General features: G+C 44.3%; 1 protein-coding gene across 1 annotated transcript; it reads right to left on the bottom strand.

Moving 5' to 3' along the window:
- Window positions 1-32,691: 32,691 nt before the first annotated feature.
- VIM (vimentin) lies at window positions 32,692-54,693 on the bottom strand. The gene is made up of 9 exons (XM_056519179.1): window positions 54,037-54,693; window positions 52,001-52,061; window positions 44,737-44,832; window positions 41,150-41,311; window positions 40,338-40,463; window positions 37,918-38,138; window positions 37,782-37,825; window positions 35,219-35,304; window positions 32,692-33,146 (listed from the first exon to the last, which is right to left on the bottom strand). Exons 1-9 carry the CDS (start codon window positions 54,594-54,596, stop codon window positions 33,102-33,104), a joined length of 1,401 nt encoding a protein of 466 aa, XP_056375154.1. The 5' UTR covers window positions 54,597-54,693; the 3' UTR covers window positions 32,692-33,101.
- Window positions 54,694-71,770: the final 17,077 nt, after the last annotated feature.

Below are 71,770 nucleotides of genomic sequence, written 5' to 3'. Positions count from 1 at the left end.
TCCAGGGTAATTCTTCCGTTGGCGAGTACGCCGTACAATTCCGTACTCTTGCTTCAGAATTATCCTGGAATAATGAGGCCCTCTGCGCGACCTTTAAAAAAGGCCTATCCAGCAACATTAAAGATGTTCTGGCCGCACGAGAAATCCCTGCTAACCTACATGAACTCATCCATCTTGCCACTCGCATTGACATGCGTTTTTCCGAAAGGCGTCAGGAGCTCCGCCAGGATATGGACTTTGTTCGCACAAGACGTTTTTTCTCCCCGGCTCCTCTCTCCTCTGGTCCCCTGCAATCCGTTCCTGTGCCTCCCGCCGTGGAGGCTATGCAGGTCGACCGGTCTCGCCTGACACCTCAAGAGAGGACACGACGCCGCATGGAGAATCTCTGTCTGTACTGTGCCAGTACCGAACACTTCCTGAAGGATTGTCCTATCCGTCCTCCCCGCCTGGAAAGACGTACGCTGACTCCGCACAAAGGTGAGACAGTCCTTGATGTCTACTCTGCTTCTCCACGTCTTACTGTGCCTGTGCGGATATCTGCCTCTGCCTTCTCCTTCTCTACTATGGCCTTCTTGGATTCCGGATCTGCAGGAAATTTTATTTTGGCCTCTCTCGTCAACAGGTTCAACATCCCAGTGACCAGTCTCGCCAGACCCCTCTACATCAATTGTGTAAACAATGAAAGATTGGACTGTACCATACGTTTCCGCACGGAGCCCCTTCTAATGTGCATCGGACCTCATCACGAGAAGATTGAATTTTTGGTCCTCCCCAATTGCACTTCCGAAATCCTCCTTGGACTACCCTGGCTTCAACTCCATTCCCCAACCCTGGATTGGTCCACTGGGGAGATCAAGAGTTGGGGGCCCTCTTGTTTCAAGGACTGCCTAAAACCGGTTCCCAGTACCCTTTGCCGTGACTCTGTGGTTCCCCCTGTAACCGGTCTCCCTAAGGCCTATATGGACTTTGCGGATGTTTTTTGCAAAAAACAAGCTGAGACTCTACCTCCTCACAGGCCTTATGATTGTCCTATTGACCTCCTCCCGGGCACTACTCCACCCCGGGGCAGAATCTATCCTCTGTCCGCCCCAGAGACTCTTGCTATGTCGGAGTACATCCAGGTAAATTTAAAAAAAGGCTTTATCCGTAAATCCTCCTCTCCTGCCGGAGCCGGATTTTTCTTTGTGTCCAAAAAAGATGGCTCTCTACGCCCTTGCATTGACTACCGCGGTCTTAATAAAATCACGATAAAGAACCGCTACCCTCTACCCCTCATCTCTGAACTCTTTGATCGCCTCCAAGGTGCCCACATCTTTACCAAACTGGACTTAAGAGGTGCTTATAATCTCATCCGCATCAGAGAGGGGGATGAATGGAAAACGGCATTTAACACTAGAGATGGACACTTTGAGTATCTGGTCATGCCCTTTGGCCTGTGCAACGCCCCTGCCGTCTTCCAAGACTTTGTTAATGAAATTTTTCGTGATCTCTTATACTCCTGTGTTGTTGTATATCTGGACGATATCCTGATTTTTTCTGCCAATCTAGAAGAACACCGCCAGCATGTCCGTATGGTTCTTCAGAGACTTCGTGACAATCAACTTTATGCCAAGATAGAGAAATGTCTGTTTGAATGTCAATCTCTTCCTTTCCTAGGATACTTGGTCTCTGGCCAGGGACTACAAATGGATCCAGACAAACTCTCTGCCGTCTTAGATTGGCCACGCCCCTCCGGACTCCATGCTATCCAACGTTTTTTGGGGTTCGCCAATTATTACAGGCAATTTATTCCACATTTTTCTACCGTTGTGGCCCCTATCGTGGCTTTAACCAAAAAAAATGCCAATCCCAAGTCTTGGCCTCCTCAAGCGGAAGACGCCTTTAAACGGCTCAAGTCTGCCTTTTCTTCGGCTCCCGTGCTCTCCAGACCTGACCCATCTAAACCCTTCCTATTGGAGGTTGATGCCTCCTCTGTAGGAGCTGGAGCGGTCCTTCTACAAAAAAATTCTTCCGGGCATGCTGTTACTTGTGGTTTTTTTTCTAGGACCTTCTCTCCGGCGGAGAGGAACTACTCCATCGGGGATCGAGAGCTTCTAGCCATTAAATTAGCACTTGAGGAATGGAGGCATCTGCTGGAGGGATCAAGATTTCCTGTTATTATTTACACCGATCACAAGAACCTCTCCTATCTCCAGTCTGCCCAACGGCTGAATCCTCGCCAGGCCAGGTGGTCTCTGTTCTTTGCCCGATTTAATTTTGAAATTCACTTTCGGCCTGCCGATAAGAACATTAGGGCCGATGCTCTCTCTCGTTCCTCGGATGCCTCGGAAGTTGAACTCTCTCCGCAACACATCATTCCTCCTGACTGCCTGATCTCCACTTCTCCAGCCTCCATCAGGCAAACTCCTCCAGGAAAGACCTTCGTCTCTCCACGCCAACGCCTCGGAATCCTCAAATGGGGTCACTCCTCCCATCTCGCAGGTCATACAGGCATCAAGAAATCTGTGCAACTCATCTCTCGCTTCTATTGGTGGCCGACTCTGGAGACGGATGTCGTGGACTTTGTGCGAGCCTGCACTGTCTGTGCCCGGGATAAGACTCCTCGCCAGAAGCCCGCTGGTTTTCTTCATCCTCTGCCTGTCCCCGAACAGCCTTGGTCTCTGATTGGTATGGATTTTATTACAGACCTACCCCCATCCCGTGGCAACACTGTTGTTTGGGTGGTCGTTGATCGATTCTCCAAGATGGCACATTTCATCCCTCTTCCTGGTCTTCCTTCAGCGCCTCAGTTGGCTAAACAATTTTTTGTACACATTTTTCGTCTTCACGGGTTGCCCACACAAATAGTCTCGGATAGAGGCGTCCAATTCGTGTCAAAATTCTGGAGGGCTCTCTGTAAACAACTCAAGATTAAATTAAACTTTTCTTCTGCATATCATCCTCAATCCAATGGACAAGTAGAAAGAATTAACCAGGTCTTGGGTGATTATTTACGACATTTTGTTTCCTCCCGCCAGGATGATTGGGCAGATCTTCTACCATGGGCCGAATTCTCGTATAACTTTAGAGTCTCTGAATCTTCCTCCAAATCCCCATTTTTCGTGGTGTACGGCCGTCACCCTCTTCCCCCCCTCCCTACTCCCTTGCCCTCTGGTTTGCCCGCGGTAGATGAAGTGACTCGTGATCTTTCCACCATATGGAAAGAGACCCAAGTTTCTCTTTTACAGGCTTCATCTCGCATGAAAAAGTTTGCCGATAAGAAAAGAAGAGCTCCCCCCATTTTTGCTCCCGGAGACAAGGTATGGCTCTCCGCTAAATATGTCCGCTTTCGTGTCCCCAGTTACAAACTGGGTCCACGCTATCTTGGTCCCTTCAAAGTCTTGTGCCAAATTAATCCTGTCTCTTACAAACTTCTTCTTCCTCCTTCTCTCCGTATTCCTAATGCCTTTCATGTCTCTCTTCTTAAACCACTCATCATCAACCGTTTCTCTCCCAAATTAGTTTCTCCCACTCCTGTCTCCGGTTCTTCTGACGTCTTCTCAGTGAAAGAGATACTGGCCTCCAAGACGGTCAGAGGAAAAAAGTTCTTTTTGGTGGATTGGGAGGGCTGTGGACCTGAAGAGAGATCCTGGGAACCTGAGGACAACATCCTAGACAAAAGTCTGCTCCTCAGGTTCTCAGGCTCTAAGAAGAGGGGGAGACCCAAGGGGGGGGGTACTGTTACGCCGAGCGCTCCGGGTCCCCGCTCCTCCCCGGAGTGCTCGCTTCTCTCTCGCTACCGCAGCGCTCCGGGCAGCTCCACTGACCCGGTGCGCTGCGATACCGTCTCCAGCCGGGATGCGATTCGCGATGCGGGTAGCGCCCGCTCGCGATGCGCATCCCGGCTCCCGTACCTGACTCGCTCTCCGTCTGTCCTGTCCCGGCGCGCGCGGCCCCGCTCCCTAGGGCGCGCGCGCGCCGTGTCTCTGCGATTTAAAGGGCCACTGCGCCGCTGATTGGCGCAGTGGTTCCAATTAGTGTGTTCACCTGTGCACTCCCTATTTATACCTCACTTCCCCTTCACTCCCTCGCCGGATCTTGTTGCCATTGTGCCAGTGAAAGCGTTTCCTTGTGTGTTCCTAGCCTGTGTTCCAGACCTCCTGCCGTTGCCCCCGACTACGATCCTTGCTGCCTGCCCCGACCTTCTGCTACGTCCGACCTTGCTTCTGTCTACTCCCTTGTACCGCGCCTATCTTCAGCAGTCAGAGAGGTTGAGCCGTTGCTAGTGGATACGACCTGGTCACTACCGCCGCAGCAAGACCATCCCGCTTTGCGGCGGGCTCTGGTGAAAACCAGTAGTGACTTAGAACCGATCCACTAGCACGGTCCACGCCAATCCCTCTCTGGCACAGAGGATCCGCTACCTGCCAGCCGGCATCGTGACAGTATGGTATGTTATGGTCATTCATAGTGTATTTTCTGCATTATAAATCTATTTTATTGTGGTGGCGGAATCAGGGCCGGCCTCAGGTGTTCAGGCGTCCTGTGCGAGCTAACCTTAGGTGCAGTATAGCCCCACATTAGGCGCAGTATAGCTCCCCACATTAGGTGCAGTATAGCCCCACATTAGGAAGAAGCAGGTTCCCCAAATTCGGTAGCATTGTCGTTCCCCCATTACTCACACACACAAACACACACAGGCAACCACACATGCACACACACACACAGACAGACACACACACAAAGACACACTTACCTGTCCTGCGCTGCGCTTCTCTTCGGCGGCAGCCTGACGAGTGACGTCACTAACGTCCTGTGCGGGTCTGCGGAAGGTACGTCACATGTGCGACGTCCCTCTTCAGACTCCGGCCGCCAGCCAACCGGAGACGCGGAGGAGGGCGGGGTAAGTGAAGCCTTCCGGAGTAATGAAAAAAAATGTGCCCTGAAGCGGAATGTGACCCTCCACATAGGGACACAGTTGAGGGAGGGTAGTGGGAATGTAATGAGGTGGAGCGGCCTGCAAAGCAGAAAACTGTGTCCCTGTGCAGAGAGTCACATTACACTACAGGGCACAGTTTTCTTCATTACACCGGCATTTAGCGCATTTTAGCAGGGCTAAATCCCGGGCGTCGGGCAATACAAATTATATATACTTGGTGCGAGCTGTGTCGGCCGCCCGGTGCCCCTGTTGCTATGGCGCCCTGTGCGGCCGCACAGCTCGCACACCCCTAAGGCCGGCCCTGGGCGGAATTGGGATAAAGCCTTGTGGGGGTGTAGGGTAGTTAGGGTGTTGCTGTTCAGGATAGTTAAGGGAGCTGTTAACGCTTGTCACTCGTGACGCCAGGGTGAGGGTTGAATGCTGTATTTTTGATAGGCCTGTTGCCACCCTTCCCAAGAGCAACAGGTGATGCAGAAATAAAGGATTGTCCACAACCACTGTTAACTGAAAACTTGAAGGAACTTTTACTGAAGAATTTCTGTACATGCAGCAATAGTAACAGTCCAGATAACAGAGTCTCTATGCATATAGCTGAGGAGCGATTGACAGTTGGTTGGGATCAGATAAGCTCAATTTAGCTTCTTAGGCATTGTATAGCAGAGATCCGCTGGATTTAGGGGTGCGTTTAGGTCCAGTGATCTTGCGATGAGTAGCGGGGAATTGCTTAGTCTATCCGCTATGTTAGAGGCTTAGGCCACAAGGCTTTGGTCTAGTAAATCTTCTTGCAAGCTGCGGAGGTCCTACCTCTTCCAGAGTCAGCAACCCAAGAGAGGGATCAAGATGGCGCAGGTCCCTTATATGGGCAGGGGCTGGCAGTTTTGGATTGGTCCGTAACAACTGTCACTCACTGTTACAGTGCATTGTGGGTGAACACATCACGGGAACCTCCAAAGGTCCTGTAGCAAAAACCATAGAGTTCTGTACTAATCATGTGACCCGCAGGTCCTGCTACGCCTGAATAGGTAGGCAATTACATATATACATATTTATATACTTATACTTCTATGAACTTCTATATAGTCATTGACTAACTGAGGGGTGACAAGGGGAAAACTACAGAAGAGGGACCCCGACGTCCTAGGGACTCTGACTATGGGGACCTCTGCAAAGGTAACGTATGAAATACGGTACCGGGACACCGCATTATGTTTTGCATCACAAGTCTAAGCATACACTGAGGCCTACAGAGTGCAAAGGATTAATTTTTTTGCATTTGATTTCATGTACAGCTGAATGATTGATTTGGTCACATGCTGACACCTAGCCATTAGCTGCAGGAGCCAGGCCCAGGTCCGCCCTTTTCTCCTGGGGAAAAAAAGGTTGACCCAACCTTGTTTTAGTGAGTGTTAGTCTGATCTTTGTCAGAGCCACAAGTCTTGTCCCTCAGTCCTGCTAATCATAAGAAGAGTACAGTTTAGTGAGCCTAGGTGCTGCTAATATCAGGCATACCTCCTACATATAGGACACTAGTCATCTGCTAAAGAGTTGCTGGTCCTACTTCAAGTTCACATCCCACTACGACGATATGGTCTTCAGTCTCACTAGCCCCAAGAGGGATTTCTCAAAAATGGATAAGTCATACAAAAGCCTTTGGCTGGACTATTTGGCCTCTGGACCAGTGTTAGCCAGTCGGCCAAGTCAGGGAAGACTTTCCTGGAGACACTTCTACGAGTGTCGTGTCACAGATTACTGTCAAAAGTGTGAGTAGAGTGGAGTGCTTTTAAATTCCATCTCACCAGAAGATCCTTATAACACTCATGTTTCAGTAGACTGGAACAATGATGATAGTGGATCCTCTGGACCTGTGTGGAAGTTGACTCGGACCGTATCAGGGAGCGGAGTCTAAGGTACCGCTGGTTTTCACCAGAGCCCGCCGCAAAGCGGGATGGACTTGCTTCGGCAGGCGGCACCTAGGTCACTACCCATGGCACGGCTCGACCACACAGGCGGCTGAGGAGATTCAAGGCACAGGTGGGATAAGGCAACTCGTGGTCTGGATAGCAGGAGGTCAGGGCAGGTGGCACAGTAGCGTAGTCAGGAACCTAGCAAATAGTCAGTAGGCAGGCGGCAAAGGGGCAAGGTCCAATCACGGAGCAAGGGTATGATACACGGCAAGGCAATATACAGGAATGCTTTCTCTAAGGCTCTAGGGAAACAAAGATCCAGCAGGGAAATGTGGGAGGTGGAGGAATTTATCAATGAGCCACAGGTGTTACTTCACTAATGGGCACACTGGACCTTTAAATCTTAAAGCTCCGGCGCGCCCTCACCCTAGGGGACGGGGACACACGTGACGGAGCAGAGAGGCAGAGACGGGGGCAGGAGAAGCACCAGGTGAGTGATAGGCTAAGAATCCCAGCCCCGTCGGCAGCAGCAGGTAACGGGACCATGCACTCACAGCCAGCGTATGCGGCCGGAGCGCATAACGTAAAAATCCTCCTACAGCGGTTTTGTTCCAAGCACACATGCCAATGCGCTAAGTATTTATTTCTGTCAATTATCTGCAAGAGCAGCCTTATTTCAAGGGACAGTTACTAAACTATTATTCTTATGAGTCCTAACATTATATATCTAAGTGATTATCTGAAATTGTGAATGGTGTTTAGTAAAGTTACAAGTTGTTTCACAGAGCCCTGGCTTCAGAGGTCTCATTCCCGGGCTTTGTGGGTGGGAACAGCTTTATTTGAAAAGGAGTGTAGGGACATTGGGTTAATACAAATCATGTGACATATACTGCACAGGGACTACTGCCTGTGCTTTTAAAGGGGTACTCCACTGCTCAGCGTTTGGAACTCGTGACGTCATAGCCCCGCCCCCTCATGACGTATCACATACTTTTCTATGTACTTCATATTGGCTTTTTTATACAAACATCTGGTGCAAGGGCCCTGCTCAGATGTGAGGTGTTATATTGTAATAAATATTGGTATAATTTTACTTATCCTTGATTCAGGTTTTACCTTTATTTTATAATTCATTTATTATACAACTATTGCCATTTCTCTCCCTTTTTTTCTTCTATCTTTACATTCCTATTTTCTACTATCCTTTGAGCACTGGTTATATATAATCTATATTACATATGCATTTCTTACAGTTTGTCATATTAGTTGGCATCCCACCGAAAACGGATGCTGACATATACTGTTAAAGGGGTACTCCGGCGCAAAGGATAGGGAAAAATATGCCTGAGCCCGCTGGGAACCCCCCTGATCTTGCACGCAGCACCCTGTTAGAATCAGTCCCCTGGTGATCACGGCTCCGCCATCGTGTGAGGTCACGCTCCGCCCCCGTGTGAGGTCATGCTTCGCCCACTCAATGCAAGCCTATGGGAGGGGGCGTGACAGCTGTCCTGCCCCCTCCCATAGGCTTGCATTGAGGGGGCGGAGCGTGACGTCACACAGGGCGGAGCCGTGACGTCACAATCCTCCGTCCCCGTGATCACCAGTAATCAGACACGGAGAGAACACGCTCCAGGGACTGATTCTAACGGGGTGCGGCGTGGAAGGATTAAGATTTTTTAATAGAAGTAATTTACAAATCTGTTTAACTTTCTGGCACCAGTTGATTTAAAAAAATAAAAAAGTTTTCCACGGGAGTACCCCTTTAAGAGGAACAATGCGCCCCATTACTTTCTATGGCAAAATATAGTCACCTAGTGACTCCGTTCAGGGCGTATGGGCTGTTTCAAAAGCTGAAAATAGTGCATACGTCCCAAACTGAGTCACTAGGTAACTTTGTTAGGCCATAGAAAGCAATGGGAACCGCTGCTCCCGTTAACACTATACAACTAACAGGGGCACAAACGTAATGTGAACCCACCCTATGGCTAACTTTACACCAGCGACTTTCCTTTAGGGTAGGTTCATACCACGTTAGGGTAGGTTCATACTCCATTCAGTAAATTCTCACATTAGGGTAGGTTCATACCACGTTAGGGTAGGTTCATACTCCATACAGTAAATGCTCACATTAGGGTAGGGTCATACCACGTTAGTGCTCCCATTATGGTAGGTTTATTCTACATAAGTGCTCCTATTATTCATATCCCTCGGCATCCCGGCGCAAACAGAATGTGAATAAGAGTCTTAAATACATTAATAAAGTACATTTTAAAAAGCTTTAAAATCGCCTGAATCAAAAAATTACGACAGAAAAATAGAAAATATAGAAAATGTATAGAACTTCCCCAAAATCTTTGGAAAAGTGAAAGATAAGTGCAGTACTCATCACCTATCACTTGGTGGCAGCAACTTATCGTTGATGTTTTTGTAATACTGCACTTTAAGAAGTATTCAGACCATAGACATTCAGTAAGCATGGGCACCTGACTCTCCACTGCTTTTCTTCATTTATTGCCCCCTAGATTCTAATACACAAGAGCTCCTGGATTTCATATGTATCTATGGGGCTCTGCAGGAAATGATGCCCATGATCTGCAAAAATGTAGATCATTTAGTGTAAGTTGTTGCCAGAGCCACCTTAGAATATACAACTTGTTTGATCGCAGAGGGTGCATCAGCTATACAGGCTGTAGGGGGCGCCACAAGGAATCCTGATAATGTGTGTAACAGTTTTATTGACATGGTACTTATATTAAAGGGTACCTCTCATCAAATAAACTTTTGCTATATTTTACATTAATGAATGTTGAATAACTTTCCAATAGCATGTTAATGAAAAAATATGCTTCTTTCTATTGTATTTTTCCCGATCAGTCCTGGCAGCAAGCATTTCTGACTCATGCTGGAGTCCTAAACACTCAGAGCTGCCAGCCTGCTTTGTTCACAGCCAAACAGGCTGTGAACAAAGCAGGCTGGCAGCTCTGAGTGTTCTCCTTTGTGAACAAAGCAGACTGGCAGCTCGTAGTGTTTAGGACTCCAGCATGAGTCTGAAATGCTTGCTGCCAGGACTGGTAGGGAGACCCCTAGTGGTCATTTCTTCAAAGTGGAAAACTAAATAGAAAGAAGCAGATTTTTTAATAACATGCAATTGTAAAGTTATTCTGCATACATTAATCGATAATATATCAAGTTTTTTTGATGAGAGGTACCCTTTAAATCATATAGGGAACACAAGGGCACAGTGCTGCACTAAGGTCCAGGCCTCAGTACTGTTATGGATAATAGATATAACTTGAAGATCATTCTTCTAAGATTGTGGTTGCATCCTGTACTATGCCCTGTGTGACCACTCTGATTGGCACAGAAAATATGATGCATTGCTTATGTAAACATAGTCTACTAACCAATTAGAATGCTTACACAATGTGCTACTGTGGTGTCCCGGTACAGGACATGGTCCTGTACCATCTATAGGTCCCCTTCGGAAGAGTCCCTGCAGTCCATAGGGCTCTCCTGCAGGGCTCACCCCTTGCTCACCTTTTGTTAATGCATTATAAATGTCTTGTGTACATATTGTTCTTTATACATAGTTGTACAAATGTATAGAGGTTAGTCATGTGAACCACTGTCATGTGACACTACCCAGAGTGCCATGGGCACAGGAACCACAGGCTTTACAACCAATGGGCTTTAGTCCAGCCTCCTTAGTATATAAGGGGCTGTAGTCTCTAAACTCTCTCTCTAAGTTCCTGGATTCATGAGAAAGCACAATACCTGTACTATCTAAATTCATCTCATCTAGGCCAAAGCCTAAAGAACCTGCAACCCCTTCAAAACGTGAGTTATCAAGCTCTATCTACAATTCTAGTGACTACTACTCAACTCAAGAATAATATTAGTAGCACAGTGGCCTGCATAAATCATCTCAATACTACAAGTCCCAGCAAGCCTGTGAGGTATCCTGCATCCCGGTTGCCTCTAGAGAATCTGCATTATTTTAAAGACTGTTTAATAAGTATTTTAAGTAAAAGTTCCAGTTATTTTCACAATTCCTGCTGTGGACATTCCTTTATTGCCTGCTGTTTCTGGGTTGGTTGTCGGCAGGGCCTTATACCGAAACAACCACATCCTGGCGTCACGACTAATCAGGGGTTAATAACACCTTACCTCACAGGGTTAATACCACCAGACCCTGCTACACCATTGCAACACCCCGGCAACACACTACGCCCAACTGAAGAATGTATATTGTGTGTACGCAATATAGTAAACAGAGAACCCCTTTGACCTAGTCTTGAGCAGGTGTGTGTTTTCTCCGTGCACATATTACTTAATTTAGAGCAGGACATCAACCTAGAGTGGTCACCCGAAATGCATCTTTGGTGGACCACCGGGTGAATGGCGGGACCACGGGTGTTGCAGTGTTAGTGGTGGGATCTGATGTTATTAACCACAGGTGTCAGATGGTATTAACCCCTATGTGTTCGCAAAGCCAGTGTGGTTTTTGGGTTCCAGAACACCACGTGCCCGGATTCTCTGCTATCCCACGGGCTAGTAGTGAATAAAGAGTCCACAACCAGTCATGGTAAAATGGAGGCTTTACTGAGTAGAAGACAGATGTAATTATCCTCACAGCTAAGGCCAGATTTCCCAGAGAGGTGGCCAGGACCCAGAGGACCTCGCAGCTTGCTGGACCAATATACTTGCAATTAACTTGACTTGTAATTAGACTTGACTTGACTATGTGCAGGACTTGACTAGTTTCAGTGACAACAGACATAGACTTGAGACTTACTGGAGAGACTGAAGCTTTTGGGCCTTCCAGATGCTGATCACTTGTCCTGAGATCTTTGTTGGTTGCTGCCTCAGCAAAGACTTGTTCTCAGAGCAGAAGTAGAATCCTCCATTATATGTAGTTCTATACTGAAGGAATACTTACTGTACTGTACTCACCGGCCGCGTCTGCGAAAAGTTAGATTTATTCAAAGAATTCTGTACAAAGATTTTTCTCTGTGTTCTATAGAAGCAGAGAATCCCATTATGCGCAGTCATCGTCTGTGACCTAACCAAGGATGAGGCATGGCGACATTTCTAACCTCTCCGTACGCGCTGTTCTCCCACATGAATATTTCTATTGTAGAGTAAGAGACGGCTTTTCTCCGAAGCAAAGTAAATAGGACACATTTCTTTATGATTGTCCTTTTATCGTGTATTATTGTATCGCAAGGAAAGCGATCTCAGATATTCACTATAAAAAGTTTTTAAAAAATTATTTAGAAAAAGTTTGAATGTTTTTATAAAAAAAAACAATCATCCCCTCTTTCCCATTTTTTTTTAATAAAAAAGTTTTCCTTCAAATGTTAAAATGCCATACACCTTTCTAAGCTTTCATATGCACCCCTGTTAAGCTGACAGCTGTTTGTTCCAGTTCCCCATACATATGCATGCTCAGTTCAGTCGAGCAAGTGTTGCCAATAGGGTAAGGGCAGTAAGCTGCTTCCGGATACCGCTAACAGGATATCTAGGGAGGATAAAAGGATCGGGTATTACAATTCAGCACACCTTATAGTTCTTTTACTCAACATTTTCTGTCATGGGACTGTAGAGAGGTCTCGTGCATGTTAGATTGGCAGCCAGTCCCACCAAAATCTACTTGTTTTCTAATGTGTTTAGGAGGCTTTAGTGATACAATAAAGAGTACCTGCCACCAAACTAAAGATTTTCTATATTGTTCCTTATGTTATTATAAGACACTTTGCTATTTACTTTGCTGTTTTAATATGATTGAAATACGGCCACTAGGTGTCTCTGTTCTGTTCCCTGCACAAGTCAAACAGTTAGTTTGGTCTCCTACCGGCCTGGCAGGAGACCAAACTTAGGAAGTGCTTTCGGGGCATGGTGAGGCACAGCTCTCAAAGACTTCAGTGATGTCGCACCTGCTGGGGAATGCCCACTTTCTCCTGCTGGGAGCTCACACAATGTGAGCAAGGGGAAAGGTATGATACCGGTGTTTTTAAAGCTCAGAATTTTTTTTTAGAGGGCAGGAGGGGTGTTAGGAGTAGTTAGGGAATATAATCTGAGTTTGTTTAGAAAATGTGGTTTGATGACAGGTACTTGTGATAGCCTGGGGGATGTAGGGTATGGGGAGTGTAGCTGTGCAGTGATTAAAGGGTGCTTATTAACCCTTGCTATTCGTGACGCCAGGGTGAGGGCTCCTCAGTAATGCTTGTCCTACCGCCACCCTTCCCAAGAGCGATAGGGAGGTATAAAATAATAGAATGTCCACAACCGGAGAGTTTTCTGAAACAGGTTTAACTTTTACTGAAGATTTTCTGCAAACTTCAATAACGTAACAGTCTCTATACATACAACTGTTTTCTTTGGAGATTGACAAAGGTTGGGACTTTAGCAATTTAGAGTCTTTAAATATTGTGCGTTGTTCCACTGGAATAAGAGGATTTAGTTGCGGTCCAGTAGTCACGCTAGCGTTAGCTGGGGTAGTTTAGAACTCATGGTTTTAGTTCAGCTGAGGCCGGTAGGTTTTCAGGCCTAGCGTGTCTTTGCAAGTTGCGCAGATCCGTCCTGCTAGTCAGGCATCCATGAGAGCAGCAACCCAAGAGAGCGATAATTGGCTACAGCTCCCTTATATGGGCAGGGGCTGGACTAGAGCTAATTGGTCCATACTTGTGTCAATCACCATTATAAAGACTTGTGGGCAACACGTGATCCAAAGACCTCCAAAGGTCCTCCAACATACCATAGAGGATATTAACAAGGTCACATGACCCAAGGTCCTGCGACGCTAAACAAGGTAAGCACTATACATTATATTAGATATACATTATTATTAAATATATACATGTATTAACATTAGAGAATTAGACTCGAGAAGATGCGACTATGGGCTATCCCACCTGAGGAACCCTACCTGAGCGTAGTTACTCTGACTTTGGGGACCTCTACACTAGGTACGTTATGCAATACGGTATCGGGACATCACATACTCTTATCAAACAAAGATGTAGATATGGGGGGGGGGGAGCTGGTAAGGTATGTGCCATAGGGGCCATGTGGTATATAGGGTGCCATGAGAAGGTAGACAGACTGTGCTGTTGGGGGTGTCAGTGCTCAATCTTTACTCTTGGTGAAGAACACCGAGCTATGCCTCTGCTCTACAATACCAATATGACTAGACTAGAACTTCCAAAAAGTTTACAAAAAGTTCTGTGAATTCTGAAGCATAAAATATGTCCATGGAGGCCAAATCCTCCGATCTTTAACAGACATCAGGCTCGCAAAACCCGGTGATAAGCAGCAGAGACGTCGTGTACGGTTTTGGGTTCCTGCCACTAAGTTTTTATCACCCTGTGACAGATGGTCGATGGCAGAGAGAGGAACTTTTGGCTCATAAATTAGTATAGAAGGGAAATAAGTCAGAGTTTGAATATTTTATATGCAGCCTTGTTGTGTAGAAGTTTTATGTGTTTATTGGTTTATTTTGTCTTATGTCAATTCATAATATGTAGCTCCTGAGCCCCCAATGCTAAATCTGTAAAAGGGCCCCCACCCAGCATGTGTCATTTATAATGTTGGTGTCTTCTTTTGGGGTCTATGCCCCTCACCTCTACCAGCCACCAGGATCCTATTATAGCTATGCGTGTAAGTCTGTGGCTCCAAATGATGCATATCGTATGAATAAGATGTTATGAGGGGAGGAAAAAAGATTTTTAAAGTCATATATAGCAATATTTGTTGTTTTCTTTTGGTAAGAAACGGGACAGATTGAGTCAAGTATGACTGCAGGATCAGACTACACAGTTGTTGTCTGTTACCGTGGCAATTTGCCTAGGAATTGTAGGCACAAAACCATAGATTTAATTAAGCAGCAGTATAATGCAGAGGTCCTGAAAACGCCTAAAAAAAGGACCTGTCAGGACTTCTGACCACCTTATGAACTGCAAACAAAGGCCAGGGAGACCGTCTGGGCATATACATGGTTGCTATACATAATACAGGATACCTTAGATTATAAACTAAGAATTATTGTGGGTCACATGCAAATTAAAGGAGTAGTCCAGTCCTGAAAAATGTATCACCTATCCTAAGGATAGGGGATAAGTTTCAGATCGCGGGGGGGCCGATCCCTGCGGTCCTCCGTGATCTCCTTTACGGGGCCCCGGCAGCCCGTGGGAAGGGGCCGTGTTGACCACTTCACAAAGCGGCGGCTGACACGCCCCCTCAATACAACTCTATGGCAGAGCCGGAGCGCTGCCTTCGGTAATCTCCGGCTCTGCCATAGCGCTGTATTGAGGAGGTATGTCGCCCACGCTTCATGCGGTGGTCAACAGGCCCCCTTCCCATGGTCCCCCTTCCCGTGGAGTACTCCATGATAGAATTTTTTTTACTTTCCCAGAATACCGTAATTTAAAATAACAAACTGTACTTACCAACCATCGCTCCCCCAGTGCCTCTGGTATCTTTGCTCCTGGCACCAGGTAGAAGTCCGAGGCCAGGGCTTAATATGTCACACAACCACTCACCGGCCGAGGAGGGACATTGCTGTGGCCTGTGATTGGCTGAGCCGCAGTGTGATAGGTCGACCACAAGAAGCAGGTAGAGGATCGAGGCGGAGCACGGGAGCAAAGACACCAGAGTCACCAGTGGAGCGAAGGTTGGAGGGTTTAGTTTTTTTTTAAAGGTTGTGATTCTGAGCAAATTTATAAAAAATAAATAAATAAAAAAAATCTCCTATCTTGGAGTCCTACAAACAAGTGTACTGGAATCTGGGACCCCTTCCATCTAGGTGTCCTTGACATCTCTTTGCAGGAAACAGTGAATGACACAGATGGTGCAAGAAACGTCAATGAAACCTAGAAGGAAGGGGTTACTGCCCAGATGACAGGGCACTTGTCTGCTGACAGACCACCCAGCGGACACTTAGAGATCTATTTACATGCAGTAGAGGAATTGTTTATAGAGCATCTTTTAAGGTATGTTGTATTATTATGATGAATAAGTTAAGAGAGGTCTCCCTCGCTCCTATATAGTAATCATAGTTGGTTGAGGGGAGTGGGGGGGGGGGGGGGGGCGGTGGTTTGGGTGGATTCAAATATCTGAAGGTTCCCTTTAAAGTACAAGTTCTCCATTAGACTTGTTGGGGCCAATAACTATAAAATATAAAAATCTACCAAGTATGTTCTTCACCTATTTTGCCCCCACAGAATTCCGTGGTTAGCTATCGGCTTCTGACTACAGTCTCCTTTGTAGTCAGATCCAGTAGAAGTTCCCTTTATATCACTCTGATGTGTGACAACTGTGCTGCCGAATTGTGGTAGAAAGGAAATTCACAGGACGGAATATAGGAATGAAGTTTTTAAAGCCACATCCACGTTACATAAAATTCAGGGCAAAAAAAAAACAACAACCTGCTGCGACTTTTTAGATTGTTTATTATGTTATTGAAATATCATCGATTTTTTTTTTACAGAGCAATTCACTTCTTTAAAGGGGTACTCCGGCGGTAAACTTTTTTTTTGTTTAATGAACTGGTGCCAGAAAGTTAAACAGATTTGTAAATTACTTCTATAAAAAAAAAAATCTTTACCCTTCCAGTACTTATTAGCAGCTGTATGCTACAGAGGAAATTCCTTTCTTTTTTAATTTCTTTTTTGTCTTGTCCACAGTGCTTTATTTCAGGTTAAATTTTTTTTAAATCTTTTTATTTGGGAGGCGGAAAGAGACGCATTGGCATCTTGAAAACTCAGCACCAACATTCAGCTGTCTGGCACAAGTTACAAACCTCTCCTGCCACTTAGATTATTCTTCCTGTGTAGATCTCCGATCAGGAATAGGAAGTCACATATAAAGACCCGATGAGGGAATAATTGTAGTTGACTTCCTGGCAGTCCGGTAGGGAGGAGAGTCTGGCACGAGTAAGAAATATACTTTATTGAGGGCATTTGGCTGAGTAATAAGGCTCTATAGTTGTTGTAGGTCACAGACTATTCATTATAGTGTCACCAAATGTGAGGAAAGACTGCTCAGGCGCTACGTTCCCCTCCATAGCAGATGGACCTGTATGAGGTCAGGGCGGTAATTAGTGTTACCACCTTTATTGGGAAAAAAAATACCGGCCAGGCTAATTAGCATAATTAATTATATATGCGTGACATCACAGGATACATATATGCGGGGGAAATGTTGTCCTATTCTTACCCCTATAATTTTTTTTATTTCTCTTTATACGGGACTGTATGAGGGCTAATTTTTTTGGTCCCTAATCTGTCGTTTTTAACAGTACCATATTTGTTTTGATGTGACTTTTTTGATTGCTTTTTCTCATTAAATTTGGGAATTGCTGTTAGTTACTAACTACAACTCCCAGCATGCCCTGATACAGCCTGTGGCTCAGTAGCTTCCCCAAACGAAAAATCTACAAGTCCCAGCATGTTGGACTATATAGTAGTGTGGAATGCCACGCGGGTGTGATGTGAGGTGTATGGGGCAGATGTTGTAGCTCAGGGGCAGATGGTGTTAAAGGAGTAGTCCGGTGCGCACTTTTCTCATTTTATCCCGTCCGGGCTGCAAAATAAAAGAAAACAAACTTTCTCTTACCTGCCAACGAGCCCCCGGAGCTCCGGTACACTCCGGTACAGGTGTTCGGTCCCCGGGCTGTATTCTTCTTACTTCCTGTTAGCCCGGAACGTCACACGGAGCTTCAGCCTATCACCGGCCGCAGCAATGTCCCGCCTCAGCCAGTGATAGGCTGAAGCTCCGTGTGACGTGCCGGGCTAACAGGAAGTAAGAAGAATACAGCGCGGGGACCGAACACCTGTACCGGAGTGTACCGGAGCCCGGGGCTCATTGGCAGGTAAGAGAAAGTGTGTTTTCTTTTATTTTGCAGCCCGGACGGGATAAAAGGAAAAAAAGTGTGCACCGGAGTACTCCTTTGACTCCTAAATGTTTGTGACGCCAGGCCATGGTTTTACCAAGAACCACCCGAACGGTAGCACCGTTAGTCCTAGTTAGGCAGGGCAAATAAGAGTCCAAGGCCAGGTCAGGGTTAATGGTAGCCTTACTGAGGTAGACAGATGGTAGAGTCTTTACAGCTAGGCCAGGATTCCAGAAAGGTGACCAGTAACACAAGGGACCTCGCAGCTTGCTGGGACTTGCAGTGACTTTGACAGACTTTAGCACAGCCACGCTGACAATAATAGACTTGACGTGACTGAAGATAGTGACAGCAGACAGAGATGACTTGACTTACTGACTTGTGGCAGTAATTTAGGCTTGAGGCCTCCAGATTTGCTGGACACTGGCTCTGAGACGTCTGGACTTGACCTCAGCAGAAAGTGTGGTGGAAGTGTGGTATCCTGGTACCATATCCTATCCGGTACCTGCGTGTGGGTCTCCTTGGCCAGAGTCCCTAGGAGGTCGGAGTCCCCATTGTCTAGTTCACCCCTGGTCGCCTCTCGTCTAGATAGTTGTTGAGCTGGTAGTTTATTTAGGATGCATGTAAATATGATGATATCAATGTCTATAAATAGTTAATTACCTGTATACAGCGTAACAGGACCTGCGGGTCACGTGATCGGGAAAACTCTATGGTTTCTGCTTTAGGACCTTTGGAGGTCCCTGTGACATATTCTACCCATCACTCCTTGTAACGGTGAGTGACAGTTACTGGGACCAATCCAAAACGGCCCTGCCCCTGCCCATATAAGGGAGCGGCGGCCATTGCTCTCTCTCTTTGCTCCTGCGCTCCTGACAAGGAAGGATCTATACAGCTATCTCCCGCAGTGAGTTAGGCCCGAGCCTTGCGGCAACAGCTGATCGATTCTAAATTGAGAGTGTAACAATCCCTAAGCACTCTGCATGATCACCGGACCTTATCTATCCCCTAAATCCGGACGGATCTGCAAATATTACCCTAAATTCAGAGACTGTATCTAAAAGTCAAGGTCCGCAACAACTGTCAGTCATTGCACTATATAGAGACTGTATTCCTGAGACTGTTATTGTGCATTGGATGTACCGCAAGCCTTTCAGTAAAGTTTGTTCAAGTTCAAGTTCAAGCACCTTGTGGACCTTCAGTCATTTTTATATATGCACCTATCGTTACTGGGAAGGGCGGCGATAGGCCGGAGAATTACCTCAGCATATTAACCCTCAGCCTGGCGTCACGAACTATAGGGTTAACATTAGCCCCTCATCTACCGAAACAACTCCCCAACTACCATACACCCCCCAAGGGCTACCACAGAAGAGTAAAAGAGGCAGATTGCAGCTTCTCCATTCCTCATAAAGGGAGGCTGAGCAAGGAGCCCATAGGCTAGCTGCGGGTCATGTGGTCACCTGGTGCTCTCTGGGTAACAAAACATGTGACTTTAACATAGGGCAACCATTATCATGTCATCAATAACCATGTGACCATATCAAAGGTCCTTTACACATTATATACAATTATACAGATTATAGGGGTACAGTGCAGATGAACCCTGGGGACGTGCAGGGACTCAAGCTGATAGGACTGTGAGATGCATATCCAGTACTGGGACATCACAGTAGTACATAGTATAGGTCAGTGTTTCCCAACCAGAGGTGCCTCCAGTTTTTACAAAACTACAAAACTGAGAGTTGTAGTTCCCCCATAGCTGGAGAGCTTCAGGGTGGACAAATGGGGGCGATTTATCTTAACCTGTGAGGAGGAAAAGTTGCCCAGTTGCCCATAGCAACCAAAGAAATGGCTTCTTTCATTTTGCAGAGGCCTTGTTAAAAATGAAAGTAGTGATCTGATTGGTTACTATGGGCAACTTTTCCTCTGATAAATCTCCCCCATTGAGAAGTAAAGGAAATGGGGTTGGAACCTGTCCAGAAAACCATGACACCCCATCACATTACCCTGCACACTCTCCCCATAGGATAGTATCAGATTGTCCTTTCATAGGTCTTCCCATAACGCACTGTGCTATCTCAGGCTGCATTCACACCACGTTTTTGCAATACAGTTCCCGTTTAAGTTTTCAATGTGAAAACTGTACGGAACCGTATCGAAAACCGTATGCATTGACTCTCCATTGAAAACCGTATGCCAAAAGATGCATCAGGTTGTGTCCATTTTGCATCCTGTACGGTTTAGTCAGTTTTTTTCCCCGTACCCAAAACCGTAGCCTACCACGTTTTTTGGTCCGGGTAAAAAACTGCATTAAACTGTATACGTTTTTTTTTTTTTTTTACATGGGAGTCATTGGGAACCATACAGAATCGTATCCGGTTTTCACCATACGGTTTTTTACTTTGCACAGTTTCAAACAAGTGAAACTTTATTCAAAATGGAGTGAAAAGTTAAAAACGTATACGTTTTTTTCTTCAAAACGGATGCAACCGGACATCATTTTTCAAACCGTATACGGTTTTTAACTGTATACGGGTTGAAATTTGTACACGTGTTTTGATACAGTTTAGTCAGGTTTTGAGGAATCCGTTCTTCATCAAAAACCTGATACGGGAACCGTATTGTAAAAACGTGGTGTGAATGCACCTCAATGATGTCACTGCACGGTTGTCACCACATAAATATTCCATGACTTTATGTCGTTTCTGGTTCATATCAGTGATGTCATTTCTGTGATCAAATATTAGACAGAATCGTCTTTATGCTCTCGGTACATGTTGCTGCGAGGTAAAAAAAATAAAAAAAAGAATATGATCTAAACGGAGATCTGCAGCTCTAGACACTTATCAACACAACACTATCACTGACAGATTGACACATAGGAGTCAATATAGCTTCTCCATCCAAAAAACACTAAGTATATGAAGCTCGTATAACAATTCATTAAGGTAGAAAGACCCTATCAACATAAATAACTATAAATATATCAGAAAAATATATATCAGAAAGACATAATTCTCCAATGATGAACGCCTGTATATACCAACGCATTTCCCCGTATATCTTATTATATACAGCGGTTCATCAGGGGATCACAAATACAGTTTACAAAAAGGACTGGGGATTCTCAAAGAGAAAGAAGATAATAATATCTTTAAAGAGCAGATTTACATATATGACAATTAGTGATGTCCCGAATAGTTCCCGGCGAACATAGCTTGTTCGCCACGGCGGGCGAACATATGAGATGTTCGGTCCGCCCCCTATTCGTCATCATTGAGTAAACTTTGACGCTGTACCTGACAGTCAGCAGACACATTCCAGCCAATCAGCAGCAGACCCTCCCTCCCAGACCCTCCCACCTCCTGGACGGCATCCATTTTAGATTCATTAGGAAGCTGCATTCTTAGTGAGAGGAGGGACAGTGTAGCTGCTGCTGATTTAATAGGGAAATCGATAGCTAGGCTAGTGTATTCAGTGTCCACTACAGTCCTGAAGGACTCATCTGATCTCTGCTGTAAGGACAGCACCCAAAAAAAAGTCCTTTTTAGGGCTAGAACATCAGTCTGCTTTTTTTTTTTTCATGTATAATCTAATAGCATTTGCCTACCTGCCAGCGTGTGTGTCAGGCTCACAGCGTATACTGTGCCCACTTTCCCAGTGCCACCACTCATGTCTGGTGTCACAATAGCTTGCGTTTAAAAAAAACTAAAATTTTTTTGACTGTAATATAATTGCAGTCAGTTTCCTTCACACGTGTGCGTTTCAGGGCCTGCCAGGGCACAGTGTCACACCAGTGCAACTCATAGCTAGATTGAATAGCAGTTAGTTGTCTGCAAGCGTGTGTGTCAGGCCTACAGCGTCTACTCTGCCAACTTCTGCTAGTGCACAGTGCCACTTATATCTGTTGTCACAGTAGCTTGCACGCATAGTACCACTAATCGGAAAAAAAATTACAGGCTGAGGCAGGCCACCCCGAAGGGGCCGTCGTGGTCGTGGTGCTGTGTTTCCCTTTGGCCCTAGAATAATGGCCAGTGTTCAGAGGCCACGTACCCTGAACTCGCAAAGTTCTAAGGACATAGTTGACTGGCTAACACAGGACACCCAATCTTCTACAGCTTCTGCTCGGAACCTTGATGCACCATCCTTCTCCTCCTCTAGCTTAGCTTCGGGCACCTCTCATGCTACCACTTGCCCGCCTGCCGCCACCACCAACACTAGCACCGCAGCAGCTTTACTTGATCCGTCAGAGGAGTTATTTACACATCAGTTTGAAGACATGAGTGATGCACAACCATTATTGGCAGAGGATGTAGTTAACAGGGATATGTCTCAGTCAGGCAGCATTACACACATGGACATACAGTGTGATGATGATGTTGTACCCGCTGCTGCTTCCTTTCTTGAGTTGTCAGATACAAGTGAAACGGTTGATGATGACGATGTGTCCGTGGATGTCACGTGGGTGCCCGCTAGAAGAGAAGAAGAACAGGGGGAAAGTTCAGATGGAGAGACATAGAGGAAGAGGAGACGAGTTGGAAGCAGGGGGAGGACGTCGCAAGGAGCTAGTGGCACAGTCAGACAGCATGCATCGGCACCCGGGGTCAGCCAGACGGGACGCCAATCAACGCATGCTGTTGCCACCACCAGAATGCCGTCATCGCAGAGCTCAGCAGTGTGCAAATGGACTGTTTGCGGTTGTTTGCGGTGCGTTAAACGGGGAGTTTGGTCTGTCACTGCACGTTATTCCAAACAATTTAGGAATGTTAGGTGATTTATGCCCTTTATGGATTAAAACCAGACTCTGCATCAACTATGTCATTTTCCATGGGAGTTTTGCCATGGATCCCACTCCGCCACGCCACAGTCCAGGTGTTAGTCCCCATGAAAAAACTTTTCCATCACTATTGTGGCCAGAAAGAGTCCCTGTGGGTTTTAAAATTCGCCTGCCTATTGAAGCCTATTGCGGTTCGCCTGTTCGCGAACATTTGCGGAAATTCGCGTTCGCCGTCCGCGAACGAAAAATTTTATGTTCGCAACATCACTAATGACAATATAACTTGTGTGTTTGCTCATTTTTGTTATGATAGGGGATAAGTGTCTGATCGCGGGGGGGTTTGAACGCTGGGATCCCCCGCAATCTCCTGTACGGGCCATGGCTCTGCCGCGGCTCTCCCTGGCACGAGGCGTGTCGGCCTTGCTATTTGAGGCAATGTGAGGGTCCTTCTATATGGGTCTGATAAATGGGGGCAATATGAGTGGGCTTCTACTATATGGGGGCACAAAAAGGGTACTATTACTGTGTGGAGCCATACACATGGGGAGTGTGCCTTTTTTCATAGGGTCTGCTATATGGAGCAATGTTAGGGGTCTGTTATATGGGGAATTGTGAGGGGTCTGCTATATGGGGGCAATGTGAGGGGCTGCTTTGGGTCGATGTGAGGGGCCTGCTTTGGGTCAATGTGAGGGGCCTGCTATACAGGGCTATTTGAGTGAGTATGCTATATGGGAGCACAAAGAGGGAACTATTACTGTGTTGAACAATACACATGGGGAGTTTGCACAGAGGTGAGAATTGGGCAGGAAAGAGGAACCTAAAATGTTTGTCTGGCGGGAGAAGTCTTCATGATGGCCCAAGACAGATGGGGAAGAAAAGGAAAAGTGAACAACTCCGATCAGAGAAGACGTCACCTGTGAGTCACTGGAAGGAACTGTAATTATTTTTACGGTCTCATGTACAGCTGGTATCTACCTCTATATGGTCACTTTGTGTGGGAACATTGGGGGAGATTTATCAAATCCTGTGCAAAGGAAGAGTGGTGGAGTTGCCCATGGCAACCAATCAGATTGCTTCTTTAATTTTTCACAGGTTTCTTTAAAAATGAAAGAAGCAATCTGATTGGCTTCCATGGGCAACTGCACCACTCTTCCTCAGGCTTTCATAAATCTTCCCCATTGGTCTTTGTAATGTAGATTTTATTCAGTAATAGTATAGTATTAGTATTAGTCAGTCATTGGTAATGGTCATGGTGTGTGTGTGTGGGGGGGGACACAAAAATCCCTGCACCAGCCCTGGCATCCACTATATGTGGGAGAGTTAGGGTACGTTCACACAGGTGGATTTATTTGCGGGTTTCCCACTGCGTATTTGAAAGGGGGCGGGCTCTTCTCGGCTGTCTGCAGCAGATTTTCCACGGCGGAATTTATTCTGTGGAAAATCCGCCGCAAGCCCCATTGAAGTCAGTAGGGCCTGCGGTGGATTTTCCGCAGCTTAAATTCCGCCACCGAAAATCTGCTGTAGACAGCCGAGAAGACACCTCACCCTTCAAATACACAGCAGAAAACCCACAAATAAATCTGCCCGTGTGAACGTACCCTAATTCCTATTTCATCAAAACCTTTCCCTTTGTCAATAGATAGAAAACACAATAAATAATCTGCAATATATTTAGCTCCAAAATCTCTTTTTTAAATTACATCACTGACATTTTTACGCTTCCTTACAACACACTTTTTACAAAAAATATGCATCTTTTTTGTCCTCCATGATGCCGTTTTTTTGTGGCGTTTTTACCCCAAATAGTGTGTATTCGTTTATGAATTTTTCTTTTTGATGTTACTTGTTTATACCTGCAGGTTTCTCTTCAAAAGTCATGTGATTCTTTGATCATGTGATTTCTATTGAAGAATGTGAAGGAAAAAACATCCAAGAAAAAACCCACATACATGTACACTTGCATTTCATCTAGGCCTTTCTTTTAATCTTATGGTAGTAAAAAAAAAAAACACCACAAAATAGGTGACCCAAAATACTAAAGGGAGAAAAAATGCCACAAACTAAAATACCATGTGACTATGATGTTTGATATTTCCTATTACCTCCCAGCTAACATCTGGCTGCAGCATTTTTGCAAAAAAACTAAATTTCATGGGTTGAAAAAAGAGGTTTTTGTTATGTGCAAAAAGAGAAATGCCATGTGATCATCTACCCTTAGGCTGCCATTTTTCTTTAGAGGCAATATGGGGGAAAACTGTGTCTATAACTAGATGTTAGCACATTTTTTTAAAATTTATTTATTCATTTTTAAATTTGACAATGAAAAAGATCGGCGAATGTTCCTTTCCCAGGACCCAGATCGTTGTTCTATGTGAAGAAAATGCTGGAGTTCTCTGCAGCTATATCATATTTTTGGTCAAATCTGATCCAGTAAATACACTCATTTACAACAACAAAATAATGCACCCAGATGGAAATGTAAAACTTGTGCTGCTACGTGCCTTCTTAGTGTTCCTCTCTGACTCTATCCCCCCCCCTTCTCACTTTCTCCCTCTCTCAGTTAGTCCTCTACTCTTGCTCATCTCTGTGTTTCTCTCTTGTCTTTTTGGAGGAAGGAGCCAGCGGGTGAGCGCCCCCCCTTCCTTCGTGCCTACCCATGGCGGATCTCAATCTAGCTTCTTTCAACGCGAAGGGTCTCAACACGCCAGCGAAACGCACGCAGATTCTACATCATCTTCATAAACGTAAGGTACATATCGCTTGCTTTCAGGAAACCCATTTTAAGACGGCCCACGCTCCCACACTTAAAAACAGGCATTTTCCAATATGGTTTTGCGCCAACAACCCGGAGGCCCGTACTAAAGGGGTCGCGATTGCCATCCACCGATCCCTTGCCCACCAGGTCCTTAACGTTGTGCTTGATCCGCATGCCAGGTATCTCATCCTGACCCTATCGGTTGGGGGCGCCCCGCTTACAATTGTCAATGTGTACGCCCCTAACCAGGGCCAGGTCGGTTTCTTGGTGGAGCTTATTGACCGGCTGTTACCTATGGTCTCGGGGACTGTGGTCCTGTGCGGGGACCTGAACATGACTCTGGATCCCACTCTGGATAATTCCCTGGGACGCTCTAGCCTGTCTTATAGCGCCATTAAGCGTGTGAAGCGTGCTTTTGGTCTCTTACAATTGCATGATATCTGGCGTTTGCACCACCCTACTGACAGGGACTATAGTTTTTTCTCCTCCCCGCACGGGTCCTATTGTCGCATTGACCATATCCTAGTTCCGCATAGCGCACTGCCCTGGGCGAGCTCCTCCTCCATTGGAAGCATATTGTGGTCGGATCATGCTCCGGTGTTTTGCTCCTTACGCTTGCCCACCCTGACCCGGTCCACCTGGTCCTGGAAATTGAATGAGTCTCTATTGTTAGATCCCCTTTGCATGTCTGATCTGACCACAACTGTTTCCTCGTTTGTGGACGATCATAGTGCTGACTCTACTGCTCCTTTTTATCAATGGGAGGCGCTCAAATGTGTTTTGCGTGGTGTCCTCATCAAACACGGCTCCCGGTTAAAACAAGGTAGAGCCCTTGCCCTTCAGAAAGCCCTTCACTTAGTCTCCTCGCTAGAACTTTCCCACAAGCGCTCGCTTTCCCCAACGGTCCTCAGAGAATTGCAGCTTGCTAGGCTAGAGGTTAAGCGCCTCCTGGAGGCGTCCTGGGGTCGCTGGCTACAGGTGGGTCGCAGCAGATTCTATGAGTTTGGCAACAAAAGCGGCCGCATGCTGGCCAGGGCGCTGCGCGCTAAAATAGCCCAGACTCATATCCCGACCGTACGCTCCCCTACTGGTAACGTGGTACATACCACCCCTGACATTGCTTCTTCTTTTCTTGACTTCTTCTCAGACCTGTACAACCTCCCTCACCCGACCGACCCTCCCCCTCCACAGTCCTCGCCTTTCCCGTCCCTGCCCCTGGCGGAGGTGGAAGCCCTCGAGGCCCCCTTCACTTCGGAAGAGTTAGCCGCAGTAGTTCGTGATCTCCCCGGCGGGAAGAGTCCTGGCCCAGATGGCTTCACGGCTAGATTCTTTAAGACCCTTTTAGACGCCCTCTCCCCTCTTCTGCTCCGGGCCTTTAACTCTATTTCCACATCGCACCCTATCCCCCCCGCCTCTTTGCTGGCACATATAGTTATCCCCAAACCCGGAAAAGACCCCCAGGTCTGTGGTAGTTACCGCCCCATTTCCTTACTAAATGTAGACCTAAAGATTTACGCCAAATTGCTGGCGATTCGCCTGAATTCCGCTCTCCCTTCCCTAATCCATCTTGACCAAGTCGGCTTTGTGCCGGGGAGGGAAGCCAGGGACAACGCGATCAAGACTATTGATCTGATTCACTACGCTCAGTCTTCTAAACTGCCTGTAATGATACTCTCCCTTGACGCCGAGAAGGCTTTCGATCGTGTTTCCTGGTCCTCCCTGGCGCAGACCCTACGTCACATCGGCCTTGGCCCTGTTTTCACCTCTAAAGTACTGGCCCTTTACAGTTCCCCCGCAGCCCGCCTGAAGATTAACGGCTCTCTGTCTGACCCCTTTCCCATACGCAACGGCACTCGTCAAGGTTGCCCCCTCTCCCCCCTACTGTATGTCCTGGTGATGGAACACCTTCTTGCCGGCATCAGAGACGATCCCAACATTCAGGGAATCTCCATCGGAGGCCGGGAATATAAATGTTCGGCCTTTGCCGATGATCTCCTGGTCTATCTCTCGAACCCTGTTACCTCCTTACCTAATCTTATGTCTCGAATTCGAGATTTTGGTGCCTGGTCTAATTTTAAAATTAATCTTTCTAAATCAGAGGCCTTAATGTTTCGTTGCCAGGACATGCAGTGGACTCTCTCCGTTCTGCTTTTCCCTTTACGTGGCCCTCCAGGGGTATCACATACCTGGGTATGAAAGTGCCCTCTGATCTGTCCCTTCTGTTCCCTCTTAACTTTTCTCCTCTTCTCACGCAATTTAAGCGAGACCTGGCCGCCTGGGATAGACGAGAATTTTCCTGGTTTGGAAGAATTAGCATTTTAAAAATGAACCTCTTACCCAGGCTGTTATTTCTGCTACAAACCGTACCCATTCATCTCCCCTCCTCCTACTGGCGTGCTCTCCAACGCTGCTTCGGTTTGTTCGTCTGGTCATCGGCTAGACCCCGCTTGAACCGTCTCCTCCTTTCCAGGCCTAAACTGTCGGGTGGAGCGGGCCTGCCGGATTGCCGTTTATATTTCTTAACCTGCGTACATGCACGGGTCCTTGACTGGACGCACAACACCGAATCCAAGCAATGGGTACGCATGGCCCAGGACCTATGCACCAAGGCCTTATCCACCCTCCCCTGGACCTGGTCACCTGCTTCTCTGACTGCCTTTCCTACATCCTACTCCACTCGCCACACTCTGGCCTCCCTACACTCTGTGTGTGGGAACAGTAGCTTGGTTGACCGCATGGGCCCCCTCCTCCCAGTCACTGACCATCCTGACTTCCCACCTGGAGCCTCCTCTGCTGGCCCCTTTTTTGGAGCTACTCGGTCTGCCCCCTTGCGCTTTAGACACGTCCTAGCAGCACGCCACCTGAAACCCTTGGAAGTTTTGTTGGAGGAGTACCCTTCCTCTACCAGGGCCCCCTTTGCCTATCTTAGTTACTCAATTTCTATTCCTCCATCCCCGCCCATTTTGACTTACATAGGGACCCGCAGCCCTTTGAGCGCCTTTGCCTGGCCTTGTCGTACCCCCGCCACTCCATCTCCGTTCTTTATGAACTTTTGCTGTCCCAGCGCTCGCATGCTGTACCTGCTTACTGCACGGCTTGGGAAGCTGAACTGGGAGTGACGTTCTCTCCTGAAGCCTGGGCCAAATGCTTCTTTTTGACCCATAAGGCGGTGGTAGCCACCAAAGCCCAGGAGACTTGCTACAAAATTCTCACTCGCTGGTACCGTGTCCCAGCGATGCTTTACCGCTGGTATCCCTCGGTCCCCAGTGTGTGTTGGAGATGCGGTGTGGAGGAGGGTACCATGACGCACATCTGGTGGAGCTGCTCCAAACTCGTCCCCTTCTGGCAATCGGTCCTCCGGGTTGATCAAGAAGTCACTGGGATCTGTGTCCCCCCCACTCCTGCTGCTGCCCTACTGTTTATGTTCTCCATGGAACAGGCTAAATACAAGAAGTCTCTGGCGAGGCACCTCCTTCAGGCCGCGAAAGCAGTGATACCTCGAAAGTGGCGGTCTGTTGACCCCCTACGTTGGACGAATGGATGGCGGAAGTTGTCAACTCACGTCAGATGGAGGAATTGATGTCGGTTCATCCTGATGACGCTGTGCGTGTTGAGGCCACTTGGCTCCCATGGGTACAGTTTTGTTCCTCCCAGAGATGCAGATCCCTGTGATTTCCCTCTCATTGGGTTTCCGTATCAATCCTACTCCCTGCATCCGTGCTGCTCTGACACCCGCTGGTTCCTGGCTCCTTCCCCTAACCCCCCCCCCCCGTTCCCTCCCTCCCTCTTTTTTCTTCTTCTCAGTCCCTCTCCTTTTCTTGCCAACCCTTGTCTGTATGTCCCTCTTTTACTGCTCAGAACCTGACTCCTTACCTTTTCCTCCTTCCATGACCCTTTTCCCTTTTCTGTTGTCTCTTATTGTTTCCCACACAACACCGTTTATATCTGTTCGCTTTCTTTCTCTTTGGTACTTCCACTGGCGCACCTATTGTTGATTTCAGATTCCTCATTAGGACTCATACCCGACCTATCTAGGTAACCCTGGCCCTTGTGCCTGGGACGTTATATGTTGCTCCTGATTGACTGTTTGTTGCACTACTTATTGTGGAATTTACCACTTGCTGTTCTTTTTCGATATATGACATGTCATGTGTTTATACATTGTTTAGCTGCTGTCCATTGGGCCTACCCTGGCCACCGGACTCCTTTCTCTTTTATAAGTTTGTTTATCCTGTGACTCACCTATTGCTTGTAATGCATCTTTTATCACTTTCAATAAAACCCTTTTTTGAATTTGAAAAAAACTTGGCATGCAGAAATGTACCGTATTTTTCGTCCTATAGGACGCACCGGCGTATAAGACGCACCCAATTTTTAGGGGCAAAATCTAAAAAAAATTAAGATTTTGAACCCAATAGTGGTCTTCAACCTGCGGACCTCCAGATGTTGCAAAACTACAACTCCCAGCATGCCCGGACAGCCGTTGGCTGTCCGGGCATGCTGGGAGTTGTAGTTTTGCAACATCTGGAGGTCCGCAGATTGAAGACCATTGCATAGGAGGTAATACTCACGTGTCCCTGCCGCTCCGGACCCGTCACCGCTGCCCTGGATGTCGCTCCATCGCTGTCGCCGTCGCTCCGGAACGTCTCTGCTGGCGGCCGGGTATCCTCGCTCTCCGTCGCCGCCATCACGTCGTTACGCACGCCAACACACGTACGCGACGACGTGATGACGGGGAAGAAGAGCGCCGGCCATACAGGGGATTCCTGAACGGAGAAGACACCGAGGAGGCAGGTAAGGTCCCTCCCGGTGTCCTGTAAGCACTAACCCGGCTATTCAGTCGGGCTGTTCGGGACCGCCGCGGTGAGATCGCGGCGGTCCCGAACAGCCCGACTGAACAGTCGGGTTAGTGTCACTTTCCCTTCAGACGCGGCGGTCAGCTTTGATCGCCGTGTCTGAAGGGTTAATACAGGGCATCACCGCGATCGGTGATGTCCTGTATTAGCCGCAGGTCCCGGCTGTTGATGGCCGCAGGGACCGCCGCGATAGGTGTGTGTATTCACCGTATAAGACGCACCGACTTTTTCCCCCCAGTTTTGGGGAAGAAAAAGTGCGTCTTATACGGCGAAAAATACGGTAAATGATGATGTGGTGACCCAGTACAGAAAATAGTATACTGCCCATCCTGTGTGGCAGATGTTGCCTTCAGTGTCCGTCTTGGGCCCACACTACTCAGGACTCAATATAATGCAATGTTATGCTATGGTTAACGTATTGGTATTTTCTATGTACCTGTTGCTTTAAGCCTGTTTAACCCTGTTAGGGGAGTGTGCATGAAGTAAACCATGTGACTTATCTGCCCAATGGGAATCCTCCAAATCTGCCCCATATATAGTGTGGTAGAGGTTCAGAGTTCAGTTTAGGAAAGGAGAGTGTTCTTAGCTGAGGTACAGTTTGAAGAAAGTCTGAGGAGAGAGTGTGAGGTGTTCTGAGGAGGCCTCAAGTCTAATCCTGCAACCACAAATCTTCTAAAGCAAATCCCCTGCACCCAGGGGAATGTCAAAGCCTAGCGGTAAGCACTAAAGTCCCGGGGATCCAAGTCAGTCTAAAGCAGTCATACAAGTCAGTCATACAAGTTAGCAAGGGTTGGCATACAGCAAGTCAGCCATATACAGCACAGTCAACTACAAGTCCCAGCAAGCCGATAAGCTTCCCAAGGTTTACTCTGCACCTCCCTTTATACCAATCTTAGCTGTAACCGATTTTACCATCTATCCTGCCTCTGTAAAGTCAGTTTTTCCGTAACCTTGCGTCGGAGTACTTATTGCCCCGTGCCTGGCCCAGGAAAAGCTGGCTCAACCTCGGACGGTGTTTAGGTTAACCATACCCTGGCATCACGAAAAGGTTAATTTGCACATTACTCTCAACCAACACCACAATGACAAGTGTGGTCTGATTAGACACTGAGTCTTGCCACAAGAGGGCGTACAAGTGGACTCTGGCAGATCCTCAGTAGATAAGACTGAATGATCTGCACGGGCAGCTCCTAGTTTCCTTGTCCATCATTCCAGATTCAGGTGACCCCTTCATTACACATCCCTGTTACTGCCCGCACCCTTTCCAGGAAAAAGGAAACTTGGTGTCATGATTAGTGTTGAGCGGCATAGGCCATATTCGAATTCGCGAATATTCGCGAATATATGGACGAATATTCGTCATATATTCACGAATATTCGCATATTCGTTATATTCTCGTTTTATTTTCGCATATGCGAACATTCGCGTATGCGAAAATTAACATATGTGAATATTAGCATATACAAAATTAACACACGCGAAATTTCGCATATGCGAAAATTAGTGTATGCTAATTTTCGCATATGCGAATTTCCGCACACCAGTCTCACACAGTAGTATTACAGCCTTCTTTACACCACACAAGCTGGAAGCAGAGAGGGGTGATCACTGTGATGTGTACTGTGAAGAAAAAAAAAACAAAAAAAAAATGAATATTCGTAATTACGAATATATAGCGCTATATTCGCGAAATTCGCGAATATGCGATATTCGCGAATAATATTCGAATTGCGAATATTCGCGAGCAACACTAGTCATGATGCCCATTATGTACACTGCTAAATGTATACTGCGTTGTAATGTGTATTGCACTGTATTTGTACTATATAGTTTATTGCTATTAGTTGAGTTTATGCTGCATTTGGATTTGGATTAACTCAATGTACAGCTTTATCCACAGGTCTCTGGTCCTGTTGTGGAACAAAGATCCCCCTCCTCTAAGAGCCCTGGTGCAGCTGTACTGATGGTTTAAAGGGGTTATCCAGGAAAAAAAACTTTTTTATATATATCAACTAGCTCCAGAAAGTTAAACAGATTTGTAAATGACTTCTATTAAAAAATCTTAATCCTTTCAGTACTTATGAGCTTCTGAAGTTAAGGTTGTTCTTTTCTGTCTAAGTGCTCTCTGATGCCACGTGTCTCGGGAACCGCCCAGTTTAGAAGCAAATCCCCATAGCAATCCTCTTCTAAACTGGGCGTTTCCCGAGACACGTTTCATCAGAGAGCACTTAGACAGAAAAGAACAACCTTAACTTCAGAAGCTCATAAGTACTGAAAGGATTAAGATTTTTTAATAGAAGTAATTTACAAATCTGTTTAACTTTCTGGAGCCAGTTGATATATATATATATATATATATATATATATATATATATATATATATATAAAAGTTTTTTCCTGGATAACCCCTTTAACCATTCTTGCTGCCCATACATTGCAATGTCATTGTAAGTGAAGGGGGTGGGGGGAGGATTTAACCAAAAACATTACCTATTGATGTGTTCTGTGAATGTAACATGGGCCTCATGACTGGTTAACTCCATTAGTTACACAATACAAGAAAAAACACATCCGTTCTGAGACAGATTATATTTCTAAAGATTTATTTAAAGCACTGACAGGTTGCCTGGAAGTAAAAAGCTTTTCTCGGGAATTTTAAAAACAGTATTGCAGCACAAGATATTGCTATGAAGATTTTCTTGTAAACTAGACTGAAGTAAAACCCACCAAGTAAGACTTCACTCTGCAAATACCCCCATGACTAATCCCCTCTACAGCACAGGCATAGGCAACCTATGGTTTTCCCGCTGTGGAGGAACTAGTAGTCCCAGCATGCCCTAACAGCTGGAGAGCTACAGGTTGTCTAAACCCGCTTCTGTAGAAAGTCTATCCTCCCGCTCTTGTGGTGATGGCAAAAGGCACTTGAAAGCTGGTTTTCTTCAGAGGGGACAATATTAGGTCGCTGGTCAAGGATTTCTCAGGAGTAGGTTCACCTTTCAGTCCTCATAGTCGTCGTGATGCTGGGAACTTTCATTGATGACCTGTTAAAAGGAAATGTCAATAGTTAATGTTGAGGTAAAGTCCAGAGCTGCATTCACAATTCAGCTGGTTGCTATTGGAAACAATGATGTTTGTTGACAGACACTCCTAAGCTCTATAGTAGGGCGGAATTCCGCCTGAATATTCTGCACAGACATTTCGCTGCAGCAGAGTCCTATTGATTCTGCTGCACTGTGCATTTGGCGGAATTTCCGCAGAAGATGTTTCTGTTGCAGAAATCCTGATTCCAGCGTCCACAGAAAGAACAGACTTGTCTATTCTTTCTGCGGATTCTACTCAGAAATGCATTGCTGAGCGGTCCTAGTGATTATTCAAATGTGCGGAATGTCTATTTTTCGGGCAGCCATTCCGCAGATTTTCAGCCGTATGAAGCCGGACTTACTGTGGCAAAGTTAGATTTTTCTACATCAGACACTGGTCAGAATGGAAATTATAAGGATCACATTCTGTGCAGACACTGAGCTAGCACGTAATGCTGGGAGATTTCAGCTCTGGATTATTGTGAATTGCGCTCTGGATTATAATACACACAGTCATCATATCCCTTCTCCAACAGGAGAACCTTCTGTAGCATCAGTAATAAAAAGCAGAAGAAGCTCCAATGCTTCTCCATAGTGGAATGCATCAGGTCCCAAATTTTAGGTTATACATTTTCATTTTGTATTGGTTCTAAAGCTTTAGTTATACATTAAAGGGGTACTCGGAAATTAACTTATCCCCTATCCACAGGCTAGGGGATAAGTAGCTGACCGCGGGGGGGGGGACACCATTCGAGCCCCCCACGATCACAGGGACGGGACTCCGGCACTCTCAGTGAGGAGCGTGTTCCGTCTACTGGAAGACGGCACGTGCACCATTCATTTGTATGGGAGCGCCAATGATGGCCGAGAGCTGTACTCGGGTCTTTTCGGCGCTCCTATAGAAATGAATGGAGCACGTGCCACCTGCAGCACCCCATCCCGATAAAGAGATCGCAGGGGGCCCTAGCGCTTGGACCCCCCCACGATCACCTACTTGTCCCCTATTCTGTTTATTTTCGCTGGAGATCTCCTGCTCACTGTAAAGAATGTCACACAGACCTCCAATGATGTTACCTCCTCCTATGGGGTGCTACTCAACTTAAAGGGGTACTCCGGTGGAAAACTTTTTTTTTTTAATCAACTGGTGGCAGAAAGTTAAACAGATTTGTAAATTACTCCTATTTAAAAAATCTTAATTCTTCCAGTACTTATTAGCTGCTGAATACTACAGAAAAAAATTATTTTCTTTTTGGAACACAGAGCTCTCTGCTGACATCACGAGCACATTCCTCTCTGCTGACATCTCTGTCCATTTAAGGAACTGTCCAGAGTAGGAGAAAATCCCCATAGCAAACATATGCTGTTCTGGTCAGTTTATAAAATGGACAGAGATGTCAGCAGAGAGCACTGTGCTCGTGATGCAGCAGAGAGCACTGTGTTCCAAAAGGAAAATAATTTCCTCTGTAGTATTCAGCAGCTAATAATTACTGGAAGGATAAAGATTTTTTTTATAGAAGTAATTTACAAATCTGTTTAACTTTCTGGCACCAGTTGATTTAAAAAAAAAAAAAAAAGTTTTCCACTGGAGTACCCCTTCAAGCTAAATTCATATTGCCATTGTGTTCCGTCCCGTTAAATGTCCGATTCTTTTTTTTGTTTTTTTTCGCTGAACGGACCCAAAAACAGATCAGAGCACAGCAGGCTACACCGAGTCCCCACCGGGTCCTGACAGATCCCATTAACTTGAATGGGGTCCTTTGGAGATTCGGTAGTATGGTGGAGTTTAGTGGGGGGAAAAAATAGTGCGCGCACTATTTTTTTTTTCCCTTCGCTAAAATCATCGGAATTGCAGACGGAGCTCCACGTAGCCAATGGCAATGTGAACTTAGCCTTAGCATTAGCCTTAGCCTTAGCATTTTCTTCATTGACTCCTCCTGCTCCAAACTATACCCCTCCTAGTATTGCTAAGTTTGAACCTTTTTTGACCCTTTTATTTTTTTTGTTTCTACACCTGAAAAGCTTCATACACCCACCTGGCCATCCCTGGTCTCCACAGTCTTGATCAGAAGTGTTCTTTTAGAGTGGGTTTCTGGCATCGACAGAGAGTCCAGGTTAGTTTCTGCAAAACAAAAAAGTTAGTTAGGTATAAGGAACGGGATCGGGCTAGAAGAAAACCGAAAGAAAATACAAAACAAAGAGGAAAAAGGATTATTATTGATGGTAACGGGAAACAAGCTTGGGATACCTAGTTCCTACTACATTACTTTCCAGAATTTAGATCATTTAAAAAAGGTTCTGAACAGAAAGTAAGAAATGCGCGGAGACTCATGGGGAGATTTATCAAAACCTGTGCAGAGTAAAAGTTGACCAGTTGCCCATAGCAACCAATCAGATCGCTTCTTTCATTTTGCAGAGGCCTTTTCATAAATGAAAGAAGCGATCTGATTGGTTGCTATGGGCAACTGGTCAACTTTTCCTCTAGACAGGTTTTGATAAATCTACCCCTTTAGCTCTAAAGCAGAGTTTTCCAAAGAGTGTGTCTGCAGCTGTTGCAGAACTACAACTCCCAACATGCCCGGACAGCCTCCGGCTGTCCGGGCGTGCTGGGAGTCGTAGTTCTGCAACAGCTGGGGACGCACACTTTGGAAAACACTGCTTTAAGGCATGTAGAAAGGTGTAAGCATAATGGGGAGGGGGGAGATTAAAACCTGTGCAAAGGAAAATTGACCAGTTGCCCATAGCAACCAATCAGATCGCTACTTTCATTATTGATAAGGCGTGTGGAAAATGGAAGAAGCGATCTGATTGGTTGCTATGGGCAACTGGTCAACTCTGACAGTCACTTGACTAGTAGTCTCTTGTACATAAAGAAAAATACCTATAGAAACTGGCAGGTACTTGCCCAAGAAGTACTCAGAGTATTATAAGGGATACGCTAGTATAGGGGCCAGCATTTAAATCCCAAATATTTCTAAAGGTCAAGGCTCCAAAATAGCCTGGGTAGTAGTGCTTTATATGAAAGTCCACACCAATCCCGCCTCTTGATGATTCCATTCCCCGTTAGGAAATATGGTGCTGGACTGTGAAGGGATATCATAGGGGACTGTGGGAGGGGAGGTATGGTATGGGACTGTGGGGGAGGTATGGTATGGGACTGTGGGGGAGGTATGGTATGGGACTGTGGGGGAGGTATGGTATGGGACTGTGGGAGAGGTATGGTATGGGACTGTGGGGGAGGTATGGTATGGGACTGTGGGGGATGTATGGTATGGGACTGTGGGGGATGTATGGTATGGGACTGTGGGGGAGGTATGGTATGGGACTGTGGGGGATGTATGGTATGGGACTGTGGGGGAGGTATGGTATGGGACTGTGGGGGATGTATGGTATGGGACTGTGGTAGAGGTATGATATGGGACTGTGGGAGAGGTATGGTATGGGACTGTGGGAGAGGTATGGTATGGGACTGTGGGAGAGGTATGGTATGGGACTGTGGGAGAGGTATGGTATGGGACTGTGAGGGATGTATGGTATGGGACTGTGGGAGAGGTATGGTATGGGACTGTGGGAGAGGTATGGTATGGGACTGTGGGGGAGGTATGGTATGGGACTGTGGGGGATGTATGGTATGGGACTGTGGTAGAGGTATGGTATGGAACTGTGGGGGATGTATGGTATGGGACTGTGGGGAGGTATGGTATGGGACTGTGGGGAGGTATGGTATGGGACTGTGGGGGAGGTATGGTATGGGACTGTGGGAGAAGTATGGTATGGGACTGTGGGGGGGGGCTATAGTATGGCACTGTAGGGGGTATGTTATATGACTTTGGGGGAGGTATGGTTCTGTGGGGTGGTATGGTACTGTAGGGGAGGTATGGGTTGGGATTCTCGGGGTGGTATGGTATGGTACATCACTGTGGGGGAGGTCTAGTAAAGGATGCTACGGCATTGCTGGTATGATACAGGGCTGTGGGTAGGTATGATAAAAAGTACTGTGGAGGATGTAGCAAAGGATTGTTGGGAGGTATAGTACAGGAGGTGGTAGTTATGATACAGTACTGTGGGTAGGTATGGTAAATGACTGTGGGTAGGTATGGTAAAGGACTGTGGGGAGGTATAGTACAGGAGGTGGTAGTTATGATACAGTACTGTGGGTAGGTATGGTAAAGGACTGTGGGTAGGTATGGTAAAGGACTGTGGGGAGGTATGGTAAAGGACTGTGGGTAGGTATGGTAAAGGACTGTGGGGAGATATGGTAAAGGGCTGTGGGGAGGTATGGTAAAGGACTGTGGGGAGATATGGTAAAGGGCTGTGGGGAGGTATGGTAAAACAGTGGGGAGGCATGGAACAGATTGCTGATTTGGATCTATTGTAAAAAGGTAAAGTTGCCCGGATTTTACTGCAGTTATCACCCACAATATGCTGAGCAGCTGCCAGACACCTCTAGCATAGACCGTCACTGAGAAAAGGATCATCCAATAGATACAACGTGGCTCACCCTATCCCCAGAAAGAACAGCATAAACAGGGGTGACGGATACACCCACAACAAATGTATTTTTGGACTGAAGTTAAAAAAACAGAGAATATTATTTACCTCTCAAGCTCATGTTAGAAAAGGAATGAACTGGAATGGAAATCCTGCAAGAAAGGAAACAATATGATAAACACCTGCAATATATACAGCGCATAATATATAGGAGGGACCCAGGTGCCATGAATGCTTCTATTACCTGCTCTCCTCTCCCTCCAGCAGTTTTCTGTAAGTTGCAATCTCGATATCGAGAGCCATCTTCACGTTCAGCAGATCCTGGTACTCGCGCAGGTGGCGAGCCATCTCCTCCTTCATGTTCTGAACCTCTTCTTGCAGGCGGTTAATAGTGTCCTGGTAGTTAGCAGCTTCAAGGGCGAAGTTCTCTTCCATTTCACGCATTTGGCGATCATAAGACTCATTCTGGAACACGATAGAAACTCTGTGAGTGATTCTGATAACAGTGGATTAGGTAATATATAGACCAGTGGTCTCCAACCTGCAGACCTCCAGATTTTGCAAAACTACAACTCCCAGCATGCCCGGACAGCCATTGGCTGTCTAACTGCTCAATGATGATGTCACGTCCCGGGAGCTGTGCATGATGGGAGAATATCCCCATAGGAACTGCACAGCTCCCGGGACGTGAGTCATCAAAGAGCAGTTAGACAGAAAACAACAACTCAACTTCAGAAGCTAATAACTATTGGAAGCATTAAGATTTTTTAATAGAAGTAATTTCACAAATCTGTTTAACTTTCCGGAGCCAGTTGATATATAAAAAAAAATTTTTGGGCCTGGAATACCCCTTTACTCCTTCCAGTACTTATCAGCTGCTGAATACTTTAGAGGAAATTTTCTTTCGGGAACACAGTGCTCTCTGCTGACATCATGAGCACAGTGCTCTCTGCGGACATCTCTGTCCATTTTAGGAACTGTCCAGAGTAAAAGGAAATCCCCATAGAAAACATATGCTGTTCTGGAAAGTTCCTAAAAATGGACAGAGATGTCAGCAGAGAGCACTGTGCTCGTGATGTCAGCAGAGAGCTCTGTGTTTCAAAAAGAAAAGAATTTCCGCTGTAGTATTCAGCAGCTAATAAGTACAGGAAGGATTAAGATTGTTTAATAGAAGTGATTTACAAATCTGTTTAACTTTCTGGCACCAGATGATTAAAAAATATAAAAAAAAATAAAAAAGTTTAATATGCCACTTAATAATCTTAAAAATGTTGAGGTTATCGAGTGGTCCCCTTGTGATGTTACTATAACTGTGATGTCATAATTTAGCCTCTACATCAGCGGTCTTCAACCTGCGGACCTCCAGATGTTGCAAAACTACAACTCCCAGCATGCCCGGACAGCCGTTGGCTGTCCGGGCATGCTGGGAGTTGTAGTTTTGCAACATCTGGAGGTCCGCAGGTTGAAGACCACTGATATAGACTATGCACACCTCCCAACCAGTGTATCATATCCCTTCCATCTGTCCCCTACTTCTTCCCAACACACAACTGGTAGGTGAGCAAGACAGGTACATAGAAAATACCAATACGTTAACCATAGCATAACATTGCATTATATTGAGTCCTGAGTAGTGTGGGCCCAAGACGGACACTGAAGGCAACATCTGCCACACAGGATGGGCAGTATGCTAATTTCTGTACTGGGTCACCACATCATCATTTACCGTATTTTTCGCCGTATAAGACGCACTTTTTCTTCCCCAAAACTGGGGGGAAAAAGTCGGTGCGTCTTATACGGTGAATACACACACCTATCGCGGCGGTCCCTGCAGCCATCAATGGCCGGGACCTGCGGCTAATACAGGACATCACCGATCGCGGTGATGTCCTGTATTAACCCTTCAGACGCGGCGATCAAAGCTGACCGCCGCATCTGAAGGGAAAGTGACACTAACCCGGCTGTTCAGTCGGGCTGTTCGGGACCGCCGCGATCTCACCGTGGCGGTCCCGAACAGCCCGACTGAATAGCCGGGTTAGTGCTTACAGGACACCGGGAGGGACCTTACCTGCCTCCTCTGTGTCTTCTCCGTTCAGGGATCCCCTGTATGGCCGGCGCTCTCCTTCCTCGTCATCACGTCATCGCGTACGTGTGTTGGCGTGCGTAACAACGTCATGGCGGCGACGGAGACAGAGGACACCCGTCCGGTAGCATAGACGTTCCGGAGCGACAGCGAGAGCGATGGAGCAACATCCAGGGCAGTGGTGACGGGTCCGGAGCGGCAGGGACACGTGAATATTACCTCCTCCTGCAGTGGACTTCAATCTGCGGACCTCCAGATGTTGCAAAACTACAACTCCCAGCATGCCCGGACAGCCGTTGGCTGTCCGGGCATGCTGGGAGTTGTAGTTTTGCAACATCTGGAGGTCCGCAGGTTGAAGACCACTGATATAGACTATGCACACCTCCCAACCAGTGTATCATATCCCTTCCATCTGTCCCCTACTTCTTCCAAACACACAACTGGTAGGTGAGCAAGACGTAGAGAGCAGATGGATGGCAACAGGACTGCGTGATCAGACTACAAAGCCAGTCTGTAGTCTGTTACCATAGAAACGTATAGGCCTGCATAGAAGCTGTAACTCATGATATCATTTTACTTACAGATCCTTTCATTGCATCCACCTCACAGGTCAGGGCCTGGATCTGTCTGCGGTAGTCATTGGTCTCCTGCTTAGCTTGACGCAAGGCTTCATTGTTGCGATTAGCGGCTTCAGACAGGTCGGCAAACTGCGGAGAAATTTTAACAAAAAAAATTTATATTTTCATCTATATCACACATGATGAAACATCAAAACTCTTCCAGAGCCTTTAAAGGCATTAGAGATGAGCGAACTTACAGTAAATTCGATTCGTCACGAACTTCTCGGCTCGGCAGTTGATGACTTTTCCTGCGTAAATTAGTTCAGCCTTCAGGTGCTCCGGTGGGCTGGAAAAATTGGATACATTCCTAGGAAAGAGTCTCCTAGGACTGTATCCAACTTTTCCAGCCCACCGGAGCACCGGAAAGCTGAACTAATTTATGCAGGAAAAGTAATCAACTGCTGAGCCGAGAAGTTCGTGACAAATCGAATTTACTGTAAGTTCGCTCATCTCTAAAAAGGCATTAGGGGAGATTTATTAAAACCTGTCCAGATGAAAAGTTGCCCAGTTGCCCATAGCAACCAATCAGCTCGCTCCTTTCATTTTTAACAAGGCCTCAGCAAAATGAAAGCAGCGATCTGATTGGTTGCTATGGGCAACTGGGCAACTTTTCCTTTGCACAGTTTTTTGATAAATCTCCCCCATTGAGGGCATATGGATATCACAGAAGATAGTCTTCCGTTGAAGACCCCCACTTTATCAGTCAGTACAGAGAGCCCCCTATTGACACATTACATAGGAAATCCCATAAAATGTATATTTTCCCCTCTTACCTTGGACTTGTACCAATCTTCAGCATCAGCCAGATTCTTAGCAGCGACATTCTCGTACTGTTGACGGACATCGCGCAGAGCTGCCGTGAGATCTGGTTTGGCGACGTCCATGTCGATCTGGACATGTTGTTCCTGGAGTTGTACTTGAAGTTCACGGATTTCCTAAACCAAATAACATGCAAAGTTCATGTGGGTATGAAGAATGCCAAACCATCCTAAAAACACAACGCTAAAGGGGTACTCCGCCCCTAGACATCTTATCCCCTATCCAAAGGATAGGGGATAAGATGTCAGGTCGCTGGGGTCTCGCTGCTGGGGACCCCAAGGATCGCTGCTGCAGCACCCCGCTATCATTACTGCGCAGAGCGAGATCGCTCTGCACGGAATGACGGGCAATACAGGGGCCGGAGCATCGTTACGTCACGGCTCCGCCCCTTGTGACGTCACGGCCCGCCCCTGTTAATACAAGTCTATGGGAAGGGGGCGTGGCGGTCGTCACGCCCCCTGCCATAGACTTGCATTAAGGGGACGGGCCGTGATGTCATGAGGGGCGGAGCCATGACGTCACGCTGCTCCGGCCCCCGTATCGCCCGTCATTACGCACAGAGCGAACTCGCTCTGTGCAGTAATGATAGCGGGGTGCCGCAGCGGCGATCCCCGGGGTCCCCAACAGCGAGACCGTGGCGATCTAACATCTTATCCCCTATCCTTTGGATAGGGGATAAGATGCCAGGGGCGAAGTACCCCTTTAAAGGGGTACTCCGGTGGAAACCTTTTTTTTTTTTTTTTTTTTTTTTTATCAACTGGTGCCAGAGAGCTAAACAGATTTGTAAATGACTTCTATTAAAAAATCTTAATCCTTCCAGTACTTATTAGCCGCTGAATACTACAGTGGAAATTATTTTCCGTTTGAAGCACAGTGCTCTCTGCTGACATCTCTGTCAATTTTAGGAAATGTCCAGAGTAAAAGGAAATCCCCATAGCAAACATATGCTGCTCTGGACAGTTCCTAAAATGGACAGAGATGTCAGCAGAGAGCACTGTGCTCGTGATGTCAGCAGAGAGATCTGTGTTCCGAAAAGAAAATAATTTCCGCTGTAGTATTCAGCTGCTAATAAGTACTGAAAGGATTAAGATTTGTTATTAGAAGTAATTTACAAATCGGTTTAACTTTCTGGCACCAGTTGATTTAAAAAAAAAAAAAAAAAAGGTTTTCCACCGGAGTACCCCTTTAATATGCCACTTAATAATCTTAAAAATGTTGAGGTTATTGAGTGGCCCCCTTGTGATGTCACTATACTGTGATGTCTTCATTTAGCCTCTACATCAGTGGTCTTCAACCTGCAGACCTCCCGATGTTGCAAAACTACAACTCCCAGCATGCCCGGACAGCCAACGGCTGTCCGGGCATGCTGGGAGTTGTAGTTTTGCAACATCTGGCGGTCCGCAGGTTGAAGACCACTGCTCTACATCATGTTTGCAGTCTTTTCTTTAGACTGCAAAAAGAACTGGTAGACATGAGTATTGGATTAAATGGTACATTAGGTAACATTTGGATCCAGCACCATGGATTCCATTGTAAATTCAGAGATCCATGATAAAATAGACCATTGATTTGTAAATTGGAGATCCTATAGTATTGCAGTAATATATCTTAAAGAGTACCTGTCATGATCTTGTTAAATTTTATAATCCCCCCATCATGATAAACCACCCCCTGCCTTTATTTTTATTATTTTTTAGTTTTCTTCCTTGATATTGTTCTGTATTTTCTGCTCAGTCAGATTCACAGACTGGGAAGGGGCGTTCCCCAGCAGGCGTGACATCATCTGAAGACATACAGGGGAGAACTTCCTCCCTCACTCTGCTACACATAGCCCAGAGCAGTTCAGTGTGAGGTGAGCTATGATTGGCTTAGGCTGCACACACACCCCTCAGCACTCCAGACTGCATTTCCTGATTTTAGACTTCTGCCAGGCCAGAAGGAGTCCAAAGTCTGTGCAAGAAATGAAGGGGAAATGTGCTCTGGACGAGTAGGGAGACACCTAGTGGCAGCTTTTTTAAACACAAATATTTTATAAACAAAGTACACTAAAAAGATTTTTTTTATTTACCATAAAGAGTGCAATTAGTTTTAATCCATGTTGGAGTAAACTCAAGTGCTACCATCTTGTTCTAACATTGAGTCACTAAGGGGGGCACAACTATTCTCAGAAGTCCTAAAGTGTTTAGTGCTCCCCGTTTCTGAAGTTTCTCATTCAGATATCTACATAACATCACTTTGATACTGTGAGATGACAACTAGTGTTGCTCTCGAATATTCGCAATGCGAATTTTATTCGCGAATATCGCATATTCGCGAATATTCACGAATATAGCACTATATATTCGTAATTACGAATATATATTTTTTTCACAGTACACATCACAGTGATCATCCCTCTCTGCTTCCAGCTTGTGTGGTGTAAAGAAGGCTCTAATACTACTGTGCGAGACTGGCGTGCGAATTTTCGCATATGCGAATATTTGCATATGCTAATTTTCACATATGCTAATTTCCACATATGCAAATTTTTTTGATGCTAATTTTGTATATGCTAATTTTCGTATATGTTAATTTTCGCATATACAAATTTTCGAATATGCGAAAATAAAACGGGAATATTACGAATATGCGAATATTCGCGAATATATGACGAATATTTGTCCATATATTCTCGAATATTCGCAAATTCGAATATGGCCTATGCCGCTCAACACTAATGACAACCACAAGGTGATAACGATTACAGATGGCAGCCCAAAGTAATGACTGAGGGGGTTAGGGATGAGCCCTGTCCCACAAGACCATCAAAGGGGCAGACATTTTTAATAAAAACCCATTCCTGGCCAAAGGAACCTGTTATTGTTATATTATTTTAACTCAGGATATGCACAGTGTATGAAAACAACCCTAAAAGAACCAACAATTTGTCTTGAAGATTTCTTAGGCCGGGTTCACACCACGTTCTTGCAATGCAGTTCCCGTATACGTTTTCAATGTGAAAACCGTACGGAACCGTATTGAAAACCGCATGCACTGACTCTCCATTGAAAACCGTATGCCAAACGATGCATCCGGTTGCATCCTTTTTGCATCCTGTACGGTTTTGTCAGTTTTTTTTTTCCGGTACCCAAAACCGTAGCCTACCACGGTTTTTGGCACAGGTGAAAAATCGTATTAAACCGTATACATTTTTCTTTTAACATGGGAGTCAATGGGAACCATACAGAACCGTATGTGCGTACGGTTCCATCCAGTTTGCACCATATGGTTTTTGACTTTGCACAGCTTTTTTTCTTGGAATTTCAATCAAACAAGTGAAACTTTATTCATAATGGAGAGAAAAGTTAAAAAGTATACGTCTTTTCCTTAAAAAAAACGGATGCAACCGGACATCATTTTTCAAACCATATACGTTTTTTTTATTTTTTTATTTGTACACACGTTTTGATACAGTTTAGTCAGGTTTTGAGGAATCCGTTTTTCATCAAAAATACGGGAACTGTATTGTAAAAACATGGTGTGAATGCAGCCTTAGACTTACCTCATCATGCAGCTTCTTCAGGAAAATGATTTCTTCTTGGAGAGATTCCAGTTTGCGTTCCAGGTCAATACGGGCCAGAGAGGCATTGTCAACATCCTGAGAGGAACAAACAAAAAATCCTAATTGTTATATCTTTACTGGATTGAGTCAAGTCTAATACATCAAGATACATCTGTTGTCTTAAAGGGGTTATCCAGGAAAAAACTTTTTTTTATAAATATCAACTGGCTCCAGAAAGTCAAACAGATTTGTAAATGACTTCTATTAAAAAATCTTAATCCTTTCAGTACTTGTGAGCTTCTGAAGTTAAGGTTGTTCTTTTCTGTCTAAGTGCTCTCTGATGACGTGTCTCGGGACCCGCCCAGTTTAGAAGAGGTTTGCTATGGGGGATTTGCTTCTAAACTGGGCGTTTCCCGAGACACGTGTCATCAGAGAGCACTTAGACAGAAAAGAACAACCTTAATTCAGAAGCTCATAAGGACTGAAAGTAATTTACAAATCTGTTTAACTTTCTGGAGCCAGTTGATATGTAAAAAAAAAGTTTTTTCCTGGATAACCCCTTTAAGACACTACTTTGGCTAAACACCAAGAGTCAGATCCACCAGAACCGGAAATTAAATTTGCTGGTTGAGTAGGTGGGACAATATCCAAGCTGAAGCCCCTACAGGGGACCTGTCTGCTCTCCTAACCTGTCTGTTTTGGTAAATATTTGTATTTCCTCTAAAATATCAATTCTAGAGCCTCTTTTGTGTTATTTCTCCTGTAAACGTATGAATAAATTGACAAATGGACCTTGACGTTACTCTTGTCAATGAGGTACGTCCACCCATGATCTGACCCTCTCAGTACTGTATGGACACTGTCAGACGGTGCAGGAAAATTTCCCATTGACAAGGGGAATGGTAACACATAGTCGTCAATTTAGTCATGTTAAAGGGGTTCTCCGGTGGAAATTTTTTTTTTTTTAAATCAACTGGTGCCAGAAAGTTAAACAGATTTGTAAATTGCTTCTATTAAAAAATCTTAATCCTTCCAGTACTTATTAGCTGCTGAATACTACAGAGGAAATTCTTTTCTTTTTGGAACACAGAGCTCTCTGCTGACATCATGACCACAGTGCTCTCTGCTGACATCTCTGCCTATTTTAGGACCTGTCCAGAGCAGCATATGTTTTCTATGGGAATTTTCTCCTACTCTGGACAGTTCTTAAAATGGACAAAGATGTCAGCAGAGAGCACTGTGCTTGTGATGTCAGCAGAGAGCTCTGTGTTCCAAAAAGAAAAGAATTTCCTCTGTAGTATTCAGCAGCTAATAAATACTGGAAGGATTAAGATTTTTTTTTTTTATAGAAGTAATTTACAAATCTGTTTAACTTTCTGGCACCAGTTGATTTAAAAAAAAAAAAAAAGTTTTCCACCGGAGTACCCCTTTAAGGAGTAATGACTGGCAAAAGAATAAAAGGGTAGAAATCTAAAGTGTCTGATCCCTGATCAGCAATGATGCTCCTCCCACTTGACTATAATCTTAGACAGGAAGTGAAGATGCCCATACATTTATTGATCCCATTATTCTAATACATGAGTACTGGGAGTTGAAGTTTTGCAACATCTGGAGGGTCACAGTTGGAGACCACTGCTGTCTAGAAGTGTAACCAACCCTCCTTCTATACCAATATTCTACAAATGTGACTATATGTATAACTTCAAATGCATTTTGTTATGGAATAGAAGACGACGAGCTATTCCTGCCATTAACATATCAACATAAAGCCCTTACCCCCCCCCCATTGAAAGACCTCAGCATCATACATGGGGACTTATTATGTGCTCCGAGACCTCATCCCCCAATGTATTACTTAGTCACTTCATTCATCATGACAGTAAGTCTTTACATATGAAAGACCCCAGCTCAAAGACCCCCGTGTGAAGAGAACTGCTATGGGCACCAAGTGTATCTGCAACCAAACTGCCATTGTTTTACTGGCTGCCCCCGGGATAATGGAGCTCTGTGCCTGCGATGAATGGATAGATAGATAGATAGATAGATAGATAGATAGATAGATAGGAGATAGCCAAAAATACAAGATAGGCAGCACAACCTCAGCAGATGACAAAGAGTAGATAGCGGTGCAGGCGATGACTGTGGTCCCAGTCGCAGACCGTGTCCATCGATAGTTACTTCAAAAGAATCGCAGCACACGGTGCAAAAAACTGAGCTTTATTGGCCCATGTAGTACGACGTTTCGATGGTATCACACCATCTTTATCAAGCATGCTTGATAAAGATGGTGTGATACCATCGAAACGTCGTACTACATGGGCCAATAAAGCTCAGTTTTTTGCACCGTATGCTATTTGGGTGTGCTGCGATTCTTTTGAAGTAACTATAGATAGATAGATAGATAGATAGATAGATAGATAGATAGATAGATATGATATGAGATAGATAGATAGATAGATAGATATGATATGAGATAGATAGATAGATAGATAGATAGATAGATATGAGATAGATAGATATGAGATAGATAGATAGATAGATAGATATGATATGAGATAGATAGATAGATAGATATGAGATAGATAGATAGATATGAGATAGATAGATAGATATATAGATAGATATGAGATAGATATATAGATAGATAGATATGAGATAGATAGATAGATATGAGATAGATAGATGGATAGATATAGATAGATATGAGATAGATAGATAGATAGATAGATATGAGATAGATAGATAGATAGATATGAGATAGATAGATAGATAGATAGATAGATATGAGATAGATAGATAGATAGATATGAGATAGATAGATATGAGATAGATATTAGATAGATAGATAGATAGATAGATAGATATGAGATAGATATTAGATAGATAGATAGATAGATAGATAGATAGATATGAGATAGATAGATATGAGATAGATAGATAGATATGAGATAGATAGATATTAGATAGATAGATAGATATGAGATAGATAGATAGATATGAGATAGATAGATAGATAGATAGATATGAGATAGATAGATGGATAGATATGGATAGATATGAGATAGATAGATAGAGATAGATAGATAGATAGATAGATAGATAGATAGATAGATAGATAGATAGATAGGGTCTACCAGGGGATCCTGTTCTTCTCTGTTGGGTCCCATCAATCATATCAACTTCTATCCAGAATACAACTTAGAGAGTTTGAAAGTTTAAAGGGGTTATCCAGGAAAAAACTTTTTTTTTTATATATATATCAACTGGCTCCAGAAAGTTAAATACTTATGAGCTTCTGAAGTTAAGGTTGTTCTTTTCTGTCTAAGTGCTCTCTGATGACACCTGTCTCGGGAAACGCCCAGTTTAGAAGCAAATCCCCATAGCAAACCTCTTCTAAACTGGGCGGTTCCCGAGACAGGTGTCATCAGAGAGCACTTAGACAGAAATTAACAACCTTAACTTCAGAAGCTCATAAGTACTGAAAGGATTAAGATTTTTTAATAGAAGTAATTTACAAATCCGTTTAACTTTCTGGAGCCAGTTGATATATATAAAAACATTTTTTTTCCTGGATAACCCCTTTCAGTCTGTGACTATTAATTTACTCTGTATAAGTGATAGGGAAACGGGGCGTAAGAACTCGTTCTTCTCAGCTCAGGGTATGAAGATGAACAAACAACCAGTAAAATGTCTATATCCGTTTATACACAGGCACACACACATATACATATATATATATATATATATATATATATATATATATATGTATATTCAAGATGGTATCACAGCGGCTGGCCACATTTTGCCTTTCCTGTATCCACTGTGCGGTCATATCATAAGGGTTAAGCATTGCCGTGGGTGGGTCCAGTTGCCACATCAGCTATCTCCAGATTGCACAACTTCATTTTTTTATTTTTATCCACATGATCATCAGCTCCTCAAGGGGAACGTTATGTTATATAAACTCTACAGCCTACAGCAGTGTTTCTCAACCAGGGTGCCTCCACCTGCTGCAAAACAACAATTTCCAGCATGCCCGGGGTTGTAATTTTGCAACAGCTGGAGGCACCCTAGTTGGGAAACACTGCAGTGGTCTCCAAACTGTGGCCCTCCAGCTGCAAAACTACAACTCTCAGCATGCAAGGGTGCCTACAGCTGCTGCAAAACTACAATTCCCAGCATGCCAGGACAGCAGCTGGAGGCACCCTAGTATGCTGGGAGTTGTAGTTTTGCAGGAGTGGTCTCCAAACTGAGACCCTCCAGATATTGCAAAACTACAACTCCCAGCATGCCAAAGTGCCTCCAGCTGCTGTCCTGGCATGCTGGGAATTGTAGTTTTGCAACAGCTGGAGGCACCCTGGTTGGAAAACATTGATTGATATATATATATATATATATATATATATATATTTTTTTTTTTTTTTTCTCATAGCTGTCTAGGCCATTTAATTTCCTGTACATCCCGCACACAATAAAATGCTGCAAGCAACAGAAACTCTACAATAATCCTACAAAGCCGGCTATTCTTCCAGGCTATTGGTGTAGTTCCCGTCTGTGCATTCCTCAGTGAAGGCGTGAGAAAGCAGCAAAGGAAACAGATGGGGCCATTGGCTCTATGGGTACAGAGACTTTTGTGCTGGGCCGTGCGGTGGGGACGCTTCTTTGTGTGAAGGAATGGGCGATGGGGGCGAGGAGAAGAGTCTGAGGACTGTGTAAGGATCACACAAGTGGATTCTATTGTGTGCGAGCTGCAGAGTACTAGAATGTAGTTTGCAGCAAAAAGAAGAGAATTTATATTAGCGACTAAAAAAAAAAAAAAAATTACTTGAGATCATGAATTTGCACTAAATATCTTGGAATATCTTGGAATCTTAAAAACTTGTCTAGTTTGTCCCACCCAGACCTATTAAATGGGTTCTCCGGGAATGGAAATACAGAGATTATTCTTGAAAAAAAATAAAATAAATTTTTTTTTTTTTTAAAACAGTGCCACTCTTGTCCTCAGGTTGTGTGCGGTATTGCAGCTCAGTTGTATTGAAGTGAATGAAGCTAAGTTGTAATACCGCACGCAACCTGAGGACAAAGGTTGTGCTGCTTTTTTTTTTAAAGAAATAAGGCACATAGGGGTCTGCTACTTGCAAACCCTCTCTATGATCCGTGATTGGAGAGTATCTGTGAATTGGTTAAAGGGGTATTCCAGGAAAAAACTTTTTATATATATATAAACTGGCTCCGGAAAGTTAAACAGATTTGTAAATTACTTCTATTAAAAAATCTTAATCCTTTCAGTACTTATGAGCTTCTGAAGTTGAGTTGTTCTTTTCTGTCTAAGTGCTCTCTGATGACACCTGTCTCGGGAAACGCCCAGTTTAGAAGTAAATCCCCATAGCAAACCTCTTCTAAACTGGGCGTTTCCCGAGACACGTGTCATCAGAGATTACTTAGACAGAATAGAACAACCTTAACTTCAGAAGCTCATAAGTACTGAAAGGATAAAGATTTTTTAATAGAAGCTTATTTACAAATCTGTTTAACTTTCTGGAGCAAGTTGATATATGTAAAAAAAAGTTTTTTCCTGGATAACCCCTTTAAATTGGGAAGCCCGTGTATGACATAGAATGGGCTCCATTTTATATCACTTTTTGGCTGCAACTTTAAAACCAAGACCTACAGTGATCTGCAAAATGCCGGACCGGCTTTATTCATGAAAGGATGCAGCGTTTTCCCAACCAGGGTGCCTCCAGCTGTTTTAATAATTACTGTTGTAGAACTACTAATCCCAGCATGTCAAATAGTATTGTTTGTATCACTTGTGATGTAGCTGCAGCTGCAAATGCGTTATGGCTGCAAAGGCTTGCCATAGTAAGCTGAAACCATTAACAAAGGGACCGAGTGCATCAGAGGAGGACCAAGTAAAGGCTGTTTTAGAACTACTAATCCCAGCATGTCATATTAGACTTGTTTTCTCATTTCTGGTGGTGAAGCTGCAGCTGCCAACATGTAGTCCCTGCAAAATCTTATAGTCATCTAAAACTATTAACTTACACATCAACATGAGTTCAATTCATCAACGTGGATGTTGTACTACAAATCCCAGCATGCACAAAGACTGGCATGGCATTCTGCAACACTTCTCTTATGAGAGAATTTACTAGAGAAATGTTACTAGGGTGAATTCCCATGTTACATTCATCTGAAGGGGGTTTGCAGAAAATGATACGCTTGCTGTCTGGGCAAGCTGGGTCTGGAGTTATAGTTTTCCAACAGCTGGAGGCACCCTTATTGGGAACGACTGCTTTATGCTTGGAGTTGTAGTTTTGCAACTGCTGGAGGGCACCTTTATTGGGAACCACTGCTCCATGCTGGGAGTTGTATTTTTGCAACAGCTGGAGGCACCCCTATTGGGAACCACTGCTCCATGCTGGGAGTAGTCATTTTGCAACAGCTGGAGACACACTGGTAAACAATGCTCTAGAGTGGTCTCCAAACAAACTCCTTACTGCTAATTTCTTCTAAAAAGTGCACAAAAATCCCTGCTCCCCGGTAATGAGAATGTCCAGAAAAATGTATATATAAGCCACTCTTTTTATAAGATGAAGATTAAAGGGGTACTCCGATGGAAATCTTTTTTTTTTTTTTTTTTTTTTTTCATCAACTGGTGCCAGAAAGTTAAACAGATTTGTAAATTACTTCTATTAAAAAATCTTAATCCTTCCAGTACTTATCAGTTGCTGAATACTACAGAGGAAATTCTTTTCTTTTTGGAACACAGAGCTCTCTGCTGACATCACGAGTACAGTGCTCTCTGCTGACATCTCTGTCCATTTTAGGAACTGACCAGCTTATGTTTGCTATGGGGATTTTCTCCTACTCTGGACATTTCATAAAATGGACAGAGATGTCAGCAGAGAGCACTGTACTCGTGATGTCAGCAGAGAGCTCTGTGTTCCGAAAAGAAAATAATTTCCTCTGTAGTATTCAGCAGCTAATAAGTACTGGAAGGATTAAGATTTTTTTTTTAATAGAAGTAATTTACAAATCTGTTTAACTTTCTGGCACCAGTTGATTAAAAAGAAAAGTTTTCCACCGGAGTACCCCTTTAAGTTTAGGGCTCCTTTAATTTTGTCTATTTATACTGATGGCCACTAGAGGGCTCCGAAGTGCGCATCGCCTCCCCCACCCCCCCATGTGGACAGGAAAGAAGGGGTGTCAGGCAGCATTTCCTGAGGGTGTTGTTGAGTATCACATCTACAAAGCCACAAACCTGTCGGAAGGACTGCAGATTGCTTTCAGCTTCTTCCTTCTGAATCATTTCATCTTGCAGCCTAGAATGAAAGACAACGAAAAAGAATTACATATAATGGGATACAATGTATCTATAGAAATGAATAGAATGAGATACAATGTATCTATAGAAATGAATGGAATGAGATACAATGTATCTATAGAAATGAATAGAATGAGATACAATGTATCTATAGAAATGAATAGAATGAGATACAATGTATCTAAGAAATTCATAGAATGGGATACAGTGTGTCTTATAAATTAATAACCAATACCCCAGCAAAGAGGGATCAGTATAGTAGTAAAGTCAACAATAAAAAGAAAAAGTGACTGCCAAATGTTATCTGCCTTATACTACTTCAAGATGTAGCAGAGCCGAGTTTGTTAATGCATGAGCAGTGTTCCTTAACTATAATCCCCATGGATCAGTATAGAAGGAAAGTCAACTATAAAAAAAAAAGTCACTGCCTAATGTTATAAACTCATATGCCTCATACTACTTCAAGATGTAGCAGAGCCGAGTTCGTAAATGCATGAGCAGTGTTTTCCATCCTTTGCTAAACTATAATTCCCATCATGCCAGGACAGCCTTGCAACAGCTGGAGAACCACAGGTTGGGGGTAATCTGTACTATAGGTCAATTTGTATTTTTGCCTATATATATTAATAATCCCAACATGAAGCAGTGTTTTCCCAACCAGGGAGCCTCCAGCTGCTGCAAAACTACAACTCCCAGCATGCCTGGACAGCCAAAGGCTGTCCGGGCATGCTGGGAGTTGTAGTTTTGCAACAGCTGGAGACACAATGTTTGGAAAACACTGCTCTAAAGCAGTGGTTTTTAAACTGTGGCCCTCCAGATGCTTGCACTTATCTTCACTGTATGCATTCTTCATTTTCTGTGGACAATATGCATATAATCTAATTGTGTGTGTGTGTGTGTATATATATATATTATTTTTTTTATTATTATTATTTATATATATATATATATATATATATATATATATATAAATATGTATGTATGTATATATATATAAATATTCAAATATATATATAGAAATAATACATAAATAATCAAATATATATATATATACACACACACAAATAATATATAAATAAACATATATATATATATACATATATATGTATATATAAATAATATATAAATAATCAAATATATATATATATATAAATAATATATATATATATATACACACAAATATAATATATATAAAAAAACATATATATATATATATATATATATATAAATATATATATATATATATATATATATATATATATATATATATATATATATATACATAGAGTAGTTTGTGAGATAGAACGTGTGTTTTCCCCTTGTGAGCTCAGAAATGCTTATGACTTGATAAAGGGAGGAATCCCGAAAGCTTCTCTCTACAAAATCTTGTTAGTCCAATAAAAAAAGATATTACAAGATACTGCAACTACCGATGATTTTGCATTATATATATATTATAACTGTGCCAGTCCTCAGTGTCATTCTAGACTCCAAGGCCTGGGTCCCAATTGGCATTCACTGAGCTGCCACACCCATCCAGACATGGAGCTACTCCAGACCAGACAGTTTTATAGTCAGGATCTCTCTCTTGCCCATGGCACCACTACCATGCCAGCCCTCATATTATCCTATTATCCTGCATGACTGGAGTTTTTCTTCTTTTCTGCAGAACCAGCAATCTAAACAACACTGGTGGATAAACTACCCCCCCCCCCCACCTTGTTCCAAGCCCAAAAAAACATGAACCCTCATGGTCAGCACAAGCCTGACCTAGATACTCCAACAGCTTCTCTTGCCAAGAAACCTTTTCCCCCTTTGTATTTTGGCCACAGTTTTTAATGTGTCTCCTGTAGGAGGAGAAAACTGACCCATAGAATGTTGTGGGGGAAAAAAAGTAACGGTTATTTCCATTTGTATCTTGTAAATATTTACATAACGGAATTTGCAACATTGTATCAACTGCCAGAACTTACTTTTCTCTGATTCTCTGCAGGTCGTCTGCCAGGTTGTCTCTGTCCACCTCCACCCTGGCCTTCTCGTTGGTCAGAAGGTCCACTTGTCTCCTGAGGTCCCTCATCTCTTCTTCATACAGGTCCCCCACCCTGGAGGTCCCCTTTCCTTTCAACTGCTCCAATTCAGCCAAAAGGATCTTGTTCTGTTGCTCCAGGAATCGAACTTTGTCAATGAAGTTGGCGAACCTGTCATTGAGCTCCTGCATCTCAGCCTTCTCATTGGTCCTGTTGGCTTTGAACTCCAGGTTGATGGCATCTGCCAGGGAGAAGTCCACACTGTCTGACATCCTGGCAGCGGGCATGCTGCTCCTCAGCCTGACAGAAGAAGACTTGGAGATAGAGGGAGAAGAAGAGGTGGTGTAGACCACCCTGCTGGTGAGACCCCCGCCGCTGCTAAATCCAGGGCGGTAGGCACTGCCCAGGGAGTACCTGTTGCTGGAGGTGGCATAGCGGCTCCCAGAAGCGCTAGACCTGGGGTTGCCCCCAAAGAGCCTCTTGTATGAAGACTTGGTGGAGCTCATGGTGTGCTGGTATTCCTTTGTTAGAGTTGGTGATGCCCAGCTGTAGTGGTCCCCTGTGCAGACCAGTCAGTGCTTCAGCAGGAGACAGAGCTGGCATCTGGGCTGGTATTTATACTAGATAGCGGTCCAGGGCTAGAAGTGATGCCACAGGCGACCAATGTGCTGCGCTTCATCAGGACCCTGACTAATCCACAGCCAATAGGAGCTGACTGGGCTGGACCTAGGGCAGGGGCACCGGAGCTACTCTCTCTGAGATCATCTACTTCTGCAAAACTTTATTTTATTTTTTTTTCTCCTTCTAAAAGTTTTTAACTCCTGAAAGAAACTTGCAAGAAAACTGTAAGACCAGACTAAGAGCAATAAGGAAAATAGAAGTGTTACAGAATGCCAGTCTTTGTGCATGCTGGGGTTTGTAGTGCTACATCATTGATGAACTGGACCAGTGTTTCCCAACCAGGGAGCCTCCAGCTGTTGCAAAACTACAACTCCCAGCATGCCCGGACAGCCTTTGGCTGTCCGGGCATGCTGAGAGTTGTAGTTTTGCAACAGCTGGAGGCTCCCTGGTTGGGAAACACTGATCTCTCTCTCTCAGTCTCTCTCTCTCTCTCTCTCTCTCTCTCTCTCTCTCTCTCTCTCTCTCTCTCTCTCTCTATATATATATATGTGTATGTATGTATATATATATATATATATATATATATATAATCATCCTGTGTATTCTGTAGGCCAATGTTTCCCACCTGTTGCAAAATTACAACCTCCAGCATGCCCAGTGCCTTCAACTGTTGCAATACTACAACTCCCAGCATGCCAGGACAGCAGCTAGAGGCACCCTGGTATGCTGGGAGTTGTAGTTTTGCAGGAGTGGTCTCCAAACTGTGACCCTCCAGATATTGCAAAACTACAACTCCCAGCATGCCGGGGTTCCTCCAGCTGCTGCACAACTACAACTCCCAGCATACCAGGGTGTCTCCAGCTGCTGCACAACTACAACTCCCAGCATGCCAGGGTGCCTACAGCTGCTGAACAACTACAACTCCCAGCATGCCAGGGTGCCTCCAGCTGCTGCACAACTACAACTCCCAGCATACCAGGGTGTCTCCAGCTGCTGTCCTGGCATTCTGGGAATTGTAGTTTTGCAGCAGCTGGAGGCACCCTTGCATGCTGGGAGTTGTAGTTTTGCAATATCTGGAGGGTCACAGTTTGGAGACCACTCCTTGCAAAACTACAACTCCCAGCATGCTGGGAGTTGTAGTTTTGCAACAGCTGGAGGCACCCTGGTTGGGAAACATTAAATTGGACTCATGTTGATGTGAAGTTAATAGTTTTAGATCACTATGCCAAACTTTTGCAGGCCCTACATGTTGGCAGTTGCAGCTTCATCAGAAATGAAGAAGCAGAAAAAAAAAAGACTAATATGACATGCTGGGATTAGTAGTTCTACAACAGCATTTACTTGGTCCTCCTTTAATGAATGCAGTCCCTTTGTTAATTACTATGCCAAGGAATTGCAAGCAAAACATTGTTGGCAGCTGCAGCTACACCGCAAGTGATACACAATACTATCTGTCATGCTGGGATTAGTAGTTCTACAACACTATTAATAACATTAAATCATATTAATGTAGAGCGAAAAATTCCGGATTACTATGCCATGTTTTTGCAGGCGATTTATGTTGGCAGTTGCAGTTACACCACAAGTGATAAGTAATAACTATTTGGCATGCTGGGATTAGTAGTTCCACAACAGCATTAAAGAGGTACTCGGGTGGAAAACATTATTTTTATATATTTTTTTTAAATCAACTGGTGTCAGAAAGTTAAACAGATTTGTAAATTACTTCTATAAAAAAAAAAATCTTTATCCTTCCAGTACTTATTAGCATCTGTATACTACAGAGGAAATTCTTTTCTTTTTGGATTTCTTTTCTGTCATGAACACAGTGCTCTTAGCTGACACCTCTGTCCATTTTTAGGAACTGTCCAGAGCAGCATATGTTTGCTATGGGGATTTTCTCCTGCTCTGGAAAGTTCCTAAAATGGACAGAGGTGTCAGCAGAAAGCACTGTGTTTGTGACAGAAAAGAAAAGAACTTCCTCTGTAGTATACAGACACTTATAAGTACTGGATTAAAGGGTTACTCCGCTACCCAGCGTCCGGAACATTGAGTTCTGAACGCTGTGTGCGGGCTTCCGTGTTCACGCCCGCCCCCCCGCCCCATCCCCTCAATGCAAGTCTACGGGGCCGTCGCGCCCCCTTCCCATAGACTTTCATTGAGGGGGCAGGCCGTGATGTCACGAGGGGGCGGGTGTGAACACGGAAGTTCACACACAGAGTTCGGAACTCAATGTTCCGGACGCTGGGGAGCGGAGTAACCCTTTAAGATTTTTTAATAGAAATAATTTACAAATCTGTTTAACTTTCTGGCATCAGTTGATTAAAAATAAATAAATAAATAAATAAATTTCCACTGGAGTACCCCTTTAATTCATGCCGATTTATCATGCCAAGCTTTTGTAAGGCAGCACACGCTGGCAATTGAGGCTACACGCCCAATAGCTACACAATACTAAAATGTGACATGCTGGGATTTGTAGTTCCACAGCAGAAATCTAGGTTTTTCTCACCCTATTGTGAGCCAGTAAGCCATGCAAGTGACTGCTTCCAGAATGCTATGGCAGTAAGTTGGCACAACGTATTGGTAGCTGTATTGTGACTTGCTTGGCATGCTGGTATTTGCAGTTCTACAGCAGCTGCTAAGCAGGCTATTTGCCTTTGTTCGCCTCACCCCATTGTGAGGTGATGAAGTCATTTCCAGTCCCCAATGTGTCCATCGCCATGGTAACAGAGTAACATGACAAAAAAGTTTCCAGAATGTATCCCATGACACCATAAAGTGGGTGTTATCAGTCACCCCTAGGTGTTATATAGAATGTTGTATTTTTGGTAATTTTTGATGTCTTCACTTTATGGTATATATGACATTTAGGGAGCACAAGTAGCATCCGCCTATACAGCTCTGTAGACAAAGGATCCCAGGGAGAGCCCAATCTGGGGGGAAGGGGGGCTGCAGCAGCTGAGTCCAGCCCCTCTGTCTGCTCTCCATGCATGACCCATCCTCCCCAACACATAAGAATTTCATTAGCTACTTGCAGATGTAGCAGAGTTGAATAGGTCATTTAACTCTGTGGAGGCTGCTTCATTTCAGCATCATCTGTAAAGCAGTGTTTCCCAAGCAGGGCCCCTCCAGCTGTTTCAAAACTACAACTCCCAGCATGCCCGGACAGCCGAAGGAATTTCATTAGCCACTTGCAGATGTAGCAGAGTTGAATAGGTCATTTAACTCTTTTGAGACTGCGTCGTTTCAGCATCATCTGTAAAGCAGTGTTTCCCAAGCAGGGTGCCTCCAGCTGTTGCAAAACTACAACTCCCAGCATGCCCAGACAGTCGAAGGAATTTCATTAGCCACTTGCAGATGTAGCAGAGTTGAATAGGTCATTTAACTCTTTGGAGACTGCGTTGTTTCAGCATCATCTGTAAAGCAGTGTTTCCCAAGCAGGGCGCCTCCAGCTGTTGCAAAACTACAACTCCCAGCATGCCCGGACAGCCTTCGGCTGTCCGGGCATGCTGGGAGTTGTAGTTTTGCAACAGCTGGAGGCACTCTGCTTGGGAAACACTGCTGTAAAGAGATTACCCGGGTGATGTCATAAAAGTGTCATTGGGTAGGGGGGGTATTTGATGGTTGGAATTGAGCCAAGGAAGGGGCCCCACTGGCGGATTATTCCAGGGAAATGAATGGGTAATACTGAAAAGTAATGGTAGGTTCACGCTACGTTTTTGTCTCCGTCTCACAGTCTAATTTTGCTGCTTTTTTGTAGGGGGATGCCACCTGTGAAAGCCTTTGGCTCTCTGGGGATGCTGGGAGTTGTAGTTTTGCAACAGCTGGAGGCACAATGGTTGGGAAACACTGCTCCATGTTAGGAAACACTGCTCCATGTTGCAAAACTACAACTCCCAGCATTCCCTGTCCCGGCAATGCTGGGATTTGTAGTTTAGCAATAGCTGGAGGCACCTTGGTTGGGAACCATAGCCGTTGGCTGTCCGGGCATGCTGGGAGTTGTAGTTTTGCAACATCTGGAGGGCCACCGTTTCACAATGATCACTGCTTTATACCATCTAAAACACTGCAGCCAGATGTTACCTTGATGTCTACAGAAAAGTGTTTCCAATATTGCGTGCCTCCAGCTGTTGCAAACTACAACTTCCAACATGCCCGAACAGTCAAAGGCTTTCTGGGCATGCTGGAAGTTGTAGTTTTGCAACAGCTGGAGGCACACTGGTTGGGAAACACTGCTCCATGTTAGGAAACACTGCTCCATGTTGCAAAACTACAACTCCCAGCATTCCCTGTCCCAGCAATGCTGGGATTTGTAGTTTAGCAATAGCTGGAGGCACCCTGGTTGGGAACCATAGCCGTTGGCTGTCCGGGCATGCTGGGAGTTGTAGTTTTGCAACATCTGGAGGGCCACCGTTTCACAATGATCACTGCTTTATACCATCTAAAACACTGCAGCCAGATGTTACCTTGATGTCTACAGAAAAGTGTTTCCAATATTGCGTGCCTCCAGCTGTTGCAAACTACAACTTCCAACATGCCCGTACAGTCAAAGGCTTTCTGGGCATGCTGGAAGTTGTAGTTTTGCAATACGCCGCTCAATGTACTGGCAGATAGAGAACCACAGATAACACATGTGTAAATGACAAAGTCAGCTCTGCTATACCCCCATTTATTTTCGGTACCACATATAAGGCTTCCTTCTCATCAAAAATCTACCGTGTCACATGGCAAACATTTATAGACTCCAGTCGTCTGTCGGATGCAAAAAAATAAAAAGCGCCATTTTTGGTCCCTGGGTGGTTTGTGTTGGTTTCCGGTTTTTCTTACGGATGGAATATCGCAGACTAGAGATGAGCGAACTTACAGTAAATTTGATTCGTCACGAACTTCTCGGCTCGGCAGTTGATGACTTATCCTGCATAAATTAGTTCAGCTTTCAGGTGCTCCCGTGGGCTGGAAAAGGTGGATACAGTCCTAGAAGACTCTTTCCTAGGACTGTATCCACCTTTTCCAGCCCACCGGAGCACCTGAAAGCTGAACTCATTTATGCAGGATAAGTCATCAACTGCCGAGCCGAGAAGTTCGTGACGAATCAAATTTACTGTAAGTTCGCTCATCTCTATTGCAGACCTTTATAAAATAGAAAAACATATACCGCGTTTTTATTATTATTATTATTATTTTATTTGTCGTCACTTATACCCCATAGTGTGAAAACAGCCGTAATAGCGCCATTGTAGAAATGACAAGCTCAGCTCTGCTATATCTACAGTTCTCTTTTATATGTTTCCGAGATAATAGCAGATGTAGAGATTTCTTGTTAAAACCGCAGCAGGAAACGGCGGCGCAGTGTAAGTGAACGCGCCACGAGAGACTGATATGCGCTTTCAATGGTTAAGTGAGATACTTCTGCATCTGGGAGAGTCGAGGCGTGGCTGCCCGGCATTGTGGGGACATCCCATCGCGGCCATTTCCTTCCTCACCGCAGCGCGGGAAATCTTGGGAGGATTTCCAAAATGAAAGAAAAAAAAAAAAGAGAAAATTCTAAAATGTGCATCCAATACTTGCAGAGATTAACCTTTCCTCCCACTATGGTCTCAGTCTGAGTCTAGAAGTTTCCATGACTAATGGAGAGTCAGACTTTTTCTTCCGAGCCATGAGAGATGTAGTGGAGGGGGGGGGGGGGGGGGGAATGTCCGTATTCTGGATTTTATAGCTGACCTTTAGAAATCGGCCCGTGAAAGCGAATCAAGTCACTTGACGGCAAGATGAGGGGGCGATACGTGATAGAACGACACTATTGGGTCGATACGTGATAGAACGACACTAATGGGGCGATACGTGATAAAACTACACTATTGGGGCGATACTTGATAGAACGACACTATTGGGGCGATACGTGATAGAACGACACTATTGGGGCGATACGTGATAGAACGACACTATTGGGGTGATATGTGATAGAACGACACTATTGGGGTGATACGTGATAGAACGACACTATTGGGGCGATACTTGATAGAACGACACTATTGGGGCGATACGTGATAGAACGACACTATTGGGGCGATACTTGATAGAACGACACTATTGGGGTGATATGTGATAGAACGACACTATTGGGGTGATACGTGATAGAACGACACTATTGGGGCGATACGTGATAAAACGACACTATTGGGGTGATACGTGATAGAACAACACTATTGGGGCGATATGTGATAAAACGACACCATTGGGGCGATACGTGATAAAACGACACTATTGGGGCGATATGTGATAAAACGACATTATTGGGGCGATATGTGATAAAACAACACTATTGGGGCGATATGTGATAAAACGACATTATTGGGGCGATATGTGATAAAACAACACTATTGGGGCGATATGTGATAAAACGACACTATTCGGGCGATATGTGATAAAACGACACTATTGGGGTGATACGTGATAGAACGACACTATTGGGGCGATACTTGATAGAACGACACTATTGGGGCGATACTTGATAGAACGACACTATTGGGGCGATATGTGATAGAACGACACTATTGGGGCGATACGTGATAGAACGACACTATTGGGGTGATACGTGATAGAACGACACTATTGGGGTGATATGTGATAAAACGACACTATTGGGGCGATACGTGATAGAACGACACTATTGGGGTGATATGTGATAGAACAACACTATTGGGGTGATACGTGATAGAACGACACTATTGGGGCGATATGTGATAAAACGACACCATTGGGGCGATACGTGATAAAACGACACTATTGGGGCGATATGTGATAAAACGACATTATTGGGGCGATATGTGATAAAACGACACTATTGGGCCGATATGTGATAAAACGACACTATTGGGGCGATATGTGATAAAACGACACTATTGGGGCGATATGTGATAAAACGACACTATTGGGGCGATACGTGATAGACCGACACTATTGGGGCGATACGTGATAGAACGACACTATTGGGGCGATACGTGATAGAACGACACTAATGGGGCGATACGTGATAAAACTACACTATTGGGGCGATATGTGATAGAACGACACTATTGGGGCGATACGTGATAGAATGACACTATTGGGGCAATACGTGATAGAACGACACTATTGGGGCGATACGTGATAGAACGACACTATTGGGGTGATACGTGATAGAACGACACTATTGGGGCGATACGTGAAAAAACGACACTATTTGGACGATATGTGATAAAATGACACTATTGGGGCGATAAGTGAAAAAACGACACTATTGGGGCGATATGTGATAGAACGACACTATTGGGGCGATACGTGATAGAACGACACTATTGGGGTGATATGTGATAGAACAACACTATTGGGGTGATACGTGATAGAACGACACTATTGGTCAGTGCATACACTTCAGTAATACAGGTAAAGAGTACAGAACATGTAATACCTCCCTGTACTGTAGGGGGCGCTACCAGACACCAGTCAGTGCATACACTTCAGTAATACAGGTAAAGAGTACAGAACATGTAATACCTCCCTGTACTGTAGGGGGCGCTACCAGACACCAGTCAGTGCATACAATTCAGTAATACAGGTAAAGAGTACAGAACATGTAATACCTCCCTGTACTGTAGGGGGCACTACCAGACACCAGTCACTGCAAGCACTTTAGGAATACAGGTGTTTTACCAGTGAAATATCCATCCAATTGGTCGGTTCTTCCAGCCATTGACACGTTTCGCAGATTCCATTAGCATTGTATGTTGAGTCTCTGGTTTCAAGTTACAATGGTCCAGAAAAGACCATTGTATGTTGAAACTATTGTATGTTGAGGCCATTGTAAGTTGAGGGATCACTGTAGTATGATCACCTTGTAGCACGGGCATGCCAATTTGGTGAACTACAATATTGCTGGACAAGATAAGGCAAATTGCTGTGGGGTAAAGGGCTACTCATTCACATGGACATCCTCTATCCATTATAATGGGTGTTACCGTATGGAGGGCTTAGTAGGTTCAGCTACTACATGGTCATCTGAGTAAATGGCATACAAAAATGGCAGCCCCAGGTTCTGTAGACAGGCCCGTGTCGATCAGTGGTCTTGATTTGTGCTCGACATGGCTGGTGGAGGAACATGGTGCACGTTGCATATCCTTTCCATGGTCCTCCTTGTGTTGTAGCCATGGTGAAATGGCCTTTTGCTGGTAAAAAAAGTGATCGGAATTGAGCAATTCTCCCGAGCTGTAGTTGAGTCCCCCCATGTCCTCACTAAGGGGGACAATGCTGCTCCTTGTTTTCTTTCTAAGTGCCATTAGGTATTGATGAGTTCCTGCCGATCACTTTATCTCATATGAAGCCTCAGAGCATTTCCTCATGTTCCTCCATGTTTGTTTATCTACCACCAGGAAGTCAAAAATGGCCTCCAAATAAAATGAGTGAAAGTTGGCCGGATATACAGTCAAGGCCGTAAATGTTGGCACCCCTGAAAATGAAGTATTTCTCACAGAAAAGGATTGCAGTAACACATGTTTTGCTATACACATGTTTATTCCCTTTGTTTGTTTTGGAACTAAACCAAAAAAGGGAGGGAAAAAAAAAGCAAATTGGACATAATGGGGGAGATTTATCAAAACCTGTGCAGAGGAAGAGTGGTGCAGTTGCCCATAGCAACCAATCAGATTGCTTCTTTCATTTTCCACAGGCCTCTTTCGAGGCCTGTGGAAAATGAAAGAAGCAATCTGATTGGTTGCTATAGGCAACTGCACCACTCTTCCTCTGCACAGGTTTTGCTAAATCTCCCCCAATGTCACCAAACTCCAAAAATGGTCTGGACAAAATTATTGGCACCCTTTCAAAATTGTGGCGGAATAAGATTGTTTCAAGCATGTGATGCTCCCTTAAAGGGGTACTCCGGCGCTTAGACATCTTATCCCCTATCCAAAGGATAGGGGATAACATGCCTTATCACGGGGGTTCCGCCGCTGGGGACCCCCATGATCTTGCACGCAGCACCCCAGTTAAAATCAGTCCCCGGAGCATGTGCGCTCCGGGTCTGATTACCGGCAACCACGGGGCCGCTGGCGTGTGATATCACGCCTCCGACCCCGTGTGATGTCATGCTCCGCGGGACCCCCTCGATCAGGCATTTCATCCCCTATCCTTTGAATAGGGGATAAGATGTCTAAGCGCCGGAGAACCCCTTTAAACTCACCTGGGGCAAGTAACAGCTGTAGGCAATATAAAGATCACACCTGACAGCAGATAAAAATGAGAAGTTCACTTAGTCTTTGCATTGTGTGTCTGTGTGTGCTACACTAAGTATGGACAACAGAAAGAGGAGAAGAGAACTGTCTGAGGACTTGAGAACCAAAATTGTGGGAAAATATCAACAATCTCAAGGTTACAAGTCCATCTCCAGAGATCTAGATTTGCCATTGTCCACAGTGCGCAACATTATCAAGAAGTTTGCAACCCATAGCACTGTAGCTAATCTCCCTGGGCGTGGGGGGGAAGAGAAAAATTGATGAAAGGTGTCAACACAGGATAGTCCAGATGGTGGATAAGCAGCCCCAAACAAGTTCCAAAGACATTCAAGCTGTCCTGCAGGCTCAGGGAGCATCAGTGTCAGCGTGAACTATCCGTTGACATTTAAATGAAACGCTATAGCAGGAGACCCAGGAGGACCCCACTGCTGACACAGAGACATAAAAAAGCAAGACTATATTTTGCCAAAATGAACTTGAGTAAGCCAAAATCCTTCTGGGAAAACGTCTTGTGGACAGATGAGACCAAGATAGAGCTTTTTGGTAAAGCCCATCATTCTACTGTTTACTGAAAATGGAATGAGGCCTACAAAGAAAAGAACACAGTACCTACAGTGAAATATGGTGGAGGGTCAATGATGTTTTGGGGTTGTTTTGCTGCCTCTGGCACTGGGTGCCTTGAATGTGTACAAGACATCATGAAATCTGAGGATTACCAAGGGATTTTGGGTCACACTGTACAGCCCAGTGTCAGAAAGCTGGGTTTGCGTCCGAGATCTTGGTTCTGCCAGCAGGACAATGACCCCAAACATAAGTCAAAAAGCCCCAGAAATGGATGACAACAAAGATCTGGAGAGATCTGAAGTGGCAGCAATGAGTCCAGATCTAAATCCCATTGATCACCTGTGGAGAGATCTTAAAATTGCTGTTGGGAAAAGGCGCCTTCCAATGAGAGAGACCTGGAGCAGTTTGTAAAGGAAGAGTGGTCCAACATTCCGGCTGAGAGGTGTAAGAAGCTTATTGATGGTTATAGGAAGCCACTGATTTCACTTATTTTTTTCCAAAGGGTGTGCAACAAAATATTAAGCTAAAGGGGTACTCCGCACCCCTAGACATCTTATCCCCTATCCAAAGGATAGCGGATAAGATGTCAGATCGCCGGGGTCCCGCTGCTGGGGACCCCCGGGATCTCGGCTGTAGCACCCACCTGTACAGCTTCCACCTCACACCGGCAACGCTGGAGGTTTCGGATCCTGGCCACAATGTCGGAAGAGCGTGACGTCACGACTCCGCCCTGTGTGATGTCACGTCCCGCCCCCTCAATGCAAGTCTATGGGAGGTCCGTCACGCCCCAGCGACGGGACCCCCGCAATCTGACATCTTATCCCCTATCCTTTGGATAGGGGATAAGATGTCTAGGGGTGCGGAGTATCCCTTTAAGGGTGCCAATAATTTTGTCCAGCCCATTTTTGGAGTTTGGTGACATTATGTCCAATTTGCTTTTTTTCCTCCCTTTTTTGGTTTAGTTCCAATACACACAAAGGGAATAAACATGTATACAGCAAAACATGTGTTACTGCAATCCTTTTCTGTGAGAAATACTTCATTTACTAGAAAAATTTCAGGGGTGCCAACATTTACGGCCATGACTGTAGCTCTGTTTCTTACAGTTTTTTGTTTGTTTCTTTTTTGCACGCTTGCAATTTTATATCTTAGTCATGCTTGAATTATGTGAAACCATGGAAAGAATCAGCTTCCAAGAAAAACACTTTCTTGAAATAGCTATATATGTACACACCATATATGGGGAATACTTGCCTGGAAGATCATATTGCAAATAGTTATCTATATATATATATATATATATATATATATATAGACAAAGAATAAGTCAGCCAGCACTTTAGTTGATACCAAACTATTATATGGACCTGGCCTACAGATAGGCCAGTTCCATATAATAGTTTGGTATCAACTAAAGTGCTGGCTGACTTATTCTTTGTCTGTATTGCACATACGGGGGAGCGGCTACCTCCATGTTGGCCTTGCACCCCACCCACCTCTATCAGGTGTATATAAGGTGTCTTGGATGTTCCAGATCCTGCCATGCTTACTGAACTGTTCACACAGAGGCATATACACAGTGTAGGGTCCGTCCCAATGAGGCCACCTTATCGCGGTGGGACGGTCCAAGCTATTTGACTGCCGGCGGAGACAAATTTGTGAGCTAAGTGCCTCACTATTTCATAGTTTCACATTTGCATCTATTACACCATAGCTGTATAGCTCTCCATGTTTTATCTGCATGTTCATGTTTCACCTATATCCTTGTGCTGGCAGTGTACTGCTGCATTCTTCTATTGGTGTATATATATTATATATATATATATATATATATATATATATAAAACAGGTCATGAGTTTGTGTGTAGTGGGTCCCTAACATAAAATGGCACAGCGCTGAATGGTGACCACCACCTCCACACCAGTGCAAAAAAGGGAAACGGCCCTGTGGCAGAGCAGCCCCACTGCTGCCCGACTTAGCCTCCGGCACTGGGCCGCAGCACAGACACGGTGCCACGGCAGTAATGGCCGCCACACAGCACCACAACAGTGTGAACAGATGGCAAAGCTCACCCTCACTCATTGTATGCTCTCAGTCTGAGGACTTCTTTATTACAGTATTATGAAGACTTTTGTCAATACAAATTATCGATCAAGATTCATATATAACCGGCAGAGCACCGGGCAGGCAGGATGGGAACATGGGTGGAGATGGAGCTCTACATCCGCTGTCTACAAGGCAAATGATGTGTTATGCAGCTAAGTTTACTATCTCTACCAGTCACATGGTCATCCACAGTAACATGGAGGCATAGCTCCCACAGGACAGGCTCCACAGACTTTTTATAGAATCTGTCTTCTTCAGCTAGGACAGGGAGAACACTTCAGCTCAACACTTCTGCCGGATTCTTCTAGCGATCAGTGAGGGTCTCAGCACCCAGACTCCAACCAATCAAAACGTTTTCTAAAACTTTTTCTTTAAGACACTAACACTTTAAAGGGCTATTCCAGGCTGTCTTAAAAAATGATAATGTGCTGAAACAGATGGAGAAATAGAAAATAAAACCTGTACTTACCTAGCCCGGTCCCCGCAGCTCCCATTCACCTCCTCTGTGTCTCATGATCTTCTTTCTGCTTCTGGAATGAGACAGTCATTGATCACAGTGGTGACCTCTCTCCACCAGTGATTGGTTTAGCTGGCAGGTCCTGCTTCAACAGCTCATCCCAGAAGCAGGAACAAGAGAGATTGGGAAAGTGGATGAGGTGAACTAGAACTGTGTGGGACCAGCGGGGAAGCGGGGCTGGGTAAGCATAGGTTTTTTTTTTCTATTTTCCTCCCATCCCAGCACATTACCCTGAATATCCCTTTAAGCAAACCACAATTCTGAAAGCCAAAAATGATCAACACCCAACTAAGATACACATGTGAGGCATAGATAAAACCTGCTCCAACACACATCCAATGTGTAATACTCCACACTACAGGCTGCGCACTGAAAAAGAAAAAACACCCATGTTGGCGGAGGTTGTTTCATGTAAAATACAGGAGAAATGAAGCATTATATGGCGGCTGATTGGGGCATGTGACCTCAGTGTGACCTGATAGGTGGTATGGACTGGGGTCGTACATGAGACAGACCCTTTGGGCTCCACTACTTCACCAAGTTTTTTTTACTGTTGGGACCCCACATGAAGAGTTTGGGTGAAGTGGACAACTCCTTGTATTATTATGTAAATGTAAAGATCTGTGTATGTATTGTCCCTGTGAATGTAAACAGTCATGGACCTTTATGGTATTCTGATTCAGATATAAGATAGATAGATGATACATATGAGTTAGATAGATATGAGATAGATAGAAAGATATGAGATAGATAGATAGATAGATAGATAGATATGAGATAGATATGAGATAGATAGATATGAGATAGATAGATAGATATGAGATAGATAGATATGAGATAGATATGAGATAGATATGAGATAGATAGAAACATATGAGATAGATAGATATGAGATAGATAGATAGATATGAGATAGATATGAGATAGATAGATAGATATATAGATAGATATGAGATAGATAGATAGATATGAGATAGATAGATAGATAGATAGAAAGATATGAGATAGATATATAGATAGATATGAGATAGATAGATAGATATGAGATAGATAGATAGATAGATAGATAGATATGAGATAGATAGATAGATAGATATGAGATAGATAGATATGAGATACACAGCAAAGAAAAAATTGCAGCACTCCAGATTCCAATGCAAAAAGTGTAGGATTTATTAGTCTGGCGGCATAGCGACGTTTCGGCTGCCCACTTGCAGCTTTTCTCAAGCTTCACAAGCTTGAGAAAGGCTGCAAGTGGGCAGCCGAAACGTCGCTATGCCGCCAGGCTAATAAATCCTACACTTTTTGCATTGGAATCTGGAGTGCTGCAATTTTTTCTTTGCTGTGTATCCTTTGACCTGTCACCTGGGACAATGAGTTGCTGGCACCCACCACCTTTTTTCCTTTTTGGGTTGTGCTGCTCCACATCTACTTAGATATGAGATAGATAGATATGAGATAGATAGATAGATATGAGACAGATAGATATGAGATAGATAGATAGATAGATAGATATGAGATAGATAGATAGATAGATAGATAGATAGATAGATATGAGATAGATAGATAGATATGAGATAGATAGATATGAGGCAGATAGATAGATAGATAGATATGATATACATAGATATGAGATAAATAGATATGAGATAGATAGATAGATATGAGATAGATAAATAGATAGATATGATATACATAGATATGAGATAGATAAATAGATATGAGATAGATAGATAGATATGAGATAGATAAATAGATATGAGATAGATAGATAGATAGATATGATATAAATAGATAGATATGAGATAGATAGATAAATAGATATGAGATGGATAGATATGATAAAAATAGATAGATATGAGATAGACAGATAGATACAAACTGGAAAGGCAGGAGCAGCACAGCCAAAGTAATCCACAGTGCACTGGGGTGGAGATAGGCCAGGAGACACAGTCCCAATCGCAGACCGTGAAGTTAAATCCAAAATAAAGAAAGTCCTGGCAGCACTCCCCAAAAATGATAGATTTATTGACACAAGTGGATGTCAATAATTCTATCATTTTTGATCCTTATGGGAGTGCTGCCAGGACTTTTTTTTATTTTAGATAGATAGATATGAGACAGATAGATAGATATGAGATAGATAGATATGAGATAGATAGATATGAGACAGATAGATAGATATGAGATAGATAGATATGAGACAGATAGATAGACAGGAGATAGATAGATATGAGATAGATAGATATGAGATAGATAGATATGAGATAGATGGATATGAGATAGATAGATATGAGATAGATAGATAAGCAGCACAGGTCTTACAGGTTCTGTGGATTTTGGACAAAAATCCTCCATGTAAAAATGAATAGAGTCCCAGAGCACACAAAGGTAAAGTGCAAAAAGCTGGATGTGTTTATTCCATCAGAAAGTGCGCAGTACAGTTACGTTTCAGCAGCCTGTACTGTACTGCGCACTTTCTGATGGAATAAACACATCCAGCTTTTTGCACTTTACCTTTGTGTGCTCTGGGACTCTATTCATTATTAGATTAGATTAGATTAGACTATATGGATTTCGGTTTGTCTCTTTCCCCTAATGCATAAAGGTCCATAAAGACAAGATTGGGTGAACCTGATGAGGGAGAACGTGACCGGCCCGGTGTGACATGTTAAAGTGAATATAAATGACAGTAACCCTTTACATCTCCGGCCTCATTCTGAGGGTAGTAATGTAGCTGCATTTTATTATAATCACAGATATAAGACCCCAGATCACAGTGTTACACCCATCGTCCAGACACCGTATTATGGCCTAATTCAGACTGTTCATTGTTATACTGACAGGAACCTCATCTACTTTGTATATATCAACATCATTTCTTATAGAACCCTGAACAGGTGACTAGATATGAAGTAATAAGAGTTTACATAATAGTGAGTCCAGCAGGTATACTAGCCGAAAAAGAAATAACCAGATGGAAAAGACAAGTTTATGGTACTGGACGTCCATGTGGTCCCCATAACACCCACCAGATGTTTCCATTGAGAGAAGCTTTGTGTTATTTTAGTTAGAAGAGAAACTCTATATCCATAATCTACCCCCCCCCCTCCCCCATGGAAGTGACTGAACATGAGACCTTTGACCCCTGTTTTAATTCTTGAAGTCCTATTGACATTTTCATACCATTGAAACAATCTTATAGGACAGTCTTCCCCAACATGTGGGTCTCCAGCTCTTGCAAAACTACAACTCCCAGCATGCCCAAATAGCATGAGGATAGACATTCAATATAAAAGTCACAGAAGACTGCTTTAAAGGGGTACTACAGTGAAAAAAAGGGGTTTTCAAATGAACTGGTACCAGAAAGTTATACAGATCTGTAAATTACTTCCATTTAAAAATCTTAATCCTTCCAGTACTTATCAGCTGCTGTATGCTCCGGAGGAAGTTGCGTAGTTCTTTCCAGTCTGACCACAGTGCTCTCTGCTGCCACCTCTGTCTATGTCAGGAACTGTCCAGAGAAAGAGAGGTTTGCTATGGGGATTTGCTCCTGTTATGGACAGTTCCTGACATGGACAGAGGTGTCAGCAGAGAGCACTGTGGTCAGACTGGAAAAACCTTCACAACTTCCTGTGGAACATACAGCAGCTGATAAGTACTGGAAGGATTAAGATTTTTATATAGAAGTAATTTACAAATGAGTTTAACTTTCTGGCATCACATTTTTTTTTCCCACCGGAGTACCCCTTTTAGATTTTTTTTTTCCCATTAAAGGGGTACTCCGGTGGAAAACATTTCTTATAAATCTACTGGTCCTGGAAAGTTAAACAGATTTGTAAATTACTTCTATAAAAAAAAAAATCTTAATCCTTCCAGTATTTATCAGCTGCTGTTATGATCCACAGAAAGTTTTTTTCTTTTTGAATTTTCTTTCAGCCTGACCACAGTGCTCTCTGCTGACACCTCTGTCCATTATAGAAACTGTCCAGAGTAGGAGCAAACCCCCCGTAGAAAACCTATTTTGTTCTGGACAGTTCCTAAAATGGACAGAGGTGTCAGCAGAGAGCACTGTGGTCAGGCAGAAAGGAAATTTAAAAAGAAAAGAACTTCCTGTGGATCATAACAGCAGCTGATAAGTACTGGAAGGATTAAGATTTTTTAATAGAAGTAATTTACAAATCTTTTTAACTTTCTGGCACCAATTGATAAAAAAAAAAAAAAAAATGTTTTCCACCAGAGTACTCCTTTAACCCCTTAAGGACTCAGACAATTTAATTTTTGCGCTTTCATTTTTTCCTCCTCGCCTTCTAAAAATCATAACTCTTTTATATTTTCATCCACAGACTAGTATGAGGGCTTGTTTTTTGCGCGACCAGTTGTCCTTTGTAATGACATAACATAACTCATTATATCATAAAATGTATGGCACAACCAAAAAACACTATTTTTCTGGGGAAATTAAAAAGAAAAACGCAATTTTGCTAATTTTGGAAGGTTTTGTTCTTTATTCTGAGGGTCGATGCGATTAAAATGATACCCATTATTACATACTTTTCTATTATTGTTGCGCTTAAAAAAAATCACAAACTTTTTAACCAA

The sequence above is a fragment of the Hyla sarda genome, chromosome 5 (genome assembly GCF_029499605.1).
Source record: "Hyla sarda isolate aHylSar1 chromosome 5, aHylSar1.hap1, whole genome shotgun sequence".
Lineage (NCBI taxonomy): Eukaryota > Metazoa > Chordata > Amphibia > Anura > Hylidae > Hyla > Hyla sarda.
The sequence above is the reverse complement of the archived record's forward strand: the minus strand, read 5'-3'. Positions and strand labels throughout refer to the sequence as shown.

Bases quoted from the DNA above. Each gene is read 5' to 3' on its own strand.
- VIM (XM_056519179.1), bottom strand. From the start codon at position 54,596: ATGAGCTCCACCAAGTCTTCATACAAGAGGCTCTTTGGGGGCAACCCC. The intron at 38,139-40,337 runs GTAAGTAAAATG...ATCGTGTTCCAG, and splicing joins TGGATGCAATGAAAGGATCT to AATGAGTCTTATGATCGCCA. The intron at 35,305-37,781 runs GTAAATAATATT...TTTGTTTTGCAG, and splicing joins TTCTAACATGAGCTTGAGAG to AAACTAACCTGGACTCTCTG.